Consider the following 60,948-nt stretch of genomic DNA (forward strand, 5'->3'; position numbering starts at 1 on the left):
ACGATCGGGTAGTTCGTTCTCGAGAGCAGAAGCTCCGCCCTCCGGCCCTCCGATTGGAGCGGTTAGCCGGGCGAGCCGGCGAAAAATGTCGGCAGTGCGGAAGCGGCAAGCACAAACTCGTGACGTGTTTGGATGTTGTTTATTTACACGATATCCTCGGGATGTCGATTGCGCGTGGTCCTCTGCTGGCTGCTCGGTTGCGTTTCGCACACTTTAAAATTGATTTTAATTATGTTCTAGGCTGTATTCGCCGCTGATATTTTGCAGATGATGTATATGTGTTCCCACCAATCTATCTCCGAAGTTATCTCGCCTTCAAAATTTTGTGTCAGTGCCCCTTTAATGTGTACTTTTTTGCGGCATAGCAACGGCAGCGTCCGTGTAAGGTCCGCACCGCTAAGATCACACCAACACTTTTAGGAAGCTTCTGTTTCGATGTGTTACGCCGGACACGTTACGGCGATAAGCCGAGCCACTAAAGCGCTGCGCACTTAAGCGAAACAGTTTTGAGTGCGCTTTTAAGACGTATTCTAAATGCCCGTATGTAATGCGGCCGTAGGCGGCCGTAGAATGTCTGAAAGTGGGAATAACGCGAAATGGGACCAACTTAGCACGAAATTAAAACAAGAGAGAGCCAAATTCGACGGATCACGCAGTTTCTAGCTAATATCCCTCCTTGGGAAATGGTAGTGAGGAAAAGTGTGCTCTCCAACGTCCGTTTCGGCGAAAACGTCCACGGCCGCCAGACGCGAGGAAAACGCTCCATGCGGTTACCGCCTAATGTTGTCAAAAGATGGGACTGCGTCATGCAGGCTTAAAACAGTACTGTTTTGTGATGATTGGTAAACGAGCGATTACGAACCTCGCCTGCTGGCTTTCTGGGTGTAAAGAAAGCATGCCATTACGTTTTGATACGTGTAAGCATACCATGGCGAGGAGTAAGACGCCTTGTATTTCCAACAGAAACCTCCGCGGTTGCCCAGTGGCTAAGCCGTTGTGCTGCTGAGCCCAACGACGCGGGATCGCTTCCTAGCCGCGGCGGTCCCGGTTCTAATGCAGGCGAAAAGCGAAAACTCCCGTGTGTTCAGTATTCCAGCGCACGTTAAGAGCCCCCGGAGTTCGAAATAAATCCAGGGGCCCTTCTCCAGGGCGCGCCTTATAACCTGTGCAGTTGCGGCCCGTAAAACCCCCAAACCAATAAATTTGCAAAAGAAGTTTCTATTTTGTAAGGTTAACACATGTAGTCGTTATAATAGTGCAAATGTGTGTAATTGGTAGTTGCAGGATAGATAAATAGGTTTTCGGAAATCCCAACAAAATGAAAACACATGAAACGCAGACGCAATGCTGTAGTGACAAATTTAGTATTACAAAGAAGCAAAGCTTACATGGATTCAGTGTGCTGCCGCTGGTAGCATGTCTGCCACTATTCAATATGTGGCAAGTACTGAAGCCGATTTCAGACGCGATCAGTGCTTTCAGAAGAGCTATTTTCTGGCCGCATAGGGCCAGAAAGTAGCTCATATGCAGTAGTAGATAATTCTTAGACCCTCCGAAGCATATTTATTCAAAAACTTGTTAGCGTAATGGGAAGAACATAATAGATGTATTGCCTGCGGCCACCGGCAGTTCATTGAATTGCGGAAAAACAAGTGACATTTCAATTACCATAATATTTACCAGAGTGTTTGTGTTCCTTTTACCTGCCCGATTAGATTTTTCTTCCGCCTCACTTTCTTCTCACGCCTCACATTTTCTCGCGCATTTGCACTGTCCACGGTTTTTAATTGTGGAGCATCCTATAAAAACTGAACATGATTTATTTTATTGTGCATCTTGGTGCTTTCTTACGTTCTTCCTTTCTTTAGCCCTGGTTTGGTCATTCTCCTTCCCTATTCTTCACGAATGATTGCCTTGGCTGCATTAGGTGGCTGCCTAATAATAATGTAATAACGGCGTAATATTGTAATACAAAATTATAACGTTGCATCAAATACATGCATTTGACGGCTGGGCCAACTTTATTCATTTCTTACGATTTGATCATCCCCTACACTTTCTCCCGGGCGAATCCTTCGGGTATAATGGTTACAAGCTGTTTTCAAGAGTAGCCTAGTGTTTCCTTATTTGTTTGTTGTGGTGGCCGAGCCGAGTTTTTATATCACAGGTTTCTAGGAGCTGTCGCCGACACAAACATCTCAACAGAAGCCGCTCTCATGTTGCTTCTTTCACGTTCTGAGAAACCCTATCAGCGCAGTGCTTCTGTCTCCGTATTTGTGTCGCACTTGGCAGAGGTTGCCCTCCGTTTCCTCCCCGCGTCGCTCTCGCCGAAGTGAAGCCACCCGAGGAAACGTCCCTAGACATCCGCCGACTCAGTCGCGATTTTTAATCTGCCAGGAGATAACTTTCGAGACGGCCGAGTACGCGCCGGCTTGAAGCGAGTCTTTTGACCCCGCCGAAAGACTGCACGTGCTGTCTGGTAAAGTGGCACCAGTTGCAAATGGCGACTTCTTGTTGCTTTGAGAAGAGGTCAACAACCCAGCTGTTTTGGGACCGCGGTCAAGCGGTGTTTGCGGTGACGTCTCTGTTACCTTCAACTGCGTTGCGCTCGCCACTTGTCCGTTTTAAAGACGATAGCCTTGCTGCGGCTACTGAAACCCATTTTTTTGTGTCTGTCTGTTTGTCTCTCGCTCGATTCAGTCGTCCGGCCAAAACCTAAAAGAATTTTTGTACACAAAATCTGTATAACCTAAACCTTTCCGAGCCCCGAAATCTGGTATCATACTTGTTTCCAGTGAGCATTGTGAGCCTTGTTGAGCAAAACGAGAACACTGGTCATAGTTCAGGCAAAACGTCAATACATAAGTGCTACTGGGCAGTGTTCTTTTACTTGAACGTGAAAGTGTGCTTGATATTTGCTAAAGCATAAAAATTAGCGTTAAAACAATATTTTGGCCCCAAAATACACAGAGCTGGCGCGAGCCTGGACCCTCGTGGCAGTGTTACAAGTTCAGGAGTAAGAAAAAAATTGTCTGGCGATTACGATACTCCTTGATTCGCTATTTCGGCGCAGCTGTCTAGCTGTTTTGGTGGAGCAAAATATGTTGAGGCAAAGAATTTCAGACGGGCATATTTGTATGGTTACAGAAAAATTGTATTTGCAGTGGCCGACGAAGAACATGCACCGGTTGCCTCGCTCATTGTTCAGACCTCACTCGGGGTTCTGGCGATGGCGGTGCGGAGCCTCCGCTCTAGCAGCTCGTTTAGCTGCAGCGGCTGACGAAGCGCACTACAGATTGTCTCGCTAGTAGTTCAGCACTCACTCCTAATGGCTGCAGTGGGCTCAGGCAGCACTCACTCGTGGGTTCTCTCGACGGCAGCTATGGCGAGCCTCTGCGTCGGCGGCGCGAACTGCGTCTCAAGAAAGGACCGCGAACTGCGTCTTAAGGGATTAAGCGTGCGCACGTCACCGTAACGCGCACGTTTTTCGTGACCTCACGTTTTCGCCAACCGTCGCGCAGTCGAGCGTCTCGTGCGGGCACAGCATACTGCCCCCGTCCCCTGCTTCTCCCCTGCTTTCTTTCACTCTTCGGACTTGCCATCGTTCGCTCGATGACACCGACGGGGACGCCCCTCAGCCCACGAACGGGCGCCAAACGGCTGCGCCATAAAAACTGGGGAAGCTTGCACTACGTCGCGCAAGGCTTGACAGTAGCTAAGCTGCAGGATTTCTTTCTACGTTGAACACTGAAGGACACATCCCCCCTGCGGAAGCCGTGGACGCTTGGCGGTCGCAGTGAGCCACGTGCGCTCAGCACTTTCTCGCTCCTCGGGGTTTTCGCGACTTTATTTATTTATTTATTTATTTTGTGAAACCACAGCGTGTGCCAGGGACGCTGGGTGGGCCGCGATGCAGGCGCTCACGAGCACTCAGGATTTTCTTGGTCTTGTTAACGCTTTGCGCGCTACGCGCCCCACATGACAGCCAGCTCAAACAGCTCCGCTCTTCAAAGTTTCAGTAGATCGCGCGAGCAGTGGAACGCGGGAAATATGAATTGACATTAGCAAACCTCTTCCGTGTTTATCGTGCCAGCATGGAAATGTCGTGGAACAGAGATGCGCGGGCGAAAGAAGAGAGGCATTTACATGCCAGGGGCGGCAAACTATTAGCACCTTTCGATAATTTGCAAAGAAGTGAGCAGATCCGTAGTTTGTGCATGCAGTTCCTTAGGGAGTACTCTTTTAGACGGTAACCTAGCATAACCAGTCTCCGCACAAGTCAACGGAAGTATCTGAACTGGGACCAGCCACGCCAATCATCCGCTGTTATTTACACGCTAAACTTTTTACACCTTTTTTGGACGAAAAGAGTGTAAGAATCTTGTCCCATGGCGAACACCTTGAAAAGGTTTTTCGGCTAAAAATGGTGTGAGGATGAAAAAGGGTGTTCGTGTGAACACCCTAAAACGGGTGTAAGGTTGATTAACGCCCTAAAATGAGGGTGTGCGCAGTGAAGCTACGCGTGACAGTGTGGATGGGCCGAGAGCGCAGCATGACATGCGGACGCTTTCAACAAGCACAAGTCACAGTTGGACCAGAAATGAATTGCGGAAGAACACCAATGGATGCATGGGTACAACGAGTGCATACTTACTTACTTCGAGACACATCTGGTCTTCTTGCTTTTATAGCCAGAAAAGGAAAGCCCTCCGATTGAGTCAATGAGCTTTTCGGCGCCCATCCTGGGCCCCACCGCTCTTCTTCGGCGTGTCCTCATGGACGCCTCTCAATATACGTGGGTGGAGGAGGCCCGCCCAAAGCCCGATCTTCGGCTCCTGCAGCTTTGGGCTCAGCGCAAGCATGCTGAAGTAATTGCCGTACGGGATCCTTCGTCCATACCGACCAGGCTTCAGTATCAGCGCCTTACCGCTGTTGCCAGACGGAACGAAAAAAGACTATCGAGGCAGCGCTGGCTTGACTGATGCGCCTCTCTAGGCCCATCTTCCTCAACGGTGTTTGTCTGGCCCACGTTTCGCGCCATGGAATCGGGCAGTCGCCCTCCGGTTGCAGCTGCCAGCGCTTGTATTGCGTCAAACAAGGATCCGACGCAATTCGCCCCCTACGTTGCTCGGGCCTTCTTTCCTGCATTTCTTGTTGTGCCCGGGGCCATGCCGTCTCCGTTCCCCCTGCCGAACGGTGTTGGATGACGGCCTACTCATGGAGCCATTCTGGGAATCTAGGCACCGTTTACAGTGGCTGAATTCCTGGCAGCGATCGATCACGCTAAACAGCGGACTGCTCCGGGTCCCGACGGCATAACTTACGAGGTGTACAAGAACATCGATGACCCAGCCCCCGTGCCTTTTTTGGAATGAATCGATTAGTCAGGTGTGGCTCTCCGGTCAACTACCTGACTCTTGGCTTCGGGCGGATATTGTTCCCATTCCAAAGCCTGGGAAACCACCACATGTACTTCAGAACTTGTGTCCCATCGCCCTGACATCGACGCTGTGCAAGTTGTTAGAGCGAATGCTTGCAACACGGCTTCAGTGGTGGCTTGATACCTTCCAATGGTATCACCCGGCGCAAATTGGATTCAGGCCCTATCTCGGTACTGAGGATGGGTTATGCAAGGCGTACGACAACGTTAGTCACGCTGCCATCCTACAAGTTCTAAATGGCCTCCACCTTCCAGACAAAGTCCGCGATTTCGTCCGATACTTCCTTCAACACCGTCCTTTTTCCATCCGCATCAACGGAGCAAGTTTTGGTTCAATTTACACCAGTCCGAGGCGTACCACAAGGATCTGTTCTGTCTCCGCTTCTTTTCAACATCGTCTTGTTGCCGCTAGCTTGGCACCTTGCTTCAATCTGAGATCTATATTTCCTCATGTACGCGGATGACATTACGGTGTGATCAGTGCATCCAGACCTGTTACGACAAGCCGAGGGCCTCCAACAAGCATTAACAGACTGCCAGACATGCTGCGAGTATGTGGGCCTCACACTCTCGCAAGAGAAGACTGCTTGACTTCCTGAGGCCAACGCTTGGGGCCGCCGCCTCCTTGCAGTGTTTCCAATTTCACTGCAACTGAATGGGAACGACATACCCACTGTTGACCGTCTTCGGGTCCTAGGACTAGAAATCTCGGCATCAGGGTCAGCAGCTCAGTGGCTCCGATCTGCTCGACAGCAAGCCGGACAGATGCTCCACCTCGTTCGCCGCATTGCTCAGAAGTCTGGCGTGGCCTGCTGGACGATTGCCTGTCTCCTAGTGCGTTCCGTACTACAGCCGCGGCTTATGTATCAGGCACAGTTCCAGCACATGACCCAAGCGGACTGGGCTCGGCTTGAGGCCATCAACAGGGCCGCCATGAGCAACATTATTGGCCTCCCTCGCATAACACCAATTCCACCGCTACAAGCCGAAGCCCAGCTAAACACGCTAGATGAGATCATTCATCAGCGTCGTTCCGCTCACCTGCTAAAGCGTGGATATGTACCGGAAGCAGCAGCTCTCGCCGCGTACATGAACAACGTTCCTGATACGATGCCAGTCTTTTCTGCGGCTAGACCGCCCTGGCTCTACCATCAGGTGACGGACAACAAGCCTCTGGCAAGGCTACATGTCCGAACCTCTGGCCTTCATCAACCTCCGGATGCAGCCCTCCTTCAGTCCGTCACTGGGCGCCTGCGACGCGGCCACGAGTCATGCAGGCTTTGTGAAACAAATGTGAAACAAATGTGTGAAACAAATGTGATGTTGTACATATAACTATTATGCCGTAAGGCAAACACCCGCAAAAAAAGAGTGAATGAGCTTGTCGCAAAAACCGGATATTTTAGCGCTAATAGTGCAATTCTGCATTTTAATGCGAGCATATAGAAATCAGCATGCGGATTTGCAAAAACGTTTTTATCGTAAGGTAGTGATTATGTTCAATGGGTCATACGATTTTTTTAAATACCGAACAAATATTCCCCGCCATTTCAAATACCCATCGATAAGGGCGTTCATTATTTTTCGCAAAAGGGTGTAAAGCTACAAATTAGGGTGTTGGGAAATAAGAAAAACGGTGTAAAGAAAAAGGGTGTAAGAAAAAGGGTGTAACAAAGCACCGCTAACTGAGAAAAAGGGCGTAAGGAACCTCCAACTTTGGAGGTCCCTTACTCGTTTACACGGGTGGACCGAACATTTTCTACAAGCGGCGGGATGTTTTGTAACTAACAATGTTTAAACGATATGAATTGGCGTAATTTATTAGGCACCAGTGAAGCTGGATAAGCTTCAGCTAGTTTCGGTGGCGTTAGGGAAAAATACCAAAAAAGAACTACACCACCTGTAAAGCGTGCCCCACAGCAGACACGGTATTCCACAAGTGAAGCCGGATTTCGAGCCTGTTCGAGTGAGAGCACAAGGGGCGCATGCGTATGCGCACCTCTTACTATACCATTTCACAGGTACTACTATTTTTGGAATTCGCAAACGCAAAAAAAAAAAAAAAAAAACCGGAGAGCTGGGGTCGACCTAGCTTGTTCCCTCTTGTATCTGCTGTCAGTGTGGGGGACGCACTAAAACAGCCTTGTAAATGCCGCTAAACTTGGCCCACGCCCCTCAGTACTTATGCTAGCCCAACAAAAACATCGCAAAACATAACAAAACTTAGTCAAGCAACCACAACGTAGCAAAATTTCGCGACACGGGAAGAGGCTAGGTCAACCCCCGGCTACGCTGTTTTCAGTTTCAACTGAACACCTATTCCACACCCTTTGAAAACACTACAGAACGCCATGCGTGTTGGAGTCGGTCAACACCCTTTTCGCCATAGAAGTATAGTTCTTTTTAATTTTACAGTTCAAATTGATATTTCACGTGCCAAAGCTAAACTTGGGCCACGAGGCGAACCGTATACGAAAATGAGCGATCAGTGCACACGAAATTTTTTTTGCGTTTGAACATTTTTTACGAGTAGAGGAGTGTATGAGGGGATGTCTTGTTCTCTACAGTACAATTATACATGCATACATGGCCTTAAGAAATCAACAGCTGAACATCTTTCCCGAAACCTTTCAACACCCTAAGAAAAATCAAGGGTGTTGAAGTTGAGTTACACCTTCTTTTCCACACAAAAAGGGTGTAGTTCTACGGAAAAGGTGTTCCAAATCACGAAAAGGGGCGTAATGGCCTCCCAACACCATTTTTCCACTTTTGCTACACCCTTTTTTGCCAAAAGGAGTGCAAAAAAAATTCCCCCGCATTTCCCCGAGGGGGAGAATGTGAAAGTGCGAATGCACGGTTGTCGGCCCGCTTGCGGCGCTTGCGCTCGGCCCCCGCAGCCCACCGCCTCGCCGCCTTCTCTTCCATCTCTTCCATCGGGTTTGTAGTATCACGTGTACACCACGCAGTTATCAAGCCGCTATAACGCCTCTGAGTCGCCAACGCACGCCGCTGACGACGTAGTTTGAATGCGTTAAAGATATAAGGCGCGTCACTAACACTGATATCAGCGTCGCGTCCGTGGCTTGGTCGGTAGAGCGTCGCGCTGCGGCCGCAAAGTCCTCGGATCGAAACCTGGCACCGGATGCTGTTTCTTTTTTAAATATAGAAGAGCACTGCGGACGCCGCCGCCGCCGCCGCCGCCGCCGGCGGTGGATGGTTTGGGGTCGCTTATAAAGTGCATTCGCACTTAAAAGTTTGGTTACAATAGTGAGTTAGCAGGTATTCATTCCTTACAAAATGGCCTTACTGGATGCAACGTGGTCAGATGCGTCAGGTCGACGTGCAGTGTACAGTGCACTATAGCGGACCGCATCAATAAAACGTCCTAGCACGCGTGTTTAACTTTAATTAGGCTAGATTTTAGGTTTTTTCTGTACGTCACAAGCCTGCAACTTAGCTTATTTGCAAGTTGTAAATCTTTACATATTTATTGTTTGTTGTTTGTTCGAACCGAATAGCACGCAAGAGGCGACTTATTTGTGCACGTGTGCATATATACTTCAGGTGAGGAAGGAAGTTCATTAGGAAGAAAAAACACCCACGTTTCAGGCACAAATTCGCCGCTATCATTCGTGCCAATAAGTAGGCTGGGCATTCAATTTTATCGCTTCCATGAACCAACATCAGAAATTTCTAACACGTGTTGTTCGGAAACCCCTTCTGCCGAAACTAGAAAACATAAACATTTTCATAGATGGGACGGATAGTTGTAGTTAAGAACTCATTCATAAACTTAATCAGATCGCTAATTCGACGAGTCCAGTGAACTGAAGCCGTGTTGGCTCGGTTTAGAGCTCGCAAGTAGTAGTACACTTTTGTCCGCTGAAAAGGCCTCTCACAAGAGATACAAATGGACCTTCGCTGTACACAATCAGTTCCTGTCGCCCGGACAATTACAGCGTAAATTCTTAACTACTGAAAATTAGTCAATCCGGCTAACACATGACTGAAAGAATCTGACAAAACAGTGGTAGTCACCTATCCACGAGTAATAAGGGATATAAGGCACACACCTGAGACAGGAAGACACACACAAGGGAGACACACCTTTCAATATTCATGGCGTTGACCTGCTAGCTACACTTACCATGCGCCCGCAGAAAAACGCACACTATCAGACCAAGTACGCCAATGCACGTCATGAATAACGCTCGGCGTCGAAACTTACCTGCCCTTGTTATCGCACCCCACCGGTTCATGTCAGCCGCGGTGGGCCTGAGCACCCACAGAATGGTCGCCCCTCGACGGCACGTCCCAGACGACTAAGCGACGCCATTAGACGCGTGACCACTTGATGTGTAGCTGCCTAGTTTTATTGTGCAAGCATCCCAGGCACAACGCCAGTGTTTCTATTTTATACGCAAGGTGCACCTTCTCGGGGAATCCCCCCTCTAGTATATCTCGCGGCCTCCCCTCTCACACCCAGCCTGGACGCGTGCGCGTTGAAGTTCCCTATGGCGATATATAAGCCCTATGAATATTTTTCCTATAACATTTATTACTTATGGCAACATGTTGTATTTACCGTTTAATATGCAGTACTGTTTTATATGCTGCCTGTAAAAATGTAACAACTGCTAACTGTTTGTATGTAATTAGCTTTACTTTGTCTTTTACAAGAGGTGTCTATAGATATATGCCGCCTCTAATAATGTAACTTGAGCTATATACATTCACTAACTGTTGACCTCCATATGAGGCTAGTATTATCAAAAATAAATAAATAAATAAATAAATAAATAAATAAATAAATAAGAGAAAAACTGAAAACATTGTCTTTAAAGACACAATCGCGACAGACCTCGCTGATGCAGTGGCAAAGCTATCTTCGCCCTTTACAAGCATGGTCTCCGGGCAAAACACACTAAACAGACGAAAATGCTCCCACGGCCGCGCTGCGTGCCCACTTTGTACAGTACGTCAGCCAGGCCGAGGTAAAAATAGAATCCCAAAAGATAAACAAGAAGCGACGGTCCTAATTGGAATATCACTAACTTAATACGTGGCATCAGTCCTTGCAAAGTCGGTTTCACAAACCTGAAAATCCATGACACTACAAGTTGAGTTTCCGCAGGTTGACTTGACTTCAACAGTGTAGGATGCAGACTGACTTCACAAGGTTAGATGCAGGTACGACGCCGAGAGCAGTGGGGAGGGAAGTGCGTGGGGGCAAGGATTTGTCAATGCACTCTGGCCGTGATTCGGCGTAAGGCTGTCTGACATGTGGACAGAAACATACAGAAAGGTATCTCAAAATGCAAAAAGAAGCAGTCGCCTCATTCATCGCCACAACACGGCGGAAAAGGAGAGAAATCTGCTGAAGTAAGTGTTTTCCTTCACACATTTCTCTTCATTGCCGACTTCCTGTGGCAATTGAGAGCGCCGTGATTTCAAAGTATCAAAAAATCATAATAAAAATACCAACGTCGCGTATTACTTAAGACCCATGCGTAAATCAGCTTTTTATTCGCTTTCAGAAGCGCCGGACCAAGACACGCAAGGATAATAATCCCGCCAGCGATCAAAGCTTCTTGCCGAGGAGTTGCGCAAAGCCGTAGGGCTATTACTTAGGCTACTGGCCCGCCGCTATGCAAAGCAGGCAAGTAGCCGAGCAAGCAGCGCGCTTTTGAGAGAACCGCACATTGCAGCGGAGTAATAATATTGTCACGTGGATATTTATCAAGCAGCGATCCCCTGCTTGCGGTATGCGTGATCGTAGTACAGTGTTCAATCCCCAGCGAGTGTTACGTTCCCTCTCCTCGCCAGCCAGGTGCTTGAAGACGACGACGCAAGTGTGTGGGTCCACCGCTCGCGGGCCAGAACGATTCAGCCATCTTCGCTGAGACTCGCCGTGCTGCCTGTACTCTTCGGTGTAGCGCTACGCTTAATAAATAGGTACATCTCCATCCTGCTGGCTACACCTCCGTCTACTAAGACGCAACAATATTGTGAAGAGAAACAAAACATTGGCACGCAAAGCAAGCAACCAATGTGCTTGCGCGAGTGCCGCACAAACCCACTGCGTTACTCATGCGCGACATGGACAAAGCTTGTAACCCCCGCCAAATCAACAAGGAAGCCACGGAAGGCGATGTCGGCTGACAAGGCAACATCGTTAGGCGCAACAAGCGAGCAATATTAGAACGCGTAGGCTGGCCAATGGCATAATACAGTGACACTGGCGAGCCATTTGTACACCCAACCTTGCACGAAGCTGTGGAACGCAAAGACACGCATTTAAAATATTATCCTCCAATTTCCTCGTGTCTTTCACTAAAAACGAGCACAACGCACTCACCTCGCAACTACCTTTCCTTCATATACCAATTTACACATTACTTCAATGTTGAAATATTTTAAATTTATTTTTAACCAGTGGTTTTAACTAAACTACATAACCCTAAGAGTTTTCCCGCTTACATTTGGCACAGAAAGAGTTCATGCGCTAAATGTATGAAAGAAAAGAAACAACGAAGTCTATTTTATCAAATATTTTTGAGCAGTCGCCACCGACAACAGCGAAATAGTTTGATGGAATGAACTTTTTCCAATATACTGCACTTCAGATGAGGATGCTTGATTATGATTTTGCTTAGCGGCTTCCCCTTTGTAACGGGGTGGCGTTTCAAAGCGGCCTTAGTCGTAACGCCACTGTACAATCACCTCGCAAAAAAATACAAAAATAAATAAACAATAAAAATAAAAAAATTCAGTGCCCTTCATACTCTGTGAAGAAGGATGACCAGCAAAGCTGTGGTGGTGAGCATCAACGTGAGCGACAATATGCTTTTACCTGGCCGTACACCAAGGCGTAGACGAAGCAAAACACGATTGTTTGAATGAAATTTCGTTTTAATCCAGTGGATAAACCTGGGGCTGTCCGTTTCCCTCTCGTAGAAGCCCATGTATTGGGAGCTGCCGGGTGATGTTACAGTCGTCTTCGCGGCTAGTTGTCACACAACTTGTTTCGGGAAAGTTTCAATAAAACAAGAGCCGCATTCCGTAATGATACTCCCTCCGAAGATGGGCTTGCTTCACTGCGTAACCCTCAATGTGGGAAAGCCGTCTTATAAAAACTAAGATTACGACGATCCTCTTAAAGGGGCCATGAAGACAAAATGCAAGTTCGGTTCATTCAAAAGATTTCCTCTTTAGAATCATGCTTACACCACTTTTAACGTAAACTTCGCTGAAATAAGCGGTATAACTAGGAAAAAAGGGAATGGTCATGCGACCCACTAGCTCGTTTCCCGCAACGGAACCTATAATGTCATACCAGCCAGCTCTGCGATTGGCGGAGGCCGGAAAAAGCAAACACAAATTATGCAGAACTTATAAGCTTGCCGAACGAGCTATTTTGCGCTTAAAATTAGGGCACATTCTTCTTATATCAGTACGAATGGTGGGACAAACAGTGGAAGTCACGAAAGCATACATAAACATTGACGTACCGATGCGCACTGATGTTGGTACTGCGTGCACTATGATTCATTTAGATGCACGGCACTGTCGGGCTTTGGGGCTGTCTCAGACGACACTGGCCGATCGACGCAAGCGACGGTGTCTTACATAACCATATTTGTCGAGCGAGAACCATGTTTCCCGAAACGATTATTTTCTTCGGGAACAAAAACCCGCCAGGTATAAATACGGTCACAAACAAACCAAAGGCAGAAAACGGTTTGCCGCATGTGTGGTGGCGCCATCTAGGTTGACTAACAATAAGCAAGTCTCCGCTCCACACCAAGTTTAGCTAAAAGACCTGTTCTTATGATGTCATTGCAAATATCGTTCAAAGACACGTTTTGGGGCGAGAATCAAAATTTTAGCTTAAAGTGATTAATTTCGCAGGGAATAAAGCATCGTGCGATTCCGGACAAGCGCTAGGGCACTATGGAACGCGAAATCTTTCGAATAAAACAAACTCGTATTTGTCTTCATGGCCCCTTTAAAGTCGGCTTCACCTCTAAAATATGCTTTGCTGGGAAGACATTTTAGTCATGGGGAATATCACCCGTCCTAAAATGTGAAGGCCCTAGAACTTTCTTTTCATTTTTTTTTTTCCATACGCTGAAGGAGTGGCGCATAGTTTTACGATCCCGGGGGTTTTAGTGGGCGCCGCAACGTGGCGCTACGCTCGCTTGCGATTCTTGCTACGTCGCTCTGTTGCCGGAGACGATCTGCTGGATCCTAAGCCATAGACAGCTTTGCTGTAAAAGAAAATACCTTTATGAAATTTTTTTGCTAGTCTGTCTTCTTTGATCGCATGTCTTTGATCGCATCTGGATCGCATCCAGATTGTTCTCTGCTCTTTTCCCATCAAAATTTGTACCTTCTTTTACTAACCTCTACTGCTGTCCAATCCACTTTACCTTTATACAATTTTTGTGCTAGTCTATCTTCTTTGATCACATGTCTTCCCAGATTGTTCTCTTAAAGCCAAGGGCTTCCGGAAGCTGGATGGCTCCCTCACCAAGGACTGGGCGGATATTTTTGCACTCCGTTACAATATGTCGCATGGTTTCTGGCTCACTGCCCCTGCCTGCGCACAGTTCTTCCTGTACCGGCTCGCGGATAAGTGTTTTTGTCCGCACCGCACCGACACCGCAGTGACATCTGGTGTTGTGGGAAATCCAGTGGGGCGTTTGAGAAAGACCATACAAGAAGCAGCAGCAGCGCTCATGAAAACACGGGAGAAGAGTCAAATATTTGCTTCAATGTGAGTACCGTCTATCTTAGATCAAACACAGTCCCGTTGCGTACTCGTGATGCCTTCTTCCTACCTCCAACACTGTTCGATTCTTCCTCTTCGTACTTGACGACCCAGAAGCTTATTATAACCATCGACAACAATCTTTTATCTTTAACAGCACAGCTGTTTAGTCTTTTTGTTCCGCCGTCGAACGTTGCGAGAAAAAATTAGAAGCAACAACTACCGAGCGCACGTTTACATGCGCCTGGTGAGAAGCGCCCGGCGTTGGCCAGGCATGCACGTAAGCTTGCTCCACGTGAGGAGCTCGCAAAAAATACCAAGCAGAAATACCGAGCGCACGTGAGCGTGCGCCTCATGAGGAGCGCATAGCGTCATCCAGCTCGACCTTCGAGAACACTCTGCCCTGCCTTCGTGGCGTGATCTCTCGCGTGCTGTTTTCCTCGCCACTTCCCGTGCTCCCGGAGAGACGCCGACTACGCAAATCCACTCGCCGCTTGTTCTACCGCGTGCTTCCATTTTGAGAAAGATGTCAAAGCCTTCGGACAAAACCATCCAGGCCTGACTGTCATGGATTTCGGAAGTCCATGTGAGGTGCAACAGCTGGGTCTCCGACGAAGGCAGAGACGCCGCCAGCTCTGCTGTTTCTCCAGTCTTGCACCACTAGTACAAACTGCGCCAATTTTTTTGACAACACGCATTTACGTTACAAAAACCAGGACACCCTTCACCCAAAATACAACTGTTCGTCTTGAATGAATGAATGAATGAATGAATGAATGAATGAATGAATGAATGAATGAATGAATTTATTCTGATACAAGAGGTCCAGCGCCTCATGTTGGAAAAGAGGAGGAGGATGAAAAAAAAGCAAACTTCGCTGGCGGTATAGAATCACTTCCCACTTCCGCACCGCAAACGGACGACTTAGTTCAGGTGATCTGAAGCTTTCCAAGAAGGCTAACAGGTCTCTTGATGGTGTCTTCATGTCCGCACCGCACGCGGGCGATTTCAAGTCAGCTGCAGACATTGGCACCGTTTCCTCAAGATCAGAGGGACATGTAGGTTTCCTTTTGGTTTTGCAGTGGCTTACTCCAGTCTTCGTATGTGCGAACATAGTATGGCTTCTGTCTCATCCTTTCCTAGTCCAGCTTGTCGCATTCCCAAATGAGGCGTTTAACGTTGGATCGGATTCCGGGCATACGGTGCTCGGGCATAAAGTTGGCGGTGTGGATATAGTGCAATCGGTCTTTTGTTGCCAAATAGTAGGATTCATTCCCACTTATCTTTAATGTTTGACGTGATCGCATAGCCAGTCCGTGCGTTACAAACTAAGACTTTCAGGCCCCACGCAACGTCCAAATGAAAGGGTTTGTCAGGTCGTGGGCTGCTTTCCGTCGGTGTCCGTTGCCTAATTTTACGACGAGCTCTCCTCGTTAGGGCGCCATCGTTGACATCCAGAGTAGGCAACGGGCCGCTAAAAGGACATGTGCTTTTGGGGGAGGGCTCGGGTGTTGATTCGAGTTCATGAGTGGCCTTGTTACCTGCGTTGTTCTAAAGTACAGGGGTCCACTCTCGGATGTGAGGGGGAGGCAGTGTAGAGATGATGCCATAACAGCGCGTGCCGCGCTCCCCGTCATACTTTCGCCAGACGCTCCTCCTCCGGTTTCGTTCTACCTTCGGTGTCTCGTTTTCTTGCTGGGTTACGCGGCCATAGGTACCACCGCCGCCACCAGACCACGTACCGGGCCGGATTGGCACAGATCAGTTTTCTGCAGACTCTCCGGGTCTCATCATACTAGTTTAATGAAATCCAACGTATTTTTGTCGCTCATCGCGCTTTCCAAACAGATTTCATGTTTACAAACAGGTTAAGCCTTCGCTTTTAGGCTTTTGTGGCATTTCTAAGCCTTATGTTCTAAGTCTCAAGATACCAAAGGCGTGCTCCAGAAGCGCCTTACCCACAGGTGCCGCCCATATTGTCACTCTTTTCAGTCGACAAGCAAGAAAAACTGAATTTCTGTAGAAGCGTTGCCAGGGGGCGGGTTCCGCGCCCAAAGGCGGCAGCGGACGCCAATGACGACGCCTCTCTCAGGTCTCAGGAACTGGACGGCCACCATCGGCGGCATGTATTCCGGGTGCCCGGAGTAAGGAAAGAACTCGGTTCGGAAACCCTGGTAAGGCGAGTAGGTCACTGGACCGATGTATTCGCGGTCCGCTGGCATGTCTCCGTCGCAGTGAAGGAGCAGCAGTCCAGGTGCCACCATTGGCCGCAACGCCGCCGGTAGCGTGCGGGAGACCTCTCGCGGCAATATTGGCTCAGGGTTCCAACCCGTCACGTTGGCGAACTGGATGAAGACGCACGGACTTTGTCTCTTGTAGCCGAAGTTCTGAGCAGCCGTGCACTGGGGCGCGATAGTATTTACATCGAAAAAGCACGCCTTTCCATACTTTTTTTGTCGGGTGGAGCACACAGTCATGTTTTTCGTGTCTCCGAATGGGCCATAGTGGTAGCCCGCAACCAGCTGCCTTAGCTGAGCGTAGAGATTGATCCATCCAGGAATCTCGCCCCGGGGGCCATCGGCGCTGAACCTGCAGTTGAGGGTGCGCAAAGATAAGAAGACAAAAAATGTGGGGGAATCATTGTGCGCTCCTCAATTTCTTGGATTGAAGAATTCTGTTCTCCCTTACTCTACAGCTCCATGAGCCCTCGCTAACAAAATGAACTTTCTGTAAGCCTGGAACATAATGCTAGCATATTCCTGACCACCAAAAGCTTTGCGCTGCAAGCGACTTGCTGTCCTAAGGGATGCCGAACTCTGAAAACCTGGGTCAGTGACACAACGCCTAATTTTCCAGTGTGATCTGAGAAACGTGTTTTCTCTTCTCTCTTGTAGCTCCACCCTTTGGTAGCCATTATATTACTCTGGAGGTCGCCCTGCTGTCATATTCTGCATTCCATGACTATGCCAATTTTATTCTTTCTCTTAACATGAAGTGAGTGTTTTTCATTATGAAGAACACATTCCTTTGCAATCTATGACGCTCGTTTCATATTCCAATGTCTTCTGCCTGTTCTCCTCTTTTCGAAACACTTTTGAACTGACCCAGATTTTGTTTCAGACTGCTTAGTAAGAAGCTCCTCGTTTCTACCCATAGTGTAGCCTCTGAAGTACCCATTCGTTTTATTGGCATTCATAACGTATTCCTCATTATTTGAGATTAATTCTTCAGAGCGGTTCAGCTATACCGATCCTGCAACTTTTCTTTTTTCACTTACTCTTTATCGCTATTAAGGAAACTAGCAACCAGTTACGCGTCATTTTGGCTTATTGCCTTGCTCAGCTGCATACGAAAGCTATAGAAAAGATGATAGATTCCAGGATGACATGGTTAAGAGAACAGTAAGGTTCATCCCCATGAAATAAATGGCTTCCGTCAGAACCGATCGGTGATAGACATCATTAATCTAGTGTCCTCACTCGAAGAACCACTCAGTCCTGGCTGCACATTATCCGCAATCCTCCTGGAGTTAAAGCGAATCTTCAATTCAGTCCTCCACACAGCTATTCTTGTCGCTCTTGAAGATCATGGCTTCGGGGGCAGGTTATATACATGGATGGCAGTCTACCTTGATGGGCGACACCTTTTTATGTCCGCTCCAGACGGCCCATCTTCTCATTACGCCGTAAAAAATGGGTGCGCCACGTGCAAAGTGCCGTACTAAGCCCGTTACTGTTCATCCTGGACCTCATTTCACTGGAGAACCCTGCTGCGTGGAGTGAAGATCACGCTTTACGCAGATGATCTCTGTCTGGTGGGCTCCCCGTTTACGACAAAATACACAGGAGCACTTGCAGAAAGCCCTCCACAACATCTCTAGATACCTCGGAGTCCGCGGCTTTCAACTTTCACCAGATAAAGCCATGGCCATGGCCTTCACACGGAACACTATGGATCGCGTCCATTGATTCTAGGCGGCCGCATCCTTTCATATGCAAGAGTATATAAACTTCTAGGAATTTTATTAGACGGCAACATGACCTGATCACCCGATGTTGAACAAAATTTTGAGGGCGCTAAGTTTTTTTAAATTGCCAGCGGGTTCGCGCTGGGGCAGTGATTTCCATTCAGTGGTTATGTTGCACGAGAGCGATGTGGATGGAGTGCTTTGCTACAGCCTCCCTATTCCACGTAAAATATCTACGACAAGCGAGAAAACCCTTTAGGTGGCCAGAAACAGCAATATACGCCCCGTGCTACTATTAAGGGAGATACGTATTCCCCATAAACGGGAAAATTGTCGTGTGTTCGATTGTTGGTTTGTTTGTTTGCTGCATGTCTTTCACTCATTTCAGCTACACGGACGTGGAGAACCCATGTTTGAATACGAAGTACATATAGACGGGACCGTTCCAAACAGCTAAATCGTCTCGCATGGCTGATACATGTCCACATTATGAAGCACAAACGAAGCCTCAGGTATATCTAAGGCAAAGCACGTGTACATAAGCAAGAGCACCAGCGTTGCTTTAATTAAAATGCATTCTCGATCGATTGTTCTAAGACGAAATGAGAAACCATGCGTTAGAACTGTATCGCAGAGAAGGGAGATAAAAGCAAAAGCGAAAACGAAGATGTCGTCTCGTATTATATCCTAAGCAGAACAGAAATAGCTGTGCCTTAGCTCCACTGACCTCGGATATGCAAAGCTTGGCTTAGCCTGGTTGAGTCTTGGTTTCGCTTGATTTAGCTGTATTGCCGACCATGTCTTAAAGCCGTTGGGTTCCCTTCAACGCTCACAGAAGGAGGCCGGGCGAACGCGACGTTAATTCATGGCGAACGCACCCTTCCTCTTCGCCTGGCGCGAGACGAGTCACGTTGCCCGAACCGAACCAGTGCCGCGTGCATGGGACGCCGCGGGGTGGTTGGCTGCCTCGGCAGCAGCGGCGGTGGCGACCACTGTCGGCGGCCGTAGGCGCCAACAGCGGGCCCGGCGAATCGCGCGATGCGCTTCGAGGGTTGTGTCGCCGGGGATGTGTATACGGTCAAAAGGCTAACTTCCGCATCCTCCGCGAAACCGCTGGACGAAAGTAGTAAAGCTCTGCTTTAAAAACAAAAGATGCGGAAAAAGACACGCGTTTTCCCAACTGATGTCGCGCGAGCAGCGCTAACTCAGGGTAATTCGACTGCATTCAACAAACCTCCACTACAAGTTCAGAGGAGGAGGAAGAGTGTGAGGGTTACGAGGAGGAGTGAGGAAAGGAAGTTACGTGGCAGGGATAGCAGGAGGCTATCATGCTTCTGTAACAACTGCAGTGAAGAAAGGCTATACGCGCTCAATTTTTCTGAAACGCGACAAATAATAACTGGTCCTCACCAGATAAGATCTTGACCTGGCTTCGACCGCGGAAAGAAGGTTAGGGCAGAGGGCTTGTCAGTCCCCATGGTCGCCTTTCCGGTAGAGGTGCTGATGGTCCGGCTGGTCGCCCTTCCTGTGGAAAGCTGGGAGCCCACGACCACGACCACCAGCAGGGTGACGAAAACCAGTCCAAAGACAAGCCACCTGACAGGGAGCTTGAAACAGCAACATCTGGACTTCGCAGCAGCGCGCGGTGGCACTGTGGATGGCGCTCCAGGCACCGAAACCGTTTGCAGCTCGACCTGTTGAAGCAAAACAACGCCGACCACAACGCCCAAACATCATTTCCCAGCAGTTAACGAGGAACTAAGCGCATTCTACCCGCATGGTCGATGCTAAAGGACCGTTAGGGAAAATCATATATAAATACACATGTCCTTGGATTGTTTTCAGTTGCTGGCACTGCTACCACCCACATGTTTCGTCCCTCTAAGACGCGAACGATACAAACTATGAAGAAAACCCTTTCTTTTTCTGGTGTTGGCACTCAACTTGTTGGATGCAGTTGTCACGTATAGGTAGTCTGATGAAGGTATGCATGGTGCCGAAGGTAAAACTGCCAGAGAGGTCACATAAGCCTATGTAGCCGTCCCTTCAGGCTTCGAACGGGAATCGGCTGCGCAGGGTGAAATAAAGGAGCTGGCACCAAACTCCCCCGCTCAAGTCGAAGTTGCGTACAGCCCGTGCGAACGCCCGTTCTGTTGCCCATGTGAGAGACTTTATCACCCCCTCCATCTTTGCGTGACGCCTGTTTATCCGTGGTGTAGCGTGAAGCTTTGGCTTTGATTCATAAATGGGTTAAGTGCAGGCCTAAAGTAGGAATGAGGTGTGCAAATACATGGAGCATTCAGTTGTAGTGAATGCTCCAAGAAAAGAGATGCTCGCGGTCTTTGAACCAGTCTAAAGCTTGTGGGGCAAGCCAAAGGGGACGCGGCCGAACCCCTCACATGACAGGTTTGCCCGGACGTTCCGGCGGCCTGGTCCGAGGCGGACGACGGAGGGAGGCCCTCTTTGGATACGAACCACCACCGGGAGCGCCCGTAAGTACGACTTGCTCCTTTTTGGCCTTCCTTTGTCCGCCCTCGCGCCTGTCTCTCCCGTCCTGGCTAAGGTGGTCTTAGCGGTGTAGAGCGACGCGCCAGACGTCCCCTTATTGCAGTGCAATAAACGTCGGAGTGGGCGAATTCTGTGTCCTGTGTTCCTTGCTGTTCGCTGGCGCTTCGCCAAGTTGGCAATTCGTGGCGGTGTTCAGCGGAGTTAGCCTTGCGGCCGAATCTCGAGAATCGAGCTAGGCCGCCGTAAGAACCCTGGTCCCACATTTTTGGCGCCCGAACGTGGGACTCGTCTTCAAGTGAATTCCAGGTTAGCTAGCTCCGAGGAACATGGCGCAGGATTATGAGTTGGTGGATTTGATGCTGTTGGCCGACCTGTGTGATCATGCCGGGAGGTCCCGCGATGCTCTGCATCAACAGTGCCCACCGCAGGCGCAGGAGCGGCTCGGGTCCCCCTTCTCGAGCTAGGCCGCCGTAAGAATCGAGCTAGGCCGCCGTAAGAACCCTGGTCCCCACAAGCTCTTTTTAAATCTGGTCTGTTGGTATAAAGCTGACGTTAGGGGTATTTCAAACTTCTTTAACAACCCAAGCTATGTGTTAAAATATAAAATCTATTTATAAAAAAGAAGCAAGGGCTTGTTGAAGTATTACAAAATAGCAAATCCAGCTGTCTAAAATGCTAAGGCACACATAGGCGAAGTTTCTTTGTTGATTAAACGTAGTCATTTCTTGAAGTGCTAGGAATGAAAGCGGACAACTGGCCATGTAGCCGAATCGGTTAGGCATAAGACAAGTCGTGTAAACCGAAGTTCATGTGTTTGGCCCCCAACGTGGGTGCGCCTTCTTCATTAATTTTTCGTAATATCTAGAAAATAATTATTTCCAGTTCTGAAAAACACTCAAACTACTGGCCTGTGCTTCCGTTTCCGCGCACGCTCAAAAAGAGAGGCGCAAACCCTTTCTGCAGAATCCTGTGATGTAGGTTCGGGTAAGATCATGGCCGCACCACTGCAGAGCTTCCCAGAGTGCCGGACGGGAGCTCCTCTGCGGGCACAGGTCCCACTCGAGCTTCGGAAGACCTACGAAAGCAGAAAAAAATGCAGTTCCTTTTCACAATGTGAAGAAGGATGACCAGCGAAGCTCTCGTGCGCAATGTTAGAGCAGTCTCAGCGGCTCATTATCATCATCATCATTCATCAGCCTATCTACGTCGACTGCAGGGCAAAGACCTCTCCCATACATCTCTAATTATCGCGGTCCTGTCCTAACTGTTACGAATTTATCCCCGCAAATTTCGTGATCTCATCTGCCCATCTACCTTCCTGCCGCCCCCAGCCACACTTGTCTTCTCTAGGTAATGGTTCCCTGCGCATTACGTGTCCTGCCCACGACCATTTCTTCTTATTATTCTAGTAATATGTCCTTAACACGCGTTTGTTCCCTGACCTACTCCGCTCTCTTCTTGTCCCTTAATGTTACACCTATCATCTCCCGCTCCATTGCTCGCTCAGTCGTCCTCAATTTAAGTTGAACCCTCTTAGTGTGCCTCCAATTTTCTGCCCCGTCGGTGAGTACCGGTAAGATGCAGCTGTCATACACTTTCTTCTTCGGGGACAATGGCAGGCTGCCATTCATTATCTGAGAAGGCTCCCCAAATTCACTCCACCCCGTTCTTATCTTCCTAATTATCTCGGCCTCATGGTTGGAATACGGGGTAACTACTTGTTTAACTCTTTCGCTACCGCGCCTATCAAAATCGATCAATTTGATCGATACTTTTGGGAGCGCCTTTTCATAGCGTTCCAGGCGTTTCTCGAACAAGTAAAGCTGTTCGGAGTTAGATCAGAAAATGGCCTTTCAAAAGCAGTTTTGTTTTCATTTTTGCAACGGAAACGTGATTTTTGACACGCTTTTGAATCACCTGGTTGTGGAAAAGGGGCGTGGTCATCGCGCCTCAAGGCTACCAACGAAGAATGCGTGCAACTCGTAATTACTCTGCACCAGCGCTTGTTTTTTGCTATCAGGGCGTGAATGGGGAACTAGCAAACGATTTTCAATCGTCAGCTTCACGCTCTGACAGTAATAATCCCAGAAATCGGCTGAAAATGTCAAGCAGTGCCTGGTTGCAAAGCTACTTTATGATTTTAGGCAGTTTTATTGCCTTTGCGCAAGTTGTCCTAAGTACTCTGGTAGTTCTACTTACCCCAGGACCATTCCCAAACAGTTTACAACAGTTTCGGTTTCGTTTCTGCATCGCGAAATTCATATTTAGCGCAACTACGCAGTTACCCAACTTCAAGGCTAACTGCCATGGCGCCTGAAGCGTCCGCGACTGATCCTCGAACAAAGCACGCCGCTCCTCATTTCCCCCCACCCTAACCCGATTTCTGCGATAAGAACTTCAGATGCAAGTCAAAAGGTCACACCCAGTCGCCAGATATCTGTTCCGCCGAGGACAGCGCTTCAAACCGGCCTTACACTGCCAGCTGTTCGCCTTCCAGTTTCGTTTTCATGCGAGGGTATATCCGGGTGTCTAATGTTGCTGCTTAGTTGAACTGTCTATTCGGACGGAGTCTCTGATAAGTTTTTGTACTGTTTCATTTGAAAAATGTTAGGTGGCGCTGCAATAGAGGAGGCTCGTTGTGCTGATCTTTTTTAGCGCGCGACTGCTACTCGGCCAAAGATCGCAGGGGACGATTCTAGCTCATCGTACCTCATTTTTGCGAGCAAGGCTACAATTGCGAGTAAGAAGATGATAATAAAGCTCAGCTTTATGTTTTGAGAGATAACTGACCGTGAACGACAACAAACATCAGCCACGGCGTTCCGTTTTCAACTTCATGCATGTTTTTTTCTGCATCGCGTGCTTGTCCCAAATATTGTGCTCGCTGTAAATGCAAAGTCAGCCATTGACAAGATGTTTTTACGTTATGTGGGGGCAAATTGGTGCCTTTGATAACGTCAAACCGCCAGATTTATTCCAAGGAACCACCCAAAATTGCACAGTTTGAATTAGAGGTTGGGCTTCACCGCATGACACGAGCACCGTGCGTGCTAACATTTTTTTTTTATATCTGAAAAACTGTTACGCGCAAGTCGACATTTTTTTTAGGGCGTGTTTTTGAAATATTTCCCTGCAAAATGTATATTCTAATTTTTTTCTACTACCGGTGGTTTGATATACACAACTCCTTTTTTATCATTTTTTTCGACAACTTGACAAAACTTTTGATTTTGATATTTTTTTCACAACTATGATATATGAAAACCTTTAAAAAACTGGTGTTATTGGAAAGGCCGTTAAATAATCTGCATTTTGTGCTCCTGCAATTAGTGCCTAAATAATTTTTTAGCAGAAAAAAAAATGTTTTCTTGGACCACCCAAAATTGGTCAATTTTCTGCGGTAGCGAAAGAGTTAAGTTGATATATTCGCTTTCTACTTTCACTGCCTCGCCACCTATTTCAAACTGGTGTGTTCTCCCGAGGCTATTGAGAATTACTTTAGTTTTCTGTATAATCATTTTCAGGCTTCCGATTCGACCCTGCTTCTCCAGTGTCGTAATCATGCTTTGCAATTCATTCCCCCAAATTACTTAGCAAGGCAACGTCATCAGCAAATCTGGGGTTACTGAGGTATTTCATTTTATTTCATTCATTTCATTTATTCAACCTTAAGGGCCCGAAGGCATTACATAAGGGGGGGCGTACATCGAAGTTTGAAGTTTCATAGCAAGGTAACAATATGAAGGTACACACTGATTACAAGAAATAAAGAAAGAAAAAAACGAAATAACACGCATAACAACACATGAAAATACACTATAGGCGATAAATTCTGCGAGCACAGTAAAGACACAACTATAAATGCAACAGGTAAATGTGCTGTTAGGACGTATCATTTGTATTTTGAAAACGGGTTAGTTTATCGCGAAATATTTTGCGGTCTCTGCAAGAAACAATGTTATCTGGTAGTGCATTCCAAACTGTTATGGCATGGGGGAAAAATGAGCTGCTCATCGCCGCCGTCCGGCATTTTATGGTCATCAAAGGGTGCGTATGGGACAGGCGAGGTATTCTCTATTAACCCTTACGCCCACGTGTTCCCAATCCAATGTTATGATTACCTCTTGTAAAACAGTTGCGAATAAAATTGGAGAGGTTGTGTCTCCTTCTCTGAACACCCTTCCTTATGGGTATTTCACTGCTCTTGTTGTGATGGACTATTATAGCTGTGGATTCATTGTAGATATCCTCTAGTATTCTTACGTAATGCTCATCTACACCCGGATTCCGCAATGCCTGCATGATTGCTGAGGTTTCCAACGAGTCAAATGCTTTCTCATAGTCTACGAAGGCTACGAAGCACGCTTTTCCACTGGCTTTCCCACTGGCTTTTGTATAAATGTTGAGTATACTCTCAGCGGTTAATTGTCATATAATTTGCTTCCGGTGAGATTAGGCCTTCCGAGATGCCGAGAGAGTACTTTTGCAAGGCTGCGACCCTGGGTTCCAAAGGAACAAAACCACGGATATGATGGTGATGATTCACACATGATGACAGCGAGCGTTTAGACAAGTAACAGTAACAGGAATATTGGCCCCTTAGCTTCCGCAGTGCATGCGGCAATGATGATGTCGAACGCACGCATAAATATCAGAAAGGCGCACTCATAATGCCCACACCGGATAATTCCTTTAAAACGACAGACAGCCGTTTTCTGTAACCGTACTCCCTCCGTAGATTCCCGTGCTTCACTGTGCAATACACAATGTGGAAAAGCAACCTTTACAATGTTGAAAAACCAACCGTACAACGATGCCCTCAAAGTCGGCGTTACCTCTCTACACAAATGCATTGCTGGGAAGCCCTTCTTTCACGGGTAATATAAACAATATTATATCAAAGTATAAAGGTCCTAGGACCTTCCTTTAGTTTTAAGGAATCTTGCTATATTGTCAACCATTTTTTTTTGCATGGTGGAGAAACCTGCTCACGAGACAGCGTGACACAAGCAGAGACTATGAAAAGGCACACTGTAAAAAGGAACGAGACTTCTCTCTTATAGATCAGTGCCCAAATCCACACGCATGGTACCATGTCCAAACTATCAGAGTGTTAACATGTGCCTCACGATATTCCATCGGACATCGCACTGTGAGAGAACGAAAAACTTTATTTTGAAGACTGAAGTACGAATCTTAAGTGGCTGCCTCGAAGGGAGATGTTGCAGCCGCAGATTGCACTGAGCCCCATTGTGTTCATTTCTGTAATGTCTTAACTGCCATTCCAAGTCTAACCCAGGCACTGCGTTTTATAATACATGTTCATGATTATTGTGTATGAGCGCCTAGACTGAACTCTGTTACCGCGCCGAAAATATTGGATGAGAATGTCGATTATTCGCATGCATGATTTTTACTTTTGTCAGGGAGGCGGATTTCTTTCCACTGAAAGATTTCGTTCTCGACAGGACCTCCATTTTCTCCATTGGGAGGTCAAAGCACGTGGCCCTGTTGACGAGGATAAGTTCATTACGTACTACCTGACGAACTAATTTGGTTCCAGTGGTACTTGGAAAAGTTGGGTAAGGTGGAGGATGCGATTAAAGACTTATACTGGGTCACAATGTCCTCGTGGGAAACATTTGTCTCCCTTTGAGTGCGTGTGTGCGTATGCATAGTAGTGCATGCGTGCGTAGTGCGTGCATAGTGCGTGCGTAGTAGTGCATATACTACTCTTAATCTGCATATGGCCACCTCCTTCGGGTCGTTTGCACGGGCGTGGTGTCCTTATCGAGACTTCATTATTAAGACATTTATCACCTTATTCCTTGCCTCAATGTGGCCCGTTGCACACAAATCCGGTGTTCGCGTACCACGATTGCACCGCAACCCCATTTACCCGAGACGTCCACATGCCCCCCTCCCTCCCCCCAATACCCACATAGGAACTGCAGGAGATTAGTCGGTCACAACGATGACTGCCACAAGAAGCTCACACCCGGCTAATCTTTAACCATTGGGCTGTGACGTTAACATACGAGCCATCATCATAAAATTGGCCGCGTATCTGCTTCTTTCGTTGCAAATGTCAAAAGACAATAGTCTTTGTAGTCATTTGCCAAGGAAATGCCCCTTCTTTGTTTTCCCGCTCACTAATGCTGTTCCTGTTCGGTCGCGCTCATCCCAAGGTAAACGCACTAAAGCTTAGCTGACAGCGATTTGAATTTACCGCGTTCCACTGTTACAGGCCGGGTTCCTCGATGCCAGCGCTATAGTACGACGAATGGAACCTTTACTAAAGATGAAACCTTTACTTCGACATCCGTTGACGGTGCACTTCACGGAACATAAAGCCGTTATACTAAACTCGAAACGGTGCTCGCTACTTAAATAAAGAACACATTAAACGCACATTACGCGCCTCGTCACTCTTCTTCAAATAAATGACACCAGCTTCCCGCGAGGGAACCCTGAGTTGATGCGAAGCATCTCGGAGTTCCGAAACGTTCACGAGAGTGGGTATCCAAATAACGGAAAATGACGGAACTCCGACATGATTTGCATCAACTCAGGGTTCCCTCGCGGGAAGGTGGTGTCATTTTTTGTATACCGCCAGGAGGTGGCGCGGGCAACAGCAGGCGGCGGTTTTCTACAGTAGATGTAGAATATCATTTGCTCTCGAAAAACCAAGCATAAAGGAACGCTATAATAATAAAGAAACGCCGTAAATATCCCCTGTGTACTAATTTCCTGTCTTATATTTGCGTAATGTCTTGTTCTTGTTCAACAATGTTGACAGGTATGAACATACAAACCGGACTCAGACGTTTACATTTGGCTGTGGGTATATAAGACTATTGCGCAGTAAGCATTTTACTTGGTCCGGGTGGCTGAATCGAGTTACAGACAGACAGACAGACAGACAGACAGACCAAAATTTCTGGGATTAAGTAGCCCAAGAAAGGCTATCGTCTTAAAAACGCGCGCTGCCTTTGGCGTCTCACTTCGCATTTTGTGGGTTATGGACTCTAGCATCTGACTCGGCGGCACGGGGGGAAGGTAAACGCTTCATGTTAGCTGGTTGGCCCATGACTTTTGAGGGTAATGACGCTGCAAAAAAGAGCACAAAAAAGAAACACGTATAAGAACGGTCCAGAAAACAGTATCGGCATGACGCCGTCGTGGGAGCTTCTTTTTTCGTCCTAGTTTTCTTACCCCATCATTAACCTGAAACGTAAGCGCCGAGGAAAGTATTTCGCCATAGAAGAAGTGGGCGAACACGACAATGCATGCCTCATGCGAGCGAAAAGGTAGGCGCTCACCACATTTAAACCCACAATTCCAACCACTATCATGACGCCAAAGGAATGTCATCCAAGTTTGGGATGCTCACGTTTATGCCGCAGGCGGACGAAAACTTAGCCCGTCGCAAAATTGAAGCTTAACGTCGCAAACGTGACCACGATGAAGACAGACAGAGACATATACAGAGAATACTTTTATTAACATTTAAATGGCCCAGTGGGGCAGGGGCGCATTTGTCCACGATTGCAGCCGATTTGATTCTTCTTCGCTGCCGCAACCACATTTACTTCATTTTTGCTGCTGTAACGTCGAAGAAGAAGCAAATCGAAGAAGCATAATGAACGAACGGAACGCGCAACTTTAACTAGCCGCCCGCAGGTCCAACGTGTCCGGCTTACACGGGGTTAACGAAATTTAGGCGTTTTTCCAGGCTGTCAACTGCGGAGGTTTTCACTATGCAGAAACAGTCGCCTACATACTGAAGAAAAGTGTAGGTTGCGGCAGGAAGGAGCTCAAAGCCTTCCCTTCCACGTGCTCCATCGTCAAGTTAGCCATTGTTACATAGATGGCGGCCCCCATTGCGGTTCCAGTTTCTTGTTTGAAAATTTGCCCATTGTGCGAAAAATATGTGCTGGCCAAGCAGAACTCGAGTAGGCGGCATAGCTCTTCAGCAGTGAGCGGCGTCCTTTCTTTTAGGGTTGCGTTATTTTCGAAGGCAGTTCGGGCCGCGGGTACAGCCAAAGGTACAGGAACACTTGCGTACCTCCAGAAAAACGGCTACCTGAAAAAAGTTCATTCACTCCGTAACCCGGCGCAAAGAGCAGAAGAGGGTGACAAACTCACCAAGGACATCAAACGTCGGAACCCTGAAACGCGTGCCTGTGCCGTATATCCCAGGAACGAGCGAGGCCTTGGCCCGCATTTTCAGAGGAGTAGGAGTGCGCATCGCCCACAAGCTTCGACAACCACAGGCCGCCTAATCCCCCGCCCCAAAGACCGGCCGACAATAGAGAAAGCACTCGGGATCGTTTACCGCATTCCGTGCGCTGAGTGCAACGCCTCGTACATCGGTGAAAGCAAAACTCTACCGCAGAGAATTAGGCAACACAAAAACGACGTACGGAAACAGAATAGAGAACGCAGCGCAGTCGCCGAACACTGTGAAGTGGCCGACCACAAAATTGACTTATCCGGAAAGGCCATCCTCGAAAGGGAGACGAACTGGAGGAAGCGGCTTTTCCTTGAGTCGTGGCATATCCAACGATCCCTTGGGAACCTTAATCGCTCGCTTAGCACTCTCCCTTCGGTGTACACACACGGATTACGTGCCGCAGCGAAGGGCTTTGTGCGAGGCCAGCAAAAGTGAGACTATAAGACGCAGCTGCAGCGTCGTCCCAGTCACCCCTGAAAAAGAAGCCGAGCCGACTTCGTAACGTCGGGTTTTCTCTATGTATTGGTTGGAGCATAATTAAATCTCAGTTCAGTAACTTCCCAACCCAACAGACGTCTGTAAAAATGTTCACCTTCAAGTCTATCAGCCAAGGCTTTGGCCACGACACCATGCAGCTCGTCAAGCGCTACATACGCATCAAGAAGGCATCTCCGTCTTCAAAACTCATCTTGACTTCAATCGTACCTGTAAAGAAAGGAAAGTCGTCCCTCAGAGCCTGCGCCTGCGCCTGAGCCTGAGCCTGCGCCGAAGGCATAAATATCATCCCTAAAGCCGAATATCGACTCGTCATTGCCCGCCTCCACGAATGCAATGCCGCCCTCCGGAAGAAAGAACTAGACCTGTTCTTTGCCAAGCGCCAACTGGAGCACCGCATCACCGTACTGATGGCCTCCGTCGATGAATTTGCTGACAGCGAAGCGGCATCGACTGCGGACAAGCACCGGATCACGCAAGATAAGAAACTCTCTTGTTTGTCGATAAGGCGCTTGCCCCAAATTGCCGAAGATCAAGGTTTTGAGACCAACGTGTCATCCCGCACTCTCACTCAAGAGCAAACTTCTGTTCTGGTCAAACGACATAGCTACAATGTGGCTACGAGCCCCCCCCCTTGAAAAGATCGTTGCTGCCGTAGAGGAAGCTGTTCAACAAGTACAGCCGCACGCCCGAGACGAAATAAGACTTAAATCGATTGGCCTTCCATCGAAATTGCCCTCGAAAATGGGAAAAAATGTGACCGCAGAGGAAAACCATGCACTTCAGGAACTTCGGAAAGACGAAAGCATTGTCATCCTACCTGACGACAAGGGCAACTCGACGGTGGTGTTAGACCGCCAGGACTATGACCGGAAGGTTTCGGCTCTCTTGGATGGAAACGCGTGTACGAAGTTAAAGAGGGATCCTACAAACCAAACGCAGACGCAGCTGAACAACTTACTCGCGGCGATTTTTAAGAACCACCCGGAACAAAAAATACAATACCTTCGTTTGATCTGCCGAAACGGCTCCTCACCTAGTTTATACGGATTACCGAAGATCCACAAACCTGGCGTCCCCCTTCGCCCGATCGTGGACTTCACATCATCCCCGTGCCGAGCCCTCTCAAATTTCCTGCACCGCATCCTCGCCCCCCTCGCCGGGAAAACGTCGACTCATGTGCGCAACTCCAGCCACTTCGTGCAACTTGCATCACAGGTGTGCATTGACGAAGACGAGAACCTGGTCTCGTTCGACGTCGTGTCATTTTTCACTAGTGTTCCTGTACCTTTGGCTGTAACCGCGGCCCGAACTGCCCTCGAATGTGACGCAACCCTAAAAGAGGGGACGCCGCTCACTGCTGATGCCGCCTACTGGAGTTCTGCTTGGCCAGCACATATTTTTCGCGCAATGGGCAAATTTTCAAACAAGAAACTGGAACCACAATGGGGGCCGCTATCTCTGTAACAATAGCTAACTTGACGATGGAGCACGTGGAAGGGAAGGCTTTGAGCTCCTTCCTGCCGCAAACCTAAACTTTTAAAGACGATAGTCTTTCTTGGGCTACTTAAACCCAGAAATTTTGGTCTGTCTGTATCTGTCTGTCTGTCTGTCTGTCCGTCTGTCTGTCTGTGACTTGATTCAGCCACCCGGCCAAAGCAAAACAATGCCTGCGCAGTAGTCTTATATAGTCACAACTAAATCTACCCGTCTATGCCCGGTGTAATGTTCATACTTGTCAACATTGTTGAAGAAGAACAAGACATTACGCAAATATGAGATAACAAATCAATACAGAAGTGATATTTGCAGTGTTCCTTTATAAAAAATCAAACATGCTTGTCTTTTGCGAAATTAAATACTTCATCAACTGCAAAAAAAATCACTCCGCCGTCGCCAGCTGTCGCCCGCGCCACTATAGCTTCTGGCGCCATTTTAAGAAATCAACCGGCAACAGTTACGAAAGGTTCCACTAGATAGGTTCCACGTTCTTCTTACAACGCACGTGGAGTAGGGAAACGCGGGTCTATAAACGTTGAAGTAGCGCGCCTCGATTCACGCTCGTCTTCGCCGTACGGCAGCGTTCGCATCGAGACACCCGGTTTGGAGCAGTGGAACGCGGGAAATTTAAAATGATTTAAGAAAACATTTCGCGTCTTTACCTTGGGAGGAGCGCGACGCAAGAGGAACAACATGAGAGGTGAGCGGGAAAGCGAAGGGAGGCATTTACTTCGGAAAAGCCGATAAAGGCTATCGTCTTTTAACGCATTTGCAACGAAAGGAGCAGATACGCGGCCAATTTTTTTCTTCGGTATGTAGACGACTGTTTCTGCATAGTGAAGACCTCCGCAGTTGACAGCCTGGAAAAACGCCTAAATTCCGTTCACCCCTCCATCCAGTTCACTGTTGAACGTGAACGAGACGGCGCCATTCCCTTTCTTGACGCCCAAGTGACAAGAGGAGAAAAGAGCCTGGTGTTCTCCGTTTACAAGAAGCCGATTCACACCGGCCGCTACCTTCATTTTAATTCGGCCCACCCCACTAACCACAAAGCCTCTGTTGTGTCCTTTTTATTTAACAGAGCTGATGCAATTTGCTCGTCCGAATGCGAACGTAAAAAAGAAGTAAGCCGTGTAATTGCGGACCCCGAGAAAAACGGCTGCCCGAAAAAGTTCATTCACTCCTGTAACCCGCCGAAAAGAGCAGAACAGGGTGACAAACTGTCCAAGTTCATCAACCGTCGTAAATCTGAAACGCGTGCCGGTGCCGTATATCCCTGGAACGAGCGAGGCCTTGGCCCGCATTTTCAGAGGAGTATAGGAGTGCCCATCGCCCACAAGCCTTTGACAACCATAGGCCGCCTAATCCCCCGCCCCAAAGACCGGCCGACAATAGAGAAAGCGCTTGGGGTCGTTTACCGCATTCCGTGCGCTGAGTGCAACGCCTCGTACATCGGTGAAAGCAAAACCCTACCGCAGAGAATTAAGCAACACAAAAACGACGTACGGAAACAGAATAGAGAACGCAGCGCAGTCGCCGAACACTGCGAAGTGGCCGACCACAAAATTGACATCTCCGGAATGGCCATCCTCGAAAGGGAGACGAACTGGAGGAAGCGGCTTTTCCTTGAGTCGTGGCATATCCAACGAACCCTTGGAACCTTAATCGCTCGCTTGGCACTCTCCCGTCCGTGTAACACACGGATGACGTGCCGCAGCGAAGGGCTTTGTGCGAGGACAGCAAAAGTGAAAGACTATAAGACGCAGCTGCAGCGTGGCCCCAGCCACCCCTGAAAAAGAAGCCGAGCCGGCTTCGAAACGTGGGGTTTTGTCTATGTATTGGTTGGAGCATAATTAAATCTTAGTCCATCCTGGAATACCACTGTTCCTGAAAATGACACTGTGCGAGCATTTATTGAATATTACGAAGAGTTTTTTTATGACAGCTTACTGGATCAAATCGTCGAGCAGACCAATCTTTTTTCAACGCAAAAAAACCCAAATAAAGGGCTGGCCCTGCTCGTGAGGAGCTGGAACAGTTTCTCGGCACGATCACATTCATGTCGCTCTGTAGGCTCCCAAGAAGTAGCTATACTGGACGGCAGAGTGCTGGGTCCCCACGGTGGCTGATACGATGTCACGTGATCGTTGCGAGGCAATCGAGTCGAGCTTGCATTTCACTAACAATGAAGACATGCCCTCGCCCGAAGATCCACACAAGGATCGGCTTTTCAAGGTGAGACCAATTGACTCCCTCCTTCCAAAACTTCCGTCTATTCTGAAAATGCAAACCCTCTGTTTTGACGAGCAAACAGTTCCATTCAAGGGTCGCAGTAACTTGAAGCAGTATATTCCCAGCAAACCTCATAAGTGGGGTTACAAAATATTTCTTCTGTGCGACTCGCAGAGAATGGTACATTCATTTGAAATATACACAGGGAAGATAGAGGATGTTCCGGGAGAGGCTGACATTGGTGCCAGTGGGAAAATAGTCCTCAAGCTGTGCCAAGTCGTCCAGCCAGGATTGAACCATCTTCTTTTCTGTGATAATTGGTTTTCATCACTGAAGCTTTTTACTGCCTTGGCAAAGAAGGATGTACACTGTCTTGGAACAGCACGCGCTAACCGCCTACAAGGTTGACCTCTGCCTACCGATGCCAGTTTGAAAAAGAAGGGCCGAGGTTCATTTGAAGAATTCGAGACAGTTATTGATGCCTCAAAAATAATTCCACTCAAGTGGTACGACAACCGAGCGGTGACAACATTAAGCACGCTTGCAGGTGCACAGCCAGTGACGTCCGTAGACAGGTGGGAACGCACGCAAACGAAGACCGTGCAGGTTGACTGTCCAAGTGCTATTAGCATCTAGAACAAGTCGATGGGCGGCGCCGGCCAACTTGATGCTCTCACTGCATGTTACAGAATCCACACAAGGTGACGAAAGTTTTATCTCAAGATTTTCTTTCACTTTATGGACATGGTCGTCGTTGTCAGCTGGCTGCTTTATAGACGGGACTGTGCTTCACTGGGTGTTTCTGTCAAGCAGCGGATGGACCTCTTCAAGTTCAAGTTTTACATCACCACATGTCTGCTGAAGCAGGGCAAAGACATTACAGTGAAGAAAAGGGGAAGGCCGTCATCTTCATCAGTAGAAGCCAAGCTTGAATGCAAGAAAAAAGAGGGCCAATGAGGACCGTGCCAGTCGCTAGCATCAGTACGAACAGTACAGGTCACTGGCCAGCTGTGGAAAACACGTCAGCGGTGCAAGCGGCCTGGTTGCGAAGGACAAACTGTTTTCAAATGCACAAAGTGCAACAACGTTCACCGGGGCCTCAACAAGAATGCGAACTTCTTCCACGACTTTCACCAGCCGTACATAACATGCTCTCACCAATTCCTGTGGCGAGGATTTCATTTTCAAGGTTGTTGATTTCAGGGTTTGTAAACTGTGAAATAAATTTTTTTCACAGACGCCGTTGTTTCGCAGGCCTGCAGATATCCCCTTTATTCTTGCGGCAAAACTTACTCATATTGGCCTAAGTGCCTGTTGTAGCGAACTCGCGATAACCCTAAAAGTAGGCGATAAAGTTGCATCCCAGATTATACAACTGTGAAATGTAATCACGGTGTCTGTTTAAAGCCGGAACACGAAAAAATAATTTTTTGTGGCCTATTTCATAATTCCGGCATTAAAGAAAGTACATGTTAATAATGATATTTAAAAACAACAAAAATTATAATAACAATACTAATAATGCTGATGATCTTCAACGACGATGATTACGTGCATAGTGGCATATTATTCTTGCTCCTCCAGCAGAAAAATAGTTCCGACGCCACTGCCTGCTACGGAATCCGAAAGTTGCGACTCTGATTCCCGCCACAGGCACGCCGGTGCTTTCGGCGCTTGTGATACCAGTTAGTCTCTTTACTTCCAATTTCGTAATGCTTGTTCGACCTACACTTCGCGTTTTTTGCCATTCTGAAAGTCCCTCTGCGACCTTTCCGACCTACTTTGCTTCTTTTCCTGTTCATACGGACGAGCCCTCACCCCTCACACCTACCGGTACCCTACACTCGTCAATGCATGTTATTCGGGCAACGCGTCGTTTTCCTGTGCAAGCATACGCACTTGCAACTTCAATCTAGGCCGTTAATGAATACCTGCGTCCTTGCCGTTATCCTCCCACCTTTCCGGTGCTGGCATTCGAGACGAACTAAAAGCAGCCGAGTCGCTAACCAACACCAGGGGATTTATCCCTTTTTCGTCATATATTAGGACATGTATAATGAATGGCTAACCAAAATACCATCCTTGAACCTGAAAGCAAACCAACAAATATTTTTCTCATTATATACTATTACAGATCCGCATTACAGTCTTTGGGACACTGCATTTTAAAAATTCGAACTGGGACAGAGTACGGCATGCAACTGCTTCAATTCCAGAGGGAAAATCTTTTAAATGCGTGTCCTTCTTTACCTGCGGTCATGCGCAGCTGCTTTTCCCTGTTGTCCTTTCGACAATACGTTAAATGGTTACTACTCAAGCTATAATGTCATCTTCTTCTATCCCCTCTTTTGATTTGTTTTCAGTTATTGTGTGTATTTTTCTGTGTAAATATTGTTCTCACTGTAAAAAACGGCATTCCTGGTTGTGTAACGAGATGAGTTAATTTATTGCCCACATTTATGCTTGCAAAATTGGATTGTGAATACTGTGCAGTCTACAGAAATGGATGCAAAGTGTGGATAGCTAGTCTGATACTATTCTATAGTCGTACATAAAATTGTAGTAGGTTTGAATTAGAGCTTGTATGCCAATTTTGTTTCTTGTATCAAACTGCTGTTTGTGTGTTTGTGCTGCCTGGGGCTAGGGACCGAGTCAGGCGAAGTTAAATGTCGCCTTTCGGCATACCCCACAGCAATCTCCTTTGTTGCCGAAATACACACTTCAATTACAATTCTACAGAAAGCGTAGTGCACACCAGAAGGGGGATCGGGAGGCAACACTCACCAGGCGGCGCCACCACATTCGTCACTTCTGCGGGAAGCGTTCGCAAGAGTGCAGTGTTACGAAGAAAACAGCATCGATTGAGAAACTGGTAATCGCGATGAATATGGCAGAAGCACGGCGACATGTGAGGACAAACGGAATGCGTACTATCATGGTGTTCTAGTAAAATACTAGCACCTGGAACGCGCGTATAGCATGTTTAATCAACATGTAGCATGTTTCACGCAATGGCACAGCAGCAGCTTTTCTTAAAGCCTCATTGGATTCGTCATGGCGTCGAATAAAATAAGGCTCCTACAGGTGTTATGTTGCTTGATGCAAAATAACACTTGTTCCGCACGCATACCGGTGCTTCGATTCAATTCAAACAACGAATTGAATCGAAAGACAGTATTTGTGTTTATGCATTTAACTAGCATGAATGTAACATTCACTGCACCCAATGCGCAAAACGTTGTGCTAATGTTCGGCTGATTATTGCTACGCTGTTTCCCATACTACAGAGTGGACGTGTAAAGATAAACGAGAAACATTCTGTTGCAGTGAGTGCAAAAGGACATTACATTGTATTTCCTAGTGATCCTCAATTAGCGGGGCATCCAAGGAAGCGTTCTTGTCGCCTTCTGTTCGTTCAGTGGAGCTGTCGGCCGACAATGCTCTCAGAGGTCTTGTACGTGCCCCTGGCTGCTTTTTAAGTGCGAATGCACTTCTTAAGCGAGCCTGAATCGTCCGCCGCCGTCGTCCGCAGAGCAACAGCTGCGGGTGCGCGCGCTCCTCGTCTACCCTAGCAACGGGGGGAGATGGGGGATTGGCCAGGGGGATCCATTGTGGTCCATTTCACGGATCACAAAGCGATCCTTCTAGCAATCAAGTACAACGACAACACAAATAGGTGTCTGTGAATAAATGCATCTTTCTTTCTTTGAAGTTGTGTGTGTGTGTGTGATCTCTCTTTCGCGAACATTACCGAACCGCGCAAATTCAACTCGTGCATTCGCACTTTCACATTCTTCCCCTCGGGGATATGCGGGGAATTTTTTTGGGTACGTAAAGACAGGCTGTGTTGTACTGGGTCTACTAAGTGCCGTTGCAAAGGAAGACATTCACACGGCGGGGGTGGTGACGCCCTTCGAAGGCATGTACCCCGTAGCAACCACTGCTATCCTGCCTTGTCAGTGAAAGCCCCAATGGCCATGCCCGTCGCCACTGCCGTGCACGTAAGAGTAGTTGGGTAGAGGCTGGCAGTCAAGAAAAAAATCAACATTAGGCATAGACTAACCAGAAGCGACATGGTGACCAAAAGAATGGCTTCTAGCGGTGTGACCTGATCGCTGAATGTGGGGAAGGGGTGGGCTGAGCATGCATTCGACACCAGCATAAAGGTCGTCATGACTCACTTCACGCCTCCACAGCCTCTTAGAAAGGGCCCGATGATGAAGAACAGCGGCACCACACCGATTATGACGCCGAATCGTATCTAAACGCTGGTGCTAACTGCACGTTCCTCGGCGTCGTAGGTGTATCCCCAGTTGACGACGACCCAAGAGAAAGCGAGAAGTGAACTACTGCGACGCTGAGGTCTGAAGTGCAGTCTCTCTGCTGAAAGTTGCAAGGACGCCCTCGGAAGCCCCTTCCTGAACGACGCGCGGAACTTGCCCGGACTCGCCGAGTTAACGCTAGCCAACTTGATTACGACGGTCCGGCTTCTTCTGGGTTTTGTGTGGCCAGCAGCCACCCAGGTGACTCCTGGAAGAACCAGAACGTGGCCACAAGCACAGAGCTGAGTGCAGCGACTAGCTGATACGGCAGGGACCAGCTGAGCTCGAAGGAGTCTACGAGATACTGGAGAAATGAAACGACAACGGTTGGAAGCGTAGAAACAGTTGTGCTGTACAGAAGCCTGCGGTACGCGGCGGTGACCTCGTACAGTAGCACAAAGAGCGCGCTCAGGAGCCTTGACGAGGAAGTGACGAAGGAGGTCATCACGACGAAGGTTTGGAAATCGCGAGCGAGGCTACTAACTATTAGGGTAAGAAGCAGACCTGTCAGGGCCAGTATGGTAACAATCTCGCGGCCGATGTGGTCGGCTGCCGCGCCAATTAATGGGGTTACGACGACCGTCAGTGCGTGTTCACGGCGTCCGTTATGTGCCTCAGGTGAGACCTGTGGCACACAATGCTCCACTCGCTGATCACGTTGTGGCCGAACTGGGTCAGGTTGAACTCCTAGGCATCGTGAGCAATAAAGCTGGCTGACGGTCCTCCGTCTGGAAGTTCGCCAACTGTGCACCGGCTGTGGCTGCCGTTAGGGTAGCGTAGTGCCGCCATTCGCTTCCACGTCTGCGCGCTAATTCTGGCGAAGGCGGGCGGCCGCTCGCACCAGTGAGGTTCATCACGGGCGTCGAGAGGTAGAACACGTATGATACCGGTTACCGCTGTGCGCAACAGAACTCTCAACTGGAAGCGGCCCTCGCCGAACAGGATGCGTTCATCTTCACGCTCATCCTTGCTGAAATCGAGGTCGTCAGCCAGACTGGGACGTTGATGCCCTGTTTGAGCGCCTATTTCGACGTGTGTCGTTGTTATTGTTGTTGTTCCTTAACATTCTTGGCTCAAACCCAATCAGAGGATCGGCCAAACATCAGTCGTTTGGGCCTTCTTACTTCAGGAGACGAACTCTCTCCCACGCCTGCCGTTGTTCCTTAACATTCTTGGCTCAAACCCAATCAGAGGATCGGCCAAACATCAGTCGTTTGGGCCTTCTTACTTCAGGAGACGAACTCTCTCCCACGCCTGCCGCAATTTACGGCGTACGCGGAGCCATCAATTCCTGATCGCCGGTGCAGCTCCAGTTCTACTACTCCGGGAAAGGCGGCCATTTATGTACAATCTCGGTTTCCTCAGAACCCCATCCCTCTGAACACATGGTGCACAGCCTGGCAGGAGGTGGTAGCGGTGAAGGTGCAACTTCCTCGTTGTGCGGTAATCCTGGTTTCTTGTTATGTGCGCCCTTACAGTGGTCGTGCGCCCCGTCTCCGATTGGGTTGGCTTACCGCACTTCGGCGAAACAACCCTGGGTGCCCCATACTTGTGGCAGGAGACTTCAATGCTCCGCACTGTGATTGGGGATATCCGTCCACGAGTGAGCGTGGCCGTGTGGTACTGGAGCACTTCAGTGATGCCCACTTCACGCTTCTGAACGACATCTCTTGCCCGACACGCCGGTGTACGCACGCACGGATGCCACCGTACTCGCCTGACTTGTCGTGGTGGCTGGGTGCACAACCCGTATCCTGGCAACGTGAAGCTGACTGCTGGGGCAGCGACCATCACCCCATTCGCCTGGGCCTCATGCCAGACTCGACGGGTCGCCTTCGTCGCCGTTGCACAGTGGTGAACTGGGACACTTTCCGTTCCACACTGAATGCATCCTTCTCGGCGCCCATCCCGGACCCCACCGCTCTTTTTCGGCGTGTCCTCACGGACGCCTCTCAACATACGTGGGTGGAGGAATCCCGCCCGAAGCCCGATCTTCGGCTCCTGCAGCTTTGGGCACAGCGCAAGCAAGCTGAAGTAATTTCCGCCCGGGATCCTTCGTCCATACCGGCCAGGCTTCAGTATCAGCGCCTTACCGCTGCTGCCAGACGGCACGAAAAAAGACTGTCGAGGCAGCGCTGGCTTGACTGGTGCGCCTCTCTAGGCCCATCTTCCTCAACGGCGTCTGTCTGGCGCACGTTTCGCGCCATGGAATCGGGCAGTCGCCCTCCGGATGCAGCTGCCAGCGCTTGTATTGCGTCAAACAAGGATCCGGCACAATTCGCCCCCGACGTTGCTCGGGCCTTGTTTCCTGCATTTGATGTTGCCCCAGTGGCCATGCCGTCTCCGTTCCCCCTGCCGAACGATGTTGGATAACGGCCTACTCATGAAGCCGTTTTGGGAATTCAAGCACCGTTCACAGTGGCTGAATTCCTGGCAGCGATCGATCACGCTAAACAGCGGACTGCTCCGGGTCCCGACGGCATAGCTTACGAGGTGTACAAGAACATCGACGACCCAGCCCTCGTGCCGCTTTTGGACTCGGTTAATCAGGTGTGGCTCTCCGGTCAACTACCTGACTCTTGGCTTCAGGCGGATATTGTTCCCATTCCAAAGCCCGGGAAGCCACCACATGTACTTCAGAACTTGCGCCCCATCGCCCTGACATCGACGCTGTGCAAGTTGTTAGAGCGAATGCTTGCAACACGGCTTCAGTGGTGGCTTGATACCTTCCAATGGTATCACCCGGCGCAAATTGGATTCAGGCCCTATCTCGGTACTGAGGATGGGTTGGAATACCTCTCATCTATGGTTTTAGTTGGAGGCCGATGCCGCCGTGTGAGATCTGTGCTCGCCATGGACATATGCAAGGCATATGACAACGTTAGTCACGCTGCCATCCTACAAGTTCTCAATGGCCTCCACCTTCCAGACAAAGTCTGCGATTTCGTCCGATACTTCCTTCAACACCGTTCTTTTTCCATCCGCATCAACGGAGCAAGTTTCGGTCACTTTACACCAGTCCGAGGCGTACCACAAGGGTCTATTCTGTCTCCGCTTCTTTTCAACATCGTCATGTTGCCGCTAGCTTGGCACCTTGCTTCAATCCGAGATCTATATTTCCTCATGTACGCGGATGACATTACGGTGTGGTCAGTGCATCCAGACCTGTCACGACAAGCCGAGTGCCTCCAGCAAGCACTAACAGACTGCCAGAGGTGGTGCGAGTACGCGGGCCTCACTCTCTCGCCAGAGAAGACTGGTTTACTTCCCGTGGCCAACGCTTGGGGCCGCCGCCTCCTTGCTGTGTCTCCCATTTCACTGCAACTGAATGGGAACGACATCCCCACGGTTGACCGTCTTCGGGTCCTAGGACTAGAAATATCGTCATCAGGGTCAGCAGCTCAGTGGCTACGATCTGCTCGACAGAAAGCCGGACAGATGCTCCACCTCGTCCGCCGCATCTCGCAGAAGTCTGGCGGGGCCTGCTGGACGATTGCCCGTCTCCTAGTGCGCGCCGTACTACAGCCACGGCTTGTGTATCAGGCACAGTTCCAGCACATGACGCAAGCGGACTGGGCCCGGCTTGAGGCCATCAACAGGGCCGCCATGCGCACCATTACTGGCCTCCCTCGCATAACACCAATTCCACCGCTACAAGCCGAAGCCCAGCTAAACACGCTTGATGAACTGATTCATCAGCGTCGTTCCGCACGCCTGCTGAAACGTGGGCTGGTTCCAGAGGCGGCAGCTCTGGCCGCGTACATGGGCCAGCCGCCGAATACGATGCCAGCCTTTTCCGTCGCAAGGCCGCTTTGGCTCTACCATCAGGTGACGGACAACAAGCCTCTGGCAAGGCTACATGTCCGAACCTCTGGCCTTCATCAACCTCCGGATACAGCCCTACTTCATGTCAGTCACCGGGCGCCTGCTACGCGGCCACGAGTCATGCAGGCTTTTGTGGACGCCGGGGCACAGGACTCCCTCGTAACCACAGCCTTGGCTTGTCCTTCTCACCCAATCTTAAACCAGAGCTGCGCCTACGAGACCCTCCGACCTCTACCAAGCCTGTTGGCAGAACTTACTGCTATTCGGGATTGTCTCCAAGCACTTGCATCGACGGTAACTACCGGCATGAAACTGGAAATTTACACGGACTCAACGACAGCGATACGTGATTTACGTCGCGTTGCGCGTAGCACCAGCATGTCGGCACGTATTCACGCGATGCTGGACACATACCCATGCCCTGTGCGTGTTTTGTGGGTTCGCCGGGACATGCTTCCTGCCCATATAGCAGCGGATCGCGCCTGTCGCCGTATAGACCTTTCACGGCCGCTACCACTTCTTTCAGTGTCCACCCTAGAAGAACTGCTGGTGGAGAAAGAGAGCCTCCGCCGCGCCACGCGTGCTTTACTTCCACCGCGTGGAACTGACCTCCCCAGTGGGCTCGCTCGCTGGGAGGAGGTGCTGCTGCGGAGGCTTCGAGTTGGGGTGGCCTTATCCCCAGCAGTGACCCACGCTTGGCCTGCCCGCTATCATTCACCGTTTGCGAACACCTGTCCCTTTTGTACGGTCCCTGCGTCCGAGGCCGACACGAGCCACCTTCTGTGGACCTGCCCTGCCCTGCAAACATCTCGCCTGCAACACCTCCGAGGCACAGGGCTCCATCCTGGGAGACCCCCTGATCTACAGCGGTGGATCTGGGGCCCGCAGTACCGGTCTCTGCTTACGTTTCTGCGTGACACAAATGTGATGTTGTATATTTAATTGTTATGCCGCAAGGCAAACTCTCGCAAAAAAAAAAAAATGAGATTACTGCCTAGTGTGTCATCATTCCTTATTCTTCTTCTTCTTTTTCTTCTTCTCGCTGTAGTGTCTCCCACCCTCAGAGGGGGAATAGTCAAGGCTTGTGAGCGGCGATTTAGTAGGGTAAAGAAATGGCAAATATAGGAATGAAATAATTAAAAAATAATCAGACTCATGCCTTCGTAGTTGGGGAAGCGTGGCAGACAGATTGTTTCAACAAAGGAGTTTTCAGGTGGCCGAAATAAAGTTGTGAAGCAATAAGTTTCTTCTTGCGTTTATAGAGTCGAATGATTGAATCACTCCAGTGCTTAGCTCAATGGCGAGGCGTTTAAATGGGATGGTTAGGTTTTTTTTTCGCTGCTCAGAGAAGCGGAAGCATTCAAAAAAGTAATGTTCTAGCGATTTTGGTTGATTGCAACTCGTGTTGGTGCCAATCCAAACCTACTTAAATACAAGCTTAATTAAGGAACTCGGCCTCTAAGGGCTGTGGAGGATATTTCGCATTGGCAGGAACACCGGGATTAGTTGGACTTAAATAAATTTCAAGTGCTCTACAGAAGCGTCGGGTCAGCCACTAAGCAGGAAATAAGCATTGTAAGGGAGGCGAAGTTACTTATGTAAGATTTGGGCACACAGGCAATGCTGGGCCACGTAAATGGAAACGATATAAATCATCTGTACTATCATTGAGTACGATACCCGCCTATCCAGGGCCCTACGCAACACGCACAGATATTATGTGATCGGGGTGAAAATGCTGGAAAATTTTGAGCTGAATAGATTTCTCAGGTTCATCAACTGAAGTACAGAGAGACAGGCAGTTCATTATAAAAATAACCTTTGAAACGGAGGGAGGAAGTTTTGCAATTACCAGAGCAATGGCCAGAAGTTCTCCGCCATTGTGAAACCTCTTCAGTCGTGCAACGCCTGCGATTCGTTGCAGTTTAGGCCCATTTTAATCACACCTACATCATCAACAACAGCCACAGGATCATTAACCAGGGGAGAACTTGTGTGTGCGCGCTATAACAGGGGTGGTGGGCATTGTTTTTGCATTGAGATGGTACATTACCGTACCCAGTAGTAGTAATAATATTACTAATAATATAAGTAATGATACCATTACCAGTGATAGTAATAGAAGTAGTGGGAGTAGTAGTAATTAATCTGGCAAAAGGACGAAGCCGGCAACTTTAGTGGACATGTCTACGAAGACTAATTCAGACAGGAGTTCTAAACGCTTGCTTAATGCATTCGTTTACGCGAAAATGATTATCGACCCAGTCGTCAACCTACCCACTTCCGAATTACATTGCACTAAGACTAAGTGAGAATGCGCTTGGCTATTAACTCTGCCAGTCACGCTATGAGGGGCCGGGCAAGAATTTTTAAAGACGATAGTCTTTCTTGGGCTACTTCAACGCAGAAATTTTGGTTTGTCTGTCTGTCTGTATGTCTGTCTGTCTGTCTGTCTATCCGTTTGTAAAGAAATTTATTTGTCCATCGAAGCTGATACATAATATGTCTCGATGGAACTATAAGTCACGTAAAAACAATCACGTCACGTAACATGAAGCCACGCAACGTAGCAATCAGGTAACAAATACACATTACAAAAGGGAAACACACAAAACAACAATCCTGGGACTCGTTTCAGCCACCCGGCCAAAGTGAAACAAACTGCGCAATAGTCATGCACCCCCAGCCTAATCTAAACGTCTAAGTCCGGTGTCATTGTCCATACTTGTCAGCATTCCTAAACAAGAACAAGACATTACGCAAGTATAAGGCGAAAATTCAATACATAAGTGATATTTGCAGTGTTCCTTTATTAAACAATTCATCGATGCTTGGTTTTTGCGATAGCGAATGAAATACTACATCAATTGCAGAAAATCGTAGCTTATACTGCTGCCAGCGCTACTAAAGCTCCTGGCGGAATTTAAGAAATAAAACGGCAGCAGCAGCGAACGGTTCCACTAGATATGTTCCACATTCCGCTTGGAACGCACATGGAGAAGGTCAATGTGGTTCTATAAGCGTTCTAGTAGAGCGACTCAAATAGGGCCGTATGGTAGCGCTGTCATCGAGGCACCCGGCCTGGAGCAGTGGGGCGCGCGCCCTCCAGCGTGTTTACCTCGAAAGAAGCGTGCAGGAGAAGAGCAGCATGAGAGGTCAGCATGAAAGCGAAGGGAGGCAGTTACTTGGCAAATGTCGATGAAAGACTGTTGTCTTTTGTCGACATTTGCTACGAAAGGAGCAGATACACGACAATTTTTTTTTTAACTAAGCATCAATTCAATCTCGAAAATATGTAAACTAATCATGCCCAGCTATAATCAAACGGCTCACATCCAAATTCTCAGAGCTTGAGACCTGGCTTGTCAAAATGAACTAATTTGACTATGTTGTTCCTAATCACTGGGCCTGAAATTATCGTTAGAACTCGCACACTTAGTAGAGCTATTAGTCGAAAAATTAGTTGAACTGACGCGAAATAATAGTAACGCAGCTGTAATTGGCTCAATTTAAGTACAACAATGACAATGTATGTGGGAGTAAATGTTCCTTCCCAGCTCCAGGGAAGCGACGGGCTGCCACGCATTCCCGACACCATAAGGGGGAATGACTCGCATACCACATATACTGCAGAATATTAGACATTTGGCATACTACGTGTTCCGCACGTTCCGTGTGTTCGGTGCGCACCAGGACCCGACTGCGCATAGGCAATGGGGCACGACGAAGAAGGCCGTGCCTCACCGGAACGAATGGGCGTGCATGGTGGGGCGGGGGCAGCCGGCTAGCGGAAGCCACCCTGCAGGAACTAATGCGCAAGTGCCGAGTCTGGTCCCCGTACGAACGGAACATAGGGTACGTACGGAAAACACGGTATGCTAGATCAAAGACAAGAGCCGGGTGCTGCTTGCGTTTATGCACATCAGGAATTGTAAAATGCACTGCTTCCGTTACCCATCGGATCAATTATCGGTCCGCAGGGCAGTACAGCTTGTTGTGTGCGGGACTATGGGGGACCTCTGCGGCCATTAACTCTGACGGGCCTGCGCGTCCCTGTCGCTTCGGAAAGACATTGGGAGGAGAGCCAAGGCCGAACAGAGACAAGTGATTTAGACCGCCCGCTGTGTGTCCGCCCGGTAAAATAGGAACACGTGTGCGCCCCGACGGAATCGAGGGGGCACCGGGTCGCAGCTGCAGCGGAGGCCGAAGGCCGGGTTCTCGGAACCGCGCGGCCGTGGCGGTGCGCGCGACTCGAGACCTCCGCAGGAGAGAGAAACGGGAGAGTCGTCTTTGGGCAGCGGTAGAGAACGGCTGTCCACGGAACGCTCGTCCGGACGACAAAAGGCCTGGGGCCTCGTTTGTTAGGATGTAGCCAAGAATAAACGTCTATTTCATCGTCACCGGTTCGCAGTCTGGCCCACCTTGCAACAGGCTGAAAATGAATTCAGATCCGTTCGCTCACACGCAGCCATTGCTAAGACTAATGCTCTGGGTTATTAGTAGTGGCTTGCGGCAGGTACCGCAAGCCTCGCCAGTAGAGAAGCTTGTGTTAACGTTCACTGCTCTTGTTTTCCAGATGCTGGGTCCAGCATTCAATACGGAGGGCAATACTGCAGATATTAAAGTGGCATCCCTGAAATCGTTGGCGCAGTCATATTTTTGTAAAGCGATCCATGTGTTAAGCAAACACGGCACTCTGTGCACCGTTCTTTCAAATTTCACAGTTATGTGCGATGCCACCATCTGATGCTTCCAGAGGAAGAGAAAATTGGTGAGAGCTGCATTGTGAGAATGAGGGTGACATTTTGGTATTTCCCGCATGACATTCGCATTTACGAACACTTTCAATTGCCAGTTAATGTGTGCGAATATAAACGCGAACGTTGTTTGTAAAGCATCCCTATCGTTATATTGCTCACTTATATTAGACCGTTTAGTTTTATGCATCGAGTTTTACCCGCCATAGTAACACTAAAAATCTAGCCGGTTTTGTGCTGACCACCCACCGCCGTTTAACACATGCGAAGTGCACTCGATTTCTGCCAAAACGTATCATTCAATCGCAGTTACTTGGGTACTTTTACGCAGCTCGAACGTAATTAAAATATCCTATTCGCGATTTTTCAACAACAAAGTGAGTAAAATTAAAAGCCGGAAACCACAAGGCCAGTGTGACAAGTTTTCTTATGACGGATTCTCCAATGACAAGTTGTATTGTGACGAGTGGGCTCGTTCCCGCGGCCTATATTCAAATTGCGCCCTTTACAGATGTTCCACCCGTCTATCCTTAAACCTAGGCGGTTCTTCCCGGCGATTTGATATTTGGTGTTAGTTCAACACTTCCATTCCGCGCCGTGGTTCTCTCATTGTGCCCATTCATTACAAGGTTCCAGCCAGGGCTTCATTACAGCTGAGTCTCACGGTGCGGTGAAAGCGAAGATAGTGCGAAGTGAAAACGCTCACCTTTTGAAGAGATCACTGAGAGCTTATCCTTGTTGTTTTCTTGACGCACAAGCAATAAGTATTCTTTGACGCATAGCCTTTACTGGACCCCGCGGGTGGCTTCCGTGACGCAGAACAAAACATTCGAGCAAGACTGCCTTTTCTCCCCAGCTACTCCATGCATCCTTCTCGCATTCGGATCGCACTGAGTCCGCACTTGGGTACGTCAAACCCTAGTACATACAGACTCATTTCGGAGAGCGAAGCGCGTAAGGATAACTCGTCTGCCACACGCGCGCTCATCCCACTCAAGAAACACGCAAGGACATCGTGCAAGATCTCTGATCGGTACAAAAACACTAGACAACGAAGCACGACGACACGCCGCTCCCTCCAAGCCAGCATGATATTATAAGGAGCTTGCGGAAAATAATGGCATACGACGACCGCTCATATTGGCGGGCTACGCCAGCTCAATTGGAGGGTGGAGGGGGTTACAAACAAACCGGATTCTTCAGCCTTTCATTTTGTGCAATGTCCGTCGCGGCGCGACCCGGACACTGCCGGCAAAGTGACCTGCCATCTGTAAGAGCGGTATTCGAGGAGAAGGCTGTTGTTTTTTAGTTTTGTAGCGCTAAGGTGGTCACATCACTTAAAACTTTCAAAGCATCTGGAACCATCGCACAGCCGTGTGCGGATTTCAGCGTTTGCTGACTTCTCATTGATTCATCTTGGCGTTGAACAGCGCACAATGGTGACGAGTGGAGAGGTGCACGGGACGGGCGCTGACTCTAGGATGGTTCTTTATTCCAAAGAACAGACATATACACGTGCTGTCGGTTGGCGTGAAAATAAAAGTTCAACGAACAAGTGTCTAGATAAACGAACATCAGAAACTTTCGACTGGTGAAAGCCAGATGAGCTTCCCTAAAAATGTACTTTCAATGAGTCGCGGCTGTATTATCAGAAGGGCTAGTTAAATGAACCAACTTGGCATACCTCCTGGTGTGCTCGGGGGGAGTTAGCCACCACTCGCACGATCGTGCATTCAGTCAGAATGCATATACTTTTTTCCGCACAGTACACTGCTCGGTGCAAAATTTCCCAACAGTTAACTCGCCTACAACATATACTCCGGGAAACCCTACGCAACTCAGCTCTACCGCACCGTTGCCCCCATTTCTCCCCTGAGCTATAGCAAAGAGAGAGAGGGGTGGGGACGTCTAATTCTTGGCTAGGTCTAGGCAAGAGCCGCTCTGTGGGTGGGCCCAAACCCAGACGACCAGGTTGCACTAGGACTGGGCGTGCGAATGCTCGAGAGCAGACAGCCAGGAGTCGAGGGGTTGGCTAGGGAAAGAGGAAGCTGGGCGTGGCAGTGCCAGATGGCGTGGGGGTATCCTCGTAGTCCTCGCAGTGTGGGCAAGCGTGGGTGGGAAAGAGGTCTGGCTATACGTGGGTGAGGATGGATCGAGTGAGAAGGGAGTGCACTGGGATTTGTCTCCAGAATGATGATTCTACAGGGATAACGAAGGATGGGGGAAGGGTTGAAGACACCGCTGGCCACCTGTCGACGGGAGGATCGGGCCCTTCTGGTGACCCGGCGTAGACGGCTAGGGCAACACATGGAATCCCGGACGAAGGTTGTACTCATACTTTCGACCTCATTGCAATGTTTCCTCTGTCTAACTTTCTTTACACAAACGAAGGACAGTTTCATGTTGACATCCAGAAAATGACTTTCAGAAAGCTGTCAGCCTCTTGTTGGTCGGGGTACATCGTGGGTCTTCTTGTTTTCTCTGAGAACGTAGGTGAAAGCAGAGAGGACGTGCACGCGAACACAATGAACCCACACCGCAGCTCCCGTACACCAAAGAGGAAAAACAAAAAAACAGAATAGTCATTTTGTCCTAAAGAAGTGCAAGGCCAGGGAAGGTGCCAGGTTTACCTAATCGACCACATGATACAAGAAATTTGCATAAAGAACTGCACCTTCGGAGTCCGTAATAAGAATGTGCGACTTGGGCAGAATCGAACATGCACATCGAACCCCACTCATTGGGGCTCATCAAAGTGGATCCAGCAACGGCAATGCAATGCTGGGAGAAGCCGGTGTCAACATCGCCTACACCAACAAAGGATCTTTGGCTGAGTATTGACCAATAAAGTACCTTTGACTGTGTATTTGGAAGGGACAATACGACGGGGAATACGACTCGGGTAATATTAATGCAGGCTATGATGGGCTAGGCGACGAGCAATACCACTTTTCTCGTCCCGTTGCTGTTACCGATGACATGGTTATACGCACCATTGCCGGTGTCCTTCAAAGGTACCTGTCACTGTAGTCAAACATAGCTCTGTCTAAACGGGTAAAACCAGTCATAGCCCCCCGATAGTATTAGCGAAGCTGGTGGGGTATCTGAAACGAATTCTAAGTTTCTGTCAAATACGTACAGGTGACGTACCCAAACGCGAACGCACTTATAATGCTTTATTTTTACCACCAGTACACAAAGATTTTAAAGCGGAAGCACTACTGACCTAGTCGGGTGAGTTTCGCCGTCCTGGCAGTTTGACCTTGAAGTGAAGAAGCCATACCACGCGACTCACCGCCCCTACAGCAGCGCGCCACCACCGCCGTTGCACCGACCACCGCCTCGCCACCTGTGCCCACGTGACTAATCACGTGCCTCCAAAATATTTTGAAAGGGAGATGGCACCACCCTCTCTCCCGACTTGCCGTTTCTCGTTATAGACAGGACCGTGCTTTAGTTCATCCGCTGTGCGATGGAAGGAGGGAGCGAGGAAACTCGTTCTGTGCCGAAGTTATTTGAATGAACACGACGGCTTCTGCTTCTCGCATAATCAGGCCTAGCCCAGCAAACCCACAGCCACGTTTTTATCTCCTTGCCTGATGTCCCGACCAAATCGTTTAGTTGGTCGCACCGCTTTATTTACATTCGACAACCCGCATTCACATATATATGCCTGAAAATCTCGGTAGCTTTGGACCTACTGCATTCTGAAATGATGTTCATGGCTTTAGATATAACAGCGACGACCCGTAGGTGGGCCGTAACTCATATTCAAGGTTCCGGGTCATTCACTACTCGACAGTCCAGGGTTTCTTTGAAAACTAATGGCGTTGCGATTTCGCATATTTTGTTTCAAAATACGAAGTCGTAAATGCAGCAGCACGCTATCTAGAACCCGTATTGTCTCTCTTTTCACTCTACGAACAAGAAGAACGAGATTTCGGTAGACGCGTTCCCTGGCGGCGGGTTCCGTGCCAACAGACGGCAGCGGACGCCAATGACGACGCCTCTCTGAGGTCTCCGGAACTGGACGGCGACCAGCGGCGGCATGTAGTCTGGGTGCCCGGTGTAAGGAAAGAACTCGGTGCGAAACCCCTGGTACGGCGAGTACACCAAGTCGCCGATGTTCTCGCGGTCCGCTGGCGTGTCTCCGTCGCAGTGAAGGGGCAGCAGACTGGGTTTTACCAGTGTCTGCGACCCTTCCGGTAGCACCTGGGAGGCCTCTTGCTCCGTTAGCGGCTCAGGGTCCCAACCCGTCACGTTGGCGAACTGGATGAACACGCACGGACTGCCTCTCGGGTATCCGAAGTCCTGAGCCGCCGTGCACTCGGGCGCGATCGCTCTGACGTCGAAGAAGCACACCCTTCCATGCTCGGGTCGTCGGTCGCCACATACAATAATGTCTTCGCTGCCTTGAACTCGCCCAGTCTGGTAGCCCTCAACGAGTGGTTTTAGCTGATCGGTAAGATTTTCCCATCGTGGTGCCTCTTTTGGGTAAGCACCGTTGCGAAACCTGCGGTTGAAGGTGAAGTATGAAATAACATGACAGTGCCATAGCTACGAACAGCGGCCTACAAAAATCTACTCGTATACAATACAAAACCCGGTCTTTACTTATCCGCGACTGTTGTCAACTGCAAGGCGAAGTCATCTCCATTTGCATTCTAACCACTCATTGTTACCTTCTCTAACCTTTTTTATTGCGCTCCTTTGTGTAACTCTTGTTATGTTGGATATCAACCTGTGATTTTGTTCGCATCGCACGACCTACCAAATTCCTATATTGTTATCTTTTGATTGGAGCTAAACAAAATCCAACGCCATTTCCTCTCCTAACGTGTGGTGGTGGCTTTCTCACCTTTTACCCCTATAATCCGCCTTTCAAAGTATATTTCATTCAACGAAGGTTTCATATCAAGCTCTGCTTAGTCAAACCTCCCCCCTTTAAGGCCGTAACCAAGAAAAACATTCTTTTTTGGCAGAGTGAAGCCACTTCTTAGCACTTCCAGTTTGTATTCAAAAGCACTCGAGTCAAGAGATATTGTGCGCGTGGCTCACCTACTGGGCTTAGGAACAGCACGCCCAGCTTATCCAACATTATTAAATTTAGCTGATCTTCTAAGATTTCCCCTCCCATGTACAGAGCTGCGTCACCACCACGTGGTTCAATACTATTATTCTTATTAGCAACTCAGGTACGCTGGAGTTGTAACTACGGTAGGTAGGGCAGGGGCTGAGATCATTTAGCCCCAAAAGTATAGCCAGTTTGAGGTACCGTCAACGAAGTATCACTGTCGTAAAAGCACACATCTGCACAAGAGAAAGCGTACGTGCCCAGTACGTTTGTTATCATCATATCACGAGCTGTTCACGCACCCTTTTCCGGCCCCCCTTTTGTGCACCCCAGTTTATCTATAAACTAAAAACCAACCTCTTCTAATGCTGTTCTTGAAAAATTATTGTCTTGAGCTTATGTTTTTCACAATCGCACTATAAAACGATGTCATCCGTAAATCTCCAGTGCTTGAAATATTCCACACGAACTCACTTCGGTCGTTAACTCAGGCTCACGCACTCTTAAGAGAAACAGTGCCGGTTCAGTGGCGAATAGAGTAGAACGGCACGCCCTTGTTCCACCCGTGTTTCAGTATTGGAGTGCCCTCTACACAAGGGTGAGTAATACTTCATCAAGTAGAATAGCAGTACAATGATGACCCGACCCTCCTATAGGCGAGGCAGTGCGTCAGCCACGCATTGCATTGTGAAGAGCGCATTTACGAGAATAGGCGTATAATTACCTGTGCATTATTACGACCAGTGACGCTCACCGTGTTTATGCTTGAGGAACATGTCGGTTTTCTCGACTGCTGTGCTTTACACGCCAGCATAAACTACTTCTGTGTTGTCATCAACATCACAGTTGACTAAAAGGAGGAGGTGAAGTTTGGTATCGCACAAATCCAATTCAACCCGGACGATTGTCCATGCTGCCATCCGACCGTCATGCTAGTGAGTCCTGGAATGACTCCAGGAGAACTTCTTGCAGAACTTTTCGATTACGGTATAAGACCATACTGAGTACCGCAAAAAAAAACAAGAAAAGAGGACAAGGACAAGCGTTTCATGACGTTTTTGTTGTATGTTGTTTTTTTTTGCGTTACTCAGTATGTTTTTACACCTGGAATGACTGAAGGTTTAAGGGAGTTGAATGCCACAGATTTTGCGGTACCACAAAATGCCACTCACCATATCAGGTCCTGACCTGGCTGGGTCCTCGGGAAGAGGGCTAGCACAGAGGATTTGTTGGTCCTGTTACTCGGCCTTCCGTTGGCAAGCAACATGGCCTCAAGCATGACCAGCAACAGCATGATCAGCACCAGCAGAACGATCGTCCACTTAACAACGGGCTTGGAGAACCACCAGCCAAAGCCAGCAGCAACACACTCCGGCCAACAGCTGGTGTCGAGGGAACCTGTTAATGCGAAACGACACCGACCACGCAGTCGAGCCATTAGAGGAGCACGGTACATGCAAAAATTAAACGTACGTATGACTTGCTATGTGGAAACCAGATGCAATAAATAAGGTGATACCTACAGCTGTTTTCAATCTTTTACAGTGAATCTGTTAGCCTCTCGTTGGTGGGAAAATTCCGTATCGTAAACAAAAAATCCAGCCAGGACGCCCCAGTTCTCGCCCAATACGCCGCGCCCATGCGTCAGGCATATTGCGTGTGCAACATAAAGCTCAGTATTCGTGCAAAAAATGCACAAAACAATCATCGAAACCGCATGTTGGATGATAAGGGGTGCCGGGGAACAGTAGGAACCCCCCCTCTCCCATATGTTCCCGATATAGATTAGCTTTGCAGCTGCTGTCGAAAAGGGGTGTTGACTACATTCGAAAGCGAGCGCATGCGTCAGGCTCGGCAGGACCCAGAATTTGCCGTAAGTGAAGCCGAGTGCAAGCGACAGGCCCGCCGAGACGACGAGGAACATTTCGTGCTCTGCCCGTTCAGCATGTGTAATGGTTTACAACAGCTTCACTGAACATCCACTTTCGCAGGGCAGGATGGCGGCCATTTTTTTAGCCTGCTACCACCCGTCTGTTAATCCCGTTCCTAGGCGAAGGATAAACAGATTTCACAGCTTTATAGCTTTCGAGAATCTTTCTATTTTCTTTTCTTCTATCTTATGACGCGAAATACTTCGACCGCCGTACTGATAGCAGGTCAGGCGACAGCTCCTTTAAAATCAGAGCTCTCCCTCCCTCGCTCGCCTGTCAGGCAGCATGCACCAGGGTGATTCGCCTTCCACCTATGGCGGGGTGCCGAGTTAGTGCAATGAATGGGCACTTGACTCCTGCTCTGAAGATGCGCGTTCCAAACCCACACGAAATGAAATGTGTTTTAAAGCGAAGCGTTTTACCCCTACCACCCTAGGGTTCTTTCGCAACCGTGTGTCCCACGAACAATAAAATGATGTTACTGACACCGCCAAGAATCAAACCTGGAACGAGCGGAGCGCCCGAGCTCGTTGTCTTACCGATTGAGCTACGAGCACACGCGGACACGGGGAGACAGATAGACAGACAAACTAAAGGGCTGTAAAGTAAAATAAAAGCCCAACCCCTACCACATACGTATCACGGGTGACGCCAATTAAAAATGAACAAACTGGACTGAAGTCAAAAAGAGTTTTAGATGCAAAGAATCTCTTGCTCGGGCTATGTCCGTTGTCCTTCCGGCGTCCGTCCGCACTTCTCCTCCTCTCCACGCCAGCTGTGATAACGTCACTCTCTCCCCTCCTCCTCTCCACACCACCTGTGTGCACTGCTCCTCCTCTCCCCCTCTCCACGCCAGCTGTGATAACGCCACTCTCTCCTCTCCCCAACAGCTGTGCGCGCTGCTCCTCCTCTCCCCTCCTCCTCGCCACTTCAGATGAACCAGGTCCGCGCCGCTGCTCCCTTCAGTTGCTGCTTCGGTCTGCGCCGTCCGATGATCTGACAATGGACGCCAACGATTCCGGCAGTGACCCGCTGCGGTGGCTAAGTGGCTAAGGCGTTGCGCTGCTGAGCACGAGGTAGCGGGTTCGATTCCCGGCCGCGGCAGCCGCTTTTCTCATGGAGGCGAAAAGCAAAAAAAAATTACACCATCTACCCACGTGGGAACCATGGGGAGATGCAAAGCATCTCGAGTTTGCACGGCTTTGCATCTCCTCAGGGTTCCCTAGTGGGAAGATGGTGGAATTTTTTGAAGAGACAGGAAAAGAAGAAAGAAGAGATCTATCACGCGAAACCAAGCCAAGGGAGGGGAGTCAATCAGCGGTATCTTTTTAACGAATATGTGAAAGCTCAGCTATGACTCAGCATGTCGTTCTTCATAAATGTGATCTTGATATGCAAACATATATGTAGTTTAAGTGCTTCCACGATAGTAAAATCTCATGCTCAATATTGACTCCTCTTGATCTTCCGTCTTCATCCTCAGTCTTCGTTCTCTGCCGTAATCCGACCTTCATCTTCTCCTGTCCTGCTGATCCTTGTGCCCTGGTAGACCTTCTGTAAAACTCAGAAACTGATTACTTCTCCCAACCGCCCTTCCCCGTGTTTTCCCTCCCTTTACTTTATATTAGTCCTTGCTGTTACTGATGTTCCAACCTGAACTATCTTGATTGTGGCTTCACCCTGTTTCTGTTACTGATATCTCTACCAGAGTTATCTTGATTGTGGTTGCAAGTCGCTTTTTACGGAAATTTGTTGAACTTCCGCAACTTCCCACTCCTCCCCTTATACTCCCTTTATAATTTGTACATCCTAATTTAACGTACTTTTACACTATTGCTCTTATGTCGTGTTTATCGCTCATTATCAGTAATATGTGATCTCGTGCACCCCGTTTCGCGATTATATCTGCCAAGTAACCCCAGATATTTTCAAGCGAGTGCACCACTCTAACCTCTTCCTCTCTTCCTTAAACCTTACTGTACATATATATGGTTCTACCATTTTAAAATAGTGTTTTGCCATCCCCAAGCTTCCTAATTTCCTGTGCACACCTTTTGATATGGTCTTCTCTCTTTTGTTGAAAGAGCACTAAAACAGACAATTAGGTGCACAACTATTATTGTGCCCTCCTGAATGATCAGTACTGGTTGATATTCCGTTTTAATCCCTGCTCACCCTGTTTATATTTCCCGCTACTCACAGTGCACTTACCGAGCGCATCTGCGGGTTTTCCCACTGCGTTCTCGCTGATTTCCACGTTATAGCGTCACGCGAGCTCTCGCACCGCTGTGCGCTCCGCCCACGGCACGTGTAACGGCTGTGGGCGCGCGTTGCGCAATCGATAGGACTTTGTAAAAAAAAGGAAGATCACAGCAATGCATGGCATCTCAGATGTCCTGCGTCTCTGCCGCCGATCTCGTCGCCTCCGTGGGCGGCGGCAGAGACGGGGGAGAAGTGAGATCGTCTAACACAGGGTTTGAGCTTCCTTTACTTTTATTTTAAAAAAGTGTTCACTCGTGTGCTTCACCAGTACAACTCAACCAATCACCGTTCATGGATCATGCACTGATACAACCTTAGCAAAGAATATCTCTATGAAGTAATAAAGAGCGTGGTTAACTGCAATTCACTTGTCTCTCGTTTCACTATTTGTAGAGCCACGTGTGGGAATTAAAGTTACGTGGCATGGATAATCGCTGTGGGAGTCGTTTATAGCTTCGCTTGCCAACCACCTTCCCATGGTGGATCGGCGAGCATTTTTCTTAATTACTGGTTTCCTATTTACATCGATGATCATATTAGTGCCCTTCATGCGGACTCCGGAGGCCGTGACGATCACTTTTCGCCGCCCTCACATCATGTGGGGACTCGCATGGCAGAGCGCCAGCGGTCGTACTACTTCAGAAAATGTTGTTTATCTCGGTGGCCCTTTTCTTATTTTTTATCAGCTTCCTTCTCGGGTGAAATATCGTCTCCGCTCTCCGTCGCTGTTGCGAATACTCGAAGTCTGTGTAGCCACCGGTATCAGGCGGGTATTTTTGGGCCTACCACTCAAACGCCCATGATTACCGGCCGTCGCCGCTCGAAGAAAGAATCTTTCTGCTTCTCAATGAAATATATTCTGTGAGGGAATACCGAAACGACTAGAGAACGTTGCTGCGCAAGCGTCACATCAGAATTCTAAGGAAAGAACAAAGCACGGGAACATTCTTTGTAATGCGGGCGTACCACTTGTGTTTTTGTCACCCAGAAAACTGAGTCGGTTATGCAAGCTTGTAAACTCCGAAAATATGAAAGCACCCGCATGCGCCAAAGGGCTTCTGACATGCTATGTTGACTGTGTTGAAAATGTCTACGAAATCCCGTTGTTGTGCGGCCGCTCCCGCTTCGGACACACCGGTCACTGCCTAAATGACCACCTTAGGTCGGGTTCGGACTGTTGCCGCAACTGTTGCCGCAACTTTAAATAATGACGTCATTTCTCGTCTCGACTACCGAACTGCGTGACACGCCGTTTTTTTTTTTTTTTTTTTTTACGTACATAGACCATGACACGGCTTTATCTTCGGTAGCCGTACGGAACAAGCGGTCAATGTCGGGTAGTAGGCAGGTAGCATTTTTTCAACGCATTGCGCTTCCTGCGGCTGCGCTCCACTCTTGCATGTCAAATCCTCATGCGGTTGCCTGGACAGACAAAGGGTGAAACTTTGGAACATTTCAAATAGAGAAACGAGATGGGTGATCTAGCGAGCTATCAGCTTCGCTTTTTAAAAAAGAGATTGAATTTTTGCCAGAAATAGCTGAATTAGAGGCCTGTGGCGGATGGTGTGTTTTCGCTGTCGACCCATACCTTTTCTTAAAATGCGTTTTGTTTATTCGTTCCTCGTATTTTTCCAGCATATTCCGGCCGCAATGACACGTGCACAGTTGTTTGTCCGAGCCTCTGCTCGGTGGCTTCCGTTTTCATGCTTCCTCAGATCATCTGCGCTATTTTTCACATAATTAGATTGCTACTTCGGAAGAGTTGGAACAAAGTGAGATGAATGGAGCAAAAAGTAAGTTGAGGAGGGAAGCGAGTGTCAGACACCGTATATATATATATATATATATATATATATATATATATATATATATATACTTGAGAAAATGGTAGACGCACGATTAAAAACAAAAACAGTGGTTTACTGACGTTTCGACTGCGGGACCAGTCTTCATCTTGAGTATATATATATATATATATATATATATATATATATATATATATATATATATATATATATATATATATATATATATATATATATATATATATATATATATATATATATATATTGACACGAGGCACCGACAGGCGACTAACAAACTATGCGTTTATGTGGGGATTTGCCACAGGTTAAGTGAACGGGGATTGTGCGACGAGTTCCCGTGGAAGAAGAGGACAAGGTGTGGTGGTTGTGCTTCCCTCGGTGTGTACTAGCGGCACCCAGCCTCTGGTGCATTGAATTTACAAATACATCTTTCTACAGCATCCTCGCCTCGTAACATCTTGTGGTGGAGGTGCGGGAGTCTACTGAGACGACGCAGCTTCGCAGCGGTCGCCAGATTTCGTTCACCGAGCTTCGCTCGGACGACACAGTGGCTCCTGGAACCATGACACCCCCGCTTCGCAACGAGGCCCCAGCGGCTACTGCCTCTTTGACAAGCTCCCACATCATTTTGTCACACCCCCGGGACCCTCCCTTCTTCTATGGCACGGCTAACGAGGATGTGGAAGACTGGATCAAGATGTACGAGCGCGTCAGTGACCACAACCGCTGGGACCAGACTATCATGCTCGCCAACCTGTCTTTCTGCCTCAAAGGTACGGCCCAAACATGGTTTATCATGAACGAGGCATTCCTCACCAGCTGGGACGGTGCGAAAGAAGACCTCAAAGCCATTTTCGGGACGTCCGCTAGTGGGCAGCTCACAGTGGACAGCTCACATATATATATATATATATATATATATATATATATATATATATATATATATATATATATATATATATATATTGATATATATATATATATATATATATATATTATGGAAATAGTCATAAACACGTAGGTGGTACAAACTGAACATCGAGATAGCTACACAAAACATGACCTAAATGGAAATCAACGCCCGTCCGAGATGTACTGATATTTACTAAAGAAAAAGAGCAAATTTGCTCGCTCCATCCTGCTATTTAAATAGCAGGGTGGAGGGTTTACAAGACTCATGCAGCCCTGACACCTCCAAAAAAGTCGACAGGGCTTTTGTCTCTGGCGCTGCGTCGTCATGCTTCCGCCAGGAACCAAAGACGTCACTAAGTTCGACTCCACCTCCACTTCAAATTCACACATCGTTTGATACTGGTGCACGTTCACTAGTGAATCGCCGACATCAGCATAATACTTGCCTCATCCCGATTCTTTCAACCCAATGCTTAAGAGAACCAAAGGGGACCACGCTGCACATGGGCCGCGAAAAGTTGGCAAAGGCAAATAGATGGCCACGCGCGCGCGCTCACCTTTTCAAGAGATCGTGAAAAGTTGTCCTGTGTAGCTCCTGGATGCACAAACAATTAGCGCTCCTTGATGCAGGCCCTCGCTAACGCACACACCGAGCTGACTACGCCGGACGAAGGACACAAACGTCCGAGCAAGCGACGGCTCACTGCCTACCGAACTCAGCTGTTTTCGAGATCACCCCGCGTGCAATTAGTTCAAATGACCACCGACATCGGCGTGCAAATTCGTAGTCCGCACGGAGACCCAATTCAGAGATAGAGGCACGTTAAAGGCTCGCTCGTCTTCAACTCGCGAGCATCCCCGCCTTAATAAGGAAGCAAACACACCGCACAAGACTGCAAATAGATTTAATAACAAGAGACAACGAAGGCCGCGCGGCAAGCTCTCTGGCATCACGTTGAGTGGAGGGTACGGGAGGAGGAGGACGGCCCGTGATAACGCGGCAACAGCTCCGTCAGCGGAGAGAGCCACTTCAGAACGTAGACACCGAATCCCTCTTTCTTGTGGGTTATGCAAGCTTTCTTTGCTCCGTGGTGCTATGCGACGCCCGTAGCGCCTCCATACGCACACTTACCGCGAAGGGGCCTAGGGTATTTTAGTGTCGCCGTTGAACGCAGGGCTTCCCGGTCTGTAATGTGGCGCTCGTTCGGCGACATAGGCGGCGCCCTCAGCGCTTACATCCAACGAGGCCTCTCCGGCTCTACCACTGAGTTTAAAGGAGAAATCAGGGATACTGCTAACAGAGCGGTCCGTTTCTCTAATCACAAGCGGATTCCGGTTTCCCTCTGTACAAGATTATATTCGCTAATCGCGACGGTTTTCCTCAGCGTCGCATTGCGCTTACACAGCAGCGGTCACATCCTGCGTGTCAGATCTTTGAGGGCGGTAGAGACGACAACACAGCGCTGCTGCAGAGTTCACTAGTTGCTGAAGTTGTTCTTTAAAATAAATATTTGATTGAAAATTATTCAATTGAATCTTTAGTGTCCTCACAAATTCCGCTGTACGCCAATACCCCCTGCAGGAAAGCCAGCTTTTTCCGACGATGATGATGAATGATCGTGGGTGAACTGGAAGAAAAGAAACTCTTTCCGTGGCCGGAATCGAACCTGGTTTCCTCGCGTTATATATAACCTAATCATCATCAGCATCAGCAGCATTGTCTATGCCCAGTGCAGGCCAAAGGCCACTCCGATTGATCTCCAAGTACCTTGGTCCTGTGCTAACTGAGATTAATTTATCCCCGCGAACTTCTTAACCTCATCTGCCCATCTAACTTTCTGCCACCCCCTGCCACGCTTGCCTCCTCTAGGGATCCACTCTGTTACCCTTAATGACAAGCGGTTATCTTGCCTTCGCATTACATGCCCTGCCCAAGCGCATTTCGTCTTCCTAATTTCTACTAATATGTCCCTAACACTCGTTTGTTTCCTGACCTACTCCGCCCTCTTCTTGTCCCTTAATGTTGCACCTCTTATCTTCCGTTCCATTGCCGGCAGAGTCGCCCTCAATTTAAGTTGAACCCTTTTACTGAGCCTCCAAGTTGCAGTCCCGTAGGAACAATAGTTATAAACAATGCTTCAGAATCCTGCTTAGAAACAATGCTGTTCAGAAACAATTCTTATCCGGAACAATGGTTCAGAATAAGTACTAAGGGGGACACTTGTTTGTAGAAACAGCGCAAAATGGCAGGACACTAGAAATTAGACGCTACAACCTAATATGTCAACACAAAAGAATTTTGTACGCCAGACGTTAAAACACAAAAGAGAAGGAAGAGAGCCTCCGCCCAAACATTATCATAGTCATTTTTTGGTTGTAATTAAACCGAACGGTTAGTTATTTCGTTCATTGCAACATACACATAAAAAAACGTGTTTACGCACGACTCCGATGGCTGGATTTGTAAAAAAAAAACATTTATTTTTTCACAAAAGCACTCGTTCATTTTTTGGTTGTAAATAAACCGAACGGTGAGTTCTTTCGTTCATTGCAACGTACACATAAAAACACGTGTTTACGCACGGCTCCGATGACTGGATTCGTAAAAAATTTATTTTTTCAGAAAAAACACTCGTATGTACGAAAAAGAACGCAAATATAGTAGAACATCTCTGAACAACTACGTAAACGCAGAAATAAGGGTCACTGTCTCAGGTGAGGAAAAAAAGGTTATTGAAATATGGTCGCGGCAAAATTTTGGGGGGTGTTCTGGCACTTGAGCACCCTCCTGCGCCCCTGCAGCCAACATTAAGGCACCCTGCTAGCTGTGTTGCTAACACGCGTTACTTACTTGTAACATTGCTATGGTCTTGAATGTCGGGTGGCCT

At 48.5% G+C, this 60,948-nt stretch overlaps 2 protein-coding genes across 2 annotated transcripts; both read right to left on the reverse strand.

The window, feature by feature from the left end:
* Positions 1-15,002: 15,002 nt before the first annotated feature.
* Positions 15,003-49,499, reverse strand: LOC144172775 (sodium/potassium-transporting ATPase subunit beta-like). Its single transcript, XM_077701378.1, has 4 exons — positions 46,762-49,499; positions 21,641-21,763; positions 19,591-19,874; positions 15,003-16,802 (listed from the first exon to the last, which is right to left on the reverse strand). The coding sequence occupies exons 2-4, from the start codon at positions 21,680-21,682 to the stop codon at positions 16,202-16,204; spliced, it is 927 nt and encodes a 308-aa protein (XP_077557504.1). The 5' UTR covers positions 21,683-21,763; positions 46,762-49,499; the 3' UTR covers positions 15,003-16,201.
* A 172-nt stretch (positions 49,500-49,671) lies between these two features.
* On the reverse strand, positions 49,672-58,994 carry LOC144172776 (sodium/potassium-transporting ATPase subunit beta-like). Its single transcript, XM_077701379.1, has 3 exons — positions 58,618-58,994; positions 52,302-52,527; positions 49,672-50,568 (listed from the first exon to the last, which is right to left on the reverse strand). The coding sequence occupies exons 2-3, from the start codon at positions 52,421-52,423 to the stop codon at positions 49,968-49,970; spliced, it is 723 nt and encodes a 240-aa protein (XP_077557505.1). The 5' UTR covers positions 52,424-52,527; positions 58,618-58,994; the 3' UTR covers positions 49,672-49,967.
* Positions 58,995-60,948: the final 1,954 nt, after the last annotated feature.

Source organism: Haemaphysalis longicornis, unplaced genomic scaffold (assembly GCF_048455015.1).
Source record: "Haemaphysalis longicornis isolate Haplotype H1 unplaced genomic scaffold, Haemaphysalis longicornis Haplotype H1 scaffold_26, whole genome shotgun sequence".
NCBI classification, from domain to species: domain Eukaryota; kingdom Metazoa; phylum Arthropoda; class Arachnida; order Ixodida; family Ixodidae; genus Haemaphysalis; species Haemaphysalis longicornis.

Coding starts and splice junctions, on each gene's coding strand:
- LOC144172775 (XM_077701378.1), bottom strand. CDS start 21,682: ATGATCTTACCCGAACCTACATCACAGGATTCTGCAGAAAGG. Junction 19,875..21,640: donor CACAGGATTCTGCAGAAAGG/GTTTGCGCCTCT, acceptor TTGCTTCAACAG/GTCGAGCTGCAAACGGTTTC. Junction 16,803..19,590: donor CCAGGTCAAGATCTTATCTG/GTGAGGACCAGT, acceptor CCTCAACTGCAG/GTTCAGCGCCGATGGCCCCC.
- LOC144172776 (XM_077701379.1), bottom strand. CDS start 52,423: ATGCTGTTGCTGGTCATGCTTGAGGCCATGTTGCTTGCCAACGGAAGG. Junction 50,569..52,301: donor CCAGGTCAGGACCTGATATG/GTGAGTGGCATT, acceptor CTTCAACCGCAG/GTTTCGCAACGGTGCTTACC.